The 70,588-nt window shown below is 42.7% G+C and overlaps 3 protein-coding genes across 4 annotated transcripts; 1 reads left to right on the plus strand and 2 right to left on the minus strand.

The window, feature by feature from the left end:
- Positions 1-1,153: 1,153 nt before the first annotated feature.
- On the plus strand, positions 1,154-30,833 carry METAP1 (methionyl aminopeptidase 1). The gene is made up of 11 exons (XM_068402597.1): positions 1,154-1,328; positions 11,389-11,440; positions 13,771-13,883; positions 15,201-15,261; positions 16,445-16,536; positions 17,232-17,315; positions 18,803-18,941; positions 22,974-23,105; positions 25,671-25,814; positions 28,122-28,187; positions 28,357-30,833. The coding sequence occupies exons 1-11, from the start codon at positions 1,212-1,214 to the stop codon at positions 28,515-28,517; spliced, it is 1,161 nt and encodes a 386-aa protein (XP_068258698.1). The 5' UTR covers positions 1,154-1,211; the 3' UTR covers positions 28,518-30,833.
- A 3,676-nt stretch (positions 30,834-34,509) lies between these two features.
- Positions 34,510-45,893, minus strand: LOC137664514 (alcohol dehydrogenase class-3). Of its 2 annotated transcripts, none has more exons than XM_068402599.1 (9): positions 45,845-45,893; positions 42,282-42,383; positions 41,221-41,362; positions 40,524-40,611; positions 39,497-39,716; positions 38,656-38,916; positions 37,767-37,902; positions 36,829-36,860; positions 34,510-34,814 (listed from the first exon to the last, which is right to left on the minus strand). In XM_068402599.1, the coding sequence occupies exons 1-9, from the start codon at positions 45,854-45,856 to the stop codon at positions 34,683-34,685; spliced, it is 1,125 nt and encodes a 374-aa protein (XP_068258700.1). In that variant the 5' UTR covers positions 45,857-45,893; the 3' UTR covers positions 34,510-34,682. The 2 variants fall into 2 exon arrangements, with proteins under 2 accessions (XP_068258700.1, XP_068258699.1); XM_068402598.1 differs by having other exon boundaries at positions 34,692-34,814; positions 36,722-36,860.
- Positions 45,894-56,137: 10,244 nt separating this feature from the next.
- Positions 56,138-61,928, minus strand: LOC137664572 (alcohol dehydrogenase 1). The gene is made up of 9 exons (XM_068402745.1): positions 61,911-61,928; positions 60,903-61,004; positions 59,021-59,162; positions 58,824-58,911; positions 58,489-58,708; positions 58,109-58,369; positions 57,660-57,795; positions 57,007-57,145; positions 56,138-56,376 (listed from the first exon to the last, which is right to left on the minus strand). The coding sequence occupies exons 1-9, from the start codon at positions 61,926-61,928 to the stop codon at positions 56,352-56,354; spliced, it is 1,131 nt and encodes a 376-aa protein (XP_068258846.1). The 3' UTR covers positions 56,138-56,351.
- Between the last annotated feature and the right edge of the window lie 8,660 nt (positions 61,929-70,588).

A 70,588-nucleotide genomic window follows, 5' to 3' on the forward strand; every position in this document is an offset into this window, starting at 1 on the left:
CTGAGCCCACAAAGTTTTGACTGAAATCATAGGCTGTGCCTGCCAGCTAGTGGGGAGACAACAGAGATTTAAACAAGGAGTGAGATCCCAGCACTAATGGCTGGACCTAGCAAATATGTGCTCTGAAGCCTTTCGCAGCTGTGCTCCTACTCAACAGGCATCTCTCCATGTTGTTTTTAAAAGCAACTTCCTCTTGACTTATGAACCAGTAAAAAGTGTCTTGCGTTGATGTTATGTTAGAGATGTTTTAGTGCATATTGACAATAGCTTTGGCATCAATACTCAGAGAACATCAGCGCACTTAGCGTTATAGGCACGGGTAGTATTTTTTCGAGATCAATCCATGTAAATAAGAGAAATACAACGTATGTATTAATCACACTTATTTGTATGACAGATCATTGGTGTCTAATCTTTCTCTTTTCAGGAAGAAAACTAGCGTCCTTTCTGTGATAATGCCACCGTGACTCTGCAGCCTGTTTTTCTAATTTTAGCTCCTGCCTTACTGAATATTGAATTTGTGATGGTTCCCTCTGTCCCCAAATGAGAGCTAAAAATAGAGCAAAAGAATTATTATAAACTACACAGACAGCCCTACAGACCAACACTGCGCTCCATAATAAAGCAGATATGATTGAAAAAAATCGGGATATAGCCTCACTGATAAAAAAGATGAGAAGACAACGAACTTCCCTGTTCCTGGCAGATGGGAATGTAGGCAGTTCAGCGCACAGCCAAACCCCACAAAACATCCTGCGCCCCACACGGCTCTATTAGGATCTTGCTGAGCAACGGCAGCAAGAAAGAAAAAACAAACAAAAAAATATTTCCAAACACCTTTGACAAATTAATCGATCAACAGCGTGCCGAACGGCTGAAGCCAGGAGATGGGGAATCAGGAGCCTGGCTTCCCTCCTTACCTTCGCCACTCGCCGGCCGGGTTATCCTGTCACCAGGCCGCTCCCAGTCCCCAGCTCTTCTCCCTGAACTCGCCGGGAAGTTGCGCTTCCTGAAGGGCACCTGAGGCTCCGGCCGTCGCTTCGACGCGGCGGTGAAGGGCGGGCGGGTGAGGCGAGGAGGGGAGGAGCGGCGCGGAGCGGCCCTCAGGGCCTCGCCTCCTCGCCTCACCCGCCCGCCCCAGCCGGCGGCACCTCCGGGCGGCGGCTCCTCCCCCGCCGTTCGCCGCGCCGCGCCTGTGGCAGCCCGGCAGCATGGCGGCGGCGGTGGAAACCCGCGTTTGCGAGACGGCCGGCTGCAGTAGCGAGGCCAAGCTGCAGTGCCCGACCTGCCTCAAGCTGGGTATCCAGGGTTCGTACTTCTGCTCTCAGGTGAGGCTCCAGCGCTGCCGGCGGCTCCGCTCCCCTTCCCTGCCCGGCAGGCACCCCTAGAAGCCCGCCCGTCCCCACGCTGCGGGCCGGGTTTTTCTCATAGCGCTGCCTTTCGCAGAGAGGAAATACGGTGAGGGGCAGGGAGGGGAACCGTCATGAGATTTCCAGTCGGCAAATGGGACGGGTGTGCGAGCGCGGGGCCGGGCTCCGGGCGTGCGGCGGGGCGGAGGAGCCGGCCCCCCTCGCCTGCCCCCGGCCTTTCGTGCCCGGGTTTCCCTCCCTGCCCGTGAGGTCTTCGGGGAGGAGCGTCCGCCGGTTGTCCCCGCAGAAAGTTGCCCCGCACGGCGTGGCGGGGAGTGGGAGCCTGGGGGGTGCCGGGCCGGCGGGCACGGGTGGGGCGGGAGCCCCTCTGCTCCCCATGGCCGGGGGTAATGCGGGACTCTGGGTTGCTAAAGAGCGGCCCTGGCGTTCGTGAGAGTCTGCACGTTTCTTTCTCTGCCTGAAGGTTTGGGTGGTCCCCCCCTGTAAAAATAAGGGCTTAGTGGGACAAAATGGGACGTGCTCATCAAATTCCAGCCTGTGCATTTCTGCATCTGCATCAGCTCTGGCTGTGGAGTTGCTCGGCTTTCATGAACACCGGGAGACTTGTTGCTCTGAAAACAGATTTCTGTTTCCTTGAACTAAATAAAAGCTTTTGGGAAAATGATTTGGTGCTCTACTTTTTTTTTTAAGTTATTATTGTCTTTGGATATTTTACTTTAAAGATACCAAACAGGGAGATTCAGGTTAGGCCAGTTGTCATACAGCCGTCAACTCCTGTTAAATGTATCCTGTAGGCCTCAGCTATCCTCACTTATTACCACAGTGGTAATATAGTTTGGTCCTTAATTTAAATAGAAGGGACTGATGGCTGTTGAGTAGGGTTGTTTGCTTTTTTTTAATAACTTTAAAATGCACAGTAAAATACATAGCCTAATCCTTTGAACTTCTTGTATGTGTAATTTCTGTCAACATCAATGAGGAAGTAAGTGTTTAATTCAGAGATTAATGGTGGACTTCATTGTCAGAATTATAATTCAGGGTAAAATCATTCAAGTTTCGTAGATAAACTTAACAAAATCATTCAGTCACATCACCTAGATGAACTCACTAATTGGAAAATTTTTTTTCTGAGTCAGGGTGTAAACTGGTAGTTACGGTTTGCGTGGGACTAGGGGAAGACTTCCCACGTGCGTGTCACACACCCACTGCATGGTTTCTGGTACTTTCCCCTGAAGTCTCTGGTGAGAGTCAACGCTAAATTAGATTGACTGCAACTCAGATTTTTTCTGACGATTCTGTATCTCTAGTTGCCATGTGGTGCTTATAGCTGGTTGTAGGATTTGCTCTGCATTTTACTACCCGTTTTGACATGTCTGATGTAAAACTCATCATAACTGCAACTTCAGCATATACAAATATTAGTTGGTGATGACAAAACTATTTGTTAACAGACCAAACGAGCCTGTGTGAGGAGTTCTAGTAACATCTTCACTCCCCTCTGTCCCCTCCCTAACTCAGCTAATTTTATATAGCATGCGGAGGTTCCTGTTACCTATATATTAGGTTTAATTCTTTTGAAATATCTGCTGCTGTTGTAAGGTAAAAGGGGAATTACCAGAAATATTTATTAGCTTGTTAAAATCAGCTGCTGGATAACTGACTGTATGCTTGTAAAGCTGTCCTGCCTGGAAAATAAAATACTGAACTGGGAATCCCAGTCATCTTACTTCTGAGTGACCTTGGGTGTGTTTTCGTCCTCACTGTGCCTTGCTGTCCTGATCAGTAAAGTAGGTAAGCATAGTTATTCCCCATATGAAAGGTGCTTTGAAGGTTTTGAGGTGACACGTTACAGAAGAGAGAAGGAAATTAACGGCAGCCTGTTTTCAAGAGGTGCAAAAAATGTCATGCACCGAGAGAAGAGTCCCTGTGTTCAGCCTGCAGCAAGGACCTTCAGCCCCCCTCAGTACCTTATGTGGGGCCCAGCACAGGCTGCCCCGAGGTTCCAGCTCTCCCCCTCATCTGGTGTGTGTGATGGAGGAGACTCACTGCAGTGCTCCGCTGATGTCTTGCGAGCACGGTCAGGAGGGTAGGTGAAGTGCTGCTGACAACCTGGCTGGCTGTTCAGATGGGCACGTGATAGGCAAAGGAGTCTTAAAAGCCAGGAAATTGTCTCTGAACTTCCAGCAAGTTTCAGCTGACGGTACCAGACTGGTTAGCATTTGTGAAACTTTTCCAAAGTTCTGCCTTTGGTGGTTTTCTCTCTGTTGTGGTATTACCTGCATAAATAGCTGTTAGGTAAGCTAGTGAATAGACCTAGGATGTTATTCCACCTCACAGCACAGCCTGTGTTATAGCTGGCACAGTCCTGTTCTCTCCCTCCAAGGATGAAGGTTTCTACCCCTTCCGTTAAGCTGGCCCTGGTTCTTTGGTGAGCCACTTCTGGGGTTTTTAGGGTTTTCTTTTAATGGAGGAAAAGCAGTTGCATTAAATTTTCTGCTAGTTTGGCTCCCCAAAGCTGTGCACTGCAGGATGGGAAAACACCAGTGCTTCAGGAGCATGCTGCCGAAGAGCACTTGCCCGTTGTGGCCCAGTTTGGCATAGCTGTGAAGTCAGCCCATCCTTACTGAATGCAGCGGTGTTAGCTGCGGGTATGCAGGCGCTTCCTCTGGGCTGAGGCAGGATGGGAGCAACAAGCTACCTGGAGTCTCTTTGAGGGGTAAGGGCATCTGTACGCACGTGCACACAAGGTTAATTAATTTGCTTGGAAGCCTACAATGACTTGTTCATACAGCCAAAAGTGTGAACTACTGTAGAAAGGTAACCAGTACAGAGCAATGTGTTTGGATTATAAATAGTAACATACAATTTGTTAAGAAATACTAATGCAGGTGGTATAAGACTGAGAATCTCCATGTAGTGAGGAGATTGTTTAAATGTTATTTTTTTTCATTGCACATAGAGAATTGAAGTGAACTTTTCAAGTAGATTGTATCAAGACAATGATTTCCCCAGTGTATTTATCATTTGTGTTTCTTCTCTCCTTGAGAAAGGGCATTATTCTGGTCATTTATTTTTTTCCCCAAAAAGAGTACGGCTCAACAACATGCCCTGAAAATGCTTACTCTGAAGTAACTTGGCATCCTTTGAAATTCCTGAGGCAACACTGTTTCAGCTCTGGGTGTTGTGCACCTTGGAAACTGGGCACAGCTGTTGGATAACAGTTGTGCTTGTGGGTCAGGGTGGAAAGGGGGCCAAGGCAGCCGAGTTCTGGCTTAGCAGGGAGGTTTTGAACTGGTAATAGAAATGGAGTAAAGATGGATTTTAGCGGTGGAGGAGCTCTGAGATGGTGTGTTGAACCCCAGCATTACTTTTTCTCTTTCACCCCAAGGTGTAACGAGAGGGAGTATTCTGCTGAGGGATTCTGCCTGCTATTAACCTTTAGTAAGATCTTCATTTAGGCTAGTAAATCAGGTACTGTCATTGCCAGCTACCTTCTTTCACTGTATTGCTTTCTCTGTTGTAGACACTTAACTATAGTGTTGCGTGTGTTTATCATCCTTGACTGAAGTACTGTATCTCCCTGTATCTTCTGAATGTGGAAATAATACAGATGCCCAGCATCACATCTAAAGCATGTTGCTCCTCTTAAGATGAATTTGCTGTTGTGAAATCAGCCTTTATAGATACACATCACTTGTGTGTAAATTATATGTAGTATACGTAAACAGTTTGTGTTTAAATACACAAACAATTTACATTTCTTCTATGCCTTCTACAAGCTGCTGAATGATGAACAGAGGGAAAGTAGTAACTGTTCTTGAGATCTCCAGTTACCACTTCTGTATGAGCCTTCTAATTGTAAATTGATCTCTTATTCATAATTTTGTGATGCTTTCATTAAAACTTCCTCTCTCATACTATTTATATCCATGTAAGTGTCTCGGACGAAACAGAGTAGTCTGAGGTTTTCTGTGGTACGGACTGGATGCTGGTGTAGGGGCATTTCTCTAGCCAAATTCAGAAATACCTGTTTCTAGCCACATACTGGAAACATTCTCTTATTTATGAAAATGGAGAACGGTTGACCCTTCTTGCTTTGTGTGCCTGTGTGTTGTCAGTCCCGAAGACGCCCAGGCATAGCAACTGATCTAGTTATAGAGTCAAAAGTGAGGACCATGATGTGGTGAAGCTGCCGCACGTGAGCGATGGTTGGACATGTGTTTTAGGTGTTTGAAGGGAAACGATTTCTCTGAACTGCACAGAGGCAGCAGCATCTCTCTCGCAGTGGTGGATACCCACTGACTGGGCTCTTTCCATTTGAGGTGGGGTATGACTTGTTGAATTCCAGTGACGGGAAAAAAACGCTACTCTGTTTTCTCAGTGGGTTTGTATACTGATTTACTCCCTTCTGGGAGGCACATTTTCACTGATACTCAGACCTGGGTGCTTGACAGCTTTGCATACTCAAGGTCACAGTAATTTCTGAAAAAACGAGGTCCTGAAGTGAAGAGTGGTGTTGTCCCGTCCCCCACTTTGCTTTTTCCTTTCACCTTCAGTGTGTTGGGGTGGGGAGCAGGGAGCAGTGGACCTGGATGAAACTATTTTTTCTCCTCTCTCGTGTTGGACCATAGGACATAAGTGCCATATTTCATTCTTGGTTCAGTGTTCTTTGCTGTGCCTAAAATAGGCTAGAACCTGCTGCTTGGATCCAACTGCAGCACATATGGGTTTCTTTTGGTATAAATGGCACTTTGCAGATACTGCTTTCTAGAAGATCTTTTGACAGATTCCCTTCACCAGGAAGCTGACATTTTTAATTGCCTATAAATCACCGTAAATACCTGTCTCTGTGGTAAATGCCTGGTTATTGCTGAGGCATAAATGCTGAGCCCTCACAACTTTCTGAAAGTAAAACGTCAGACTCCTCTAGGCAGGCTTTCTGAGCTAGTGTTCAATATACTGAAAGGATGGTCCAGTTTGGATTTCTCTGGTCCACTATTCCTTCGCTACTCTCAAAAATCACTTTTATATCTCTGTAAACCTGAAGAGTTGCAAAATGCAGTCCCTTCCTCAAAGGAAAGGCTTTGTCATGTGGGACCCAGGAGTCTCCGGGTGAGATCAGGCTTTAGATGAAGGAGAAGACCAACACTGCTGATAGCAAGGTGCTGCTTGTAGGTGCTTCCCTTGGATTTGAATCTGAAAATGCATATTCAGCTCTTCTGAAAAAATGACTAGTCATGTGTGCTGCTTAGGCTAGTTTGGGAATTTTGTACTGAGGTTTTCAGGCCAGAGGCTGTCTCTGTGGGCTTGCATCACACCTAGAAGAATAGGGTTCAGCATGCTAAAGAGAGGCAACTGTTTTATTTTGACATCAAGTGTATTAACAATTGTATTCCTCAACATACTTGTATTTATGGATGAAATTATGGTTAATCTGTATTGTATTAAATATATATATCACAAATAACCTGATATTTTTCTTAAGCCAAATGCCATACTTAAGCTTTTTTGTCTTCTGTTTTGCATACCTTCAAGGTGGTTTGGTTAAAAACGGGTTCTCATTAAGCAAAACCACATGATCTCAGATTAAGCTCAAGACAATTTTACACTCCAAAGAACATTTTCAAATTATATTAAAAAAATTGCTCAGAATATTTTTAAATACAGTGTACTGCTTGCCACTGTTTCCTAGTTGTTTACCCATTACAATTCAGAGTATAATGACATGCAAAGAGACAGCCAGTCTGTCCCCACAATCTCGATTCCAGCTGTCCTTTTATTTTGCTGTAGAATAGGTATTTTTTGGAAATTCATCACAGTGGCTCTAAATGATGAGCAGAGTGGATGGAGAGGGGTGATTTTGTGGAAGTTGGACACGAGTTGTAGCTCTCAGTAGCTGTACAGTGCGGCGGTTTTTGCATCCCTGCTGATAGGTGTATTTACAATGTCAAATGCCAGGTTGTATAAAGCAGCAGTACCCGAAGGTCAAGGGGGGCCTGGAGAAGAGTGTTAGCCTTAAGGCTGGAAATCGCTGAGAGTTGGCAGAGCTAACTTTAAATGAGCTGCTACCTTGCAAAGGCAGTTCAGAAACACAATCAGTGAGTATGCCTTTAATTCAGTGTTGTGGTGCCTGCTTAGCTTCCTGTACTCTGGTACCTTATTTAAAGCTAGCTTGGTTATGCCTGTGCTGTACAGAGGTTTGCAGTGTAGTTATATCCTAATTGTGGTTGATTTGGCACCCTTTTCTCTTCTGGAATTTGCAGTTGTCTGTGCTTTTCTACCTCTTAATCAGGTTGCATGAATACGAGAATGGCAAGAATAAGAAGCTCCCTGTTATTTCTGTGAAGATCACAATAAACATAGGAAAAAAAATTCCATGCTAAGTAGCTCAATAACTGTTTTAAAGGGATTTGTTTTGTTCTTTCAATGTCTGATTTAAAAAAAAAAAGCCTAAGGTATTCCGTGGTGATCATTGTGTTCATAGTGAAAATGCACTCTAATGTAAAAATCCTGCTATGCTACATGATTCTGTCAATATTTGAACCAGTAAATAGACATTTGGCTGAGTCCTTAAGGTAAAAATCATTTAGAGAAATAACATGGCTCCCATGAGGTGATCCAAGAGGAATCTTTCTAGATCTTAATGCTGATTGTGCCTTTCGTTACCTTTTGGTAAATGCACAGCTTCTGGTGAACACTGGGTTGAGCTTGTCTCTAAACGCAGACTCAGTGGGATTGGCTTAATGGCTTGAAGCCAGAAATGTTGTTAAAAGTTTAAATATGTTGACAGCCTCTGTCTAAAAATCACAATTGTATTTTTCTTGCTGATAGAGTAGTTGTACCCAAGATTGCTCTAAACAGCTTGAGGATTACCCCTCTGCCCCCAGCCTCTTTTTTTGTCATACATTTGACCTCTTTTCTTGTACAGCCCTCTTCAGTCTGTCTTGATTGCTGTATAAAAAACTCATGCAATAAAAAGAAAAATGCTTTAGGTGAGAAGGGTGGGGCTATTAATATCAGACATACTAATGGATAATGCAATGTTTGAAATGAAATCCAGGAAGTCTTCCAAGAAACTTGAAGCCAAATTCATATTATTCCAGTGTACTTTCCCCCTGAAGCTAATGTTTTCAAATATAGCCATGCAAGGTCATGTGTTCCTTTCTTAACCATATCAGAAAAAAATTTCTGTAATTTCTTCATTTTAATATTAAAAATCACCCTGGATATTTTTTTTCCTGGATTTTGTTATTTTAATCATGGAAAATTTTCTGTCCTGATCTGTATATGGCATAGGAACATGGAAGAATCGTTAGAGGCAGGAACGATAATAGGAAGATTGAATAAATGTCTCAGCAGAAGGCTGAGAGGAGAAGGCTCAGCAGAGAAGGCTCAGCAAAAAGCAGAATTTTCTCCAGAAAATTCTCCACAAAGTGGCGCAGATGGAGAGAAAGAGTGGCTTTCTTCCATGGCTTGTCAGGAAGCCTGCTGTATAGAAGGTGAGGGTGTTTGCAATACGCAGTGGTACGTTGGTAGCGCTTTGTCGCCAGAGCTATGATTCTCCAACCTGTGAGATGACAGCTGCCGTATTTTTATCTGGAATTGCCGAGGCAGAGCTCTGCAGGCATGTGTCATGTAGCGCTTGTGCAGTAAGTTGTTGAATATAGTTTATGTGTACCCCATAAGTCCAGTGCTTACAGGAAGCGTATGACTGATCCCACACAGAATACATGGGTTGGAGGTGGATGTGCAGCACATCCTTTGAGTGCCCTCCAAAAGCATCAGACCAAGACAGAGATATTTATCGATTGTACATTGCATGTGTAATAGCCGGTGCTTACAAAAATGCTTCAGACTTGCTGTGTGTACTTGTTGCAGTTGATTGATGTGCCTATAATGCACGTGTCTGGGATGTCCCAGTGTACAGCAGCTTGTTTGGAGCTGTGCTGTAGTAGTTCTGATGGAGCTGCTGTTCCTCTGGAAACAAGAGGGCAAGTACAATCTGGGAAACGTGTTTGGGAAAACTCAGACATGTGGCAGCCTTATGCAGGATCCGTGTAGGTTGTTTACAGCTGCAGGAAATAAAAGGCCAAAATGGAGCCTGTCAGATTACGATACTGCCAGCGGTGCGGTGTTTGCCTGGTGTTTTCTGGTTATGGGACCGCAAAGAGGAAAGACGGTTGGTATTGGATAATACATCCCAAAATTTCATGGGGAAGGACAGAATGAACTACAACCAGTAATTGCACAGCTCATGTATGTCTTCATTCCCCAAATGCTCCTTTATATCCCAAGAAGTGGATTCTAGATTTGCAGACTTGGTAGCTGCTCTAAGTCCTTAGTTGTGCAATCCTCCTTCTTCTGCTTCAGAACAGGGGCCTGGTGTTTAAAAGGGGATTAAAACCATACCGGTGCTTCCAGTGTCCTTGAAATAGGGTTTTCAGCTTTTTTATTTTTTCTTAAGATAGGCCTCAGTTAAAACCTGCTCCTTTTCTCCCAGCTCTCCAACGGAAAACAGAAAATAGTGCAGCACTAAGGTCTGTGTATGCAGTGGGTTATGCAAGTGTGACAGTAAAACCTGCTGCTTGTTTAAAAAGACGTTCTCTTTGGTAATCTAAAGTGTTGGTATCAAAGCCTCTTGTTGCCCAGACTGCTATGTAGCACCGTGGCATGTCGAGTGGCCAGTCCAGAGAATGTGGTGACTTAAAGCATATGGCGTAGGAGAAGACAACAAACAACTGGTTTTGGTAATGAAGGAAATAGGACACAACAGGGTCTCTTTGAACGTATGCATGCTTGTGCACCACTTTACTGTGCTCTTGTGGGTACAATTTGATAACTACTGGTTGCAAGACTAATGAGAAAATGGAGAGAAGATGGCTTTACGGGAGTAGGCAGTTAAGACTGCTCAATAGCAACTGTGAAGCAGGGGTTGAATGTTATATGCTGGGCTTAGTTTACAGATCTGTTGTCTCGGACTGGTTTGAGTGTTGTATACATTAGGTTGAATCAGTTGTTGGCTCTGGATGGTAATTTTATGATGATGATTCAGCATTAGTATTGTCTTTCCTTATAAAGGAGAACAGTTTGCTTCCTGCCTCTTCAGAAATTCAGCTGTTATTGTAAATGATTGGAATTAGCTGTTTCCTAATGGTTGTTTTGAGTGCATATAGCCATTGAATTAGACTTTCTGCTACAAACCCAAGTAATTTCCTAATTAGCATCTTAAAGGATCACCTTTACTGCTGCTTTCTGCAGCTTTTCTACTTAAATCTCTTCTTTTTTTCATGTCTTTCCTTCATCTTAGTCTGTCTTTAGTCTTCAGCTGCCAGCCATTTCCATCTGCCCCTTTGCTGATTCATTGTTCATCACATGAACTGCTCTATTTGTGCTTGGGAAGAAGAGAAAAAGACAAACTCCTTCACAGTCACTTTTTTCTTGATTTCCATTTCAACTTTCTCTTTTTTTTTCCTTTGCTATTTCCATTCAGTAGCCCTCACTTCCCCCTCCCTTTAGTCTATTTCATTAGTTCCCCTGTGGTCATGCTGATTGGCCTCTGTTGCTTTCCTGTGCTGTGGAAGGAGGCAGAAAGGATGCAATTAGCAGGAGGAGATGGCTTCTTGTAGGAACCAAGGGAGGACTATCTTGCCCACTGCAATGCTGTAAGGTCTGGTTCTGTGTTTCAGCCAGCCTGGAGCAACCATGACATTTAGTTACTCATTAAAACGATATGGGGACAATATTTAGTAGATAGGATTAGATCAGTGTGTTTCACTGTGATGGGTGCGTCTGGCTATGCTTTCTGTCTGTTCTGGCTCATAAGATGTTGAATGTAGTATTTTCTATTGTTAAGACTAGCAGTTACAGTAGCATTCACTGCATGTTGCTACAAGGGTTAATAAAATGAGTCTTTTAGTTTTCTTTTAAAATACAGTTTCTTCTCTATTTTGTGGTGATGGCACGTCTGTCCAGGATAACGCTACTTAAAAATATATATATTTTTTGTTTGCAATTTTAGGAATGCTTTAAGGGAAGCTGGGCCACTCACAAGTTATTACACAAGAAAGCAAGTAAGTACATTTTGTTTTAATCCATTTTAATATTGTTTTGAATTTGCTTTGTCCTGTGCAGCTGGCTCTAGGTGGCCCTGCTTGAGCAGGGGATTGGACCAGATGACTTCCAGAGGTCCCTTCCAATCTCTACTGTTCTGTGAGTCTGTGTCTAAGAATAGTATGTTTTTTTCCAAGAGATCTGGCACTGAATTTCACATACCTGAAATTTTGTGCAGTTCCTGGTAATCTACAGATCCATGTAAAATTTCAGAGACAGTGGTACAGAAATCTCTGTTTCTGTTCCCTTTTGTATTTGTATGAAGTATTCCTTGAGCTACATTGGCAGGTGTGTGAACAGAGAAAGAGGGATGCTGAAATAAAGGCCAAGGAGAATAATAAACCATTATTATAAGGCATTGCCAGGCTTGTTCCATCATAGCATTTTGATGTCTGATGTAGTAAAAGGCAGTAAAGTGGGAAAGGTTCTCGTGAAGTCTTTGTGATTGGACACTTGCTGGAATGCAAGCAAGCCAGTCAGAGTGCAGCTGTTCTGTACATTTGGGGTATACCACTTTGGAAAAAAAAAAAAAGCAAAATGCTTTTGTGCACTGATGCAGCCATTGATAGGAGGATGTATTGTAGCTAGGATTTTGCTGAGTTTAGGTGAAGGTAGTAGGACTATCTGTATGCCTTAGTTATAGCTGGTAGCTCTGGCACAGAAATACTAGTAGAGTGGTAGATTCTCTCTTACTTGAGTAGTAAAAATAATCCATGAGTTTAAAACAAACAAACAAAAAGAGAGAGCAGACCCTGGTTCTGCCCCCCTTACCTCCTCCCCCCCCATCCCCCTGCCCAACTTCATCAAGCCCTGCTTAAAAGGGAGGTGGGATTAAAAAGTAAGTAAGTGGCATGGCAGAAATTCAAATCCTCAAGTCATTTACCTCCTCCTTTCCTAAAACCCAATAAAACTCCTTTTCCTGTGATAAATGTTGCATGGTTAATAGGCTGGAGTAGCACAGAATATTACAAATGTTTTCTCTCTTTCTGCCTTCCCAGTGTAGGGGGCTCATAGTTCACACTTGCATTCTGTATCCTGTTACTTTATACCTGCATGGATGTGAAACTGTCTTTGTTAGCAATTCTAGTAATCCTCTGGTGTAGTCTTCTAATGCTGTTGTTTATCTGACAGCAAATTTTTTTATGATTCCACTAAATCCATGATCTTGTTGGCTTCCTGGTTAACTGCTGAGCCCAAGGTGAGCCTGCTTGATTCTGATAGCCCTCAAGACCTCAATGCTACAAACTACTGAAGCATCTCAAGGGACTCCAAAATATCGCTTTGTTAAAACTTTGGCTTTTTAGATGAACCACTGAGAAATAATAATCTAAACTGAATGTCATGTGAGCAGTTGGCTCAGATGTCAGCCACAGAGACTCAGGAACTTACGTGAGGGCTTGCTATGGCAGAACTTTTTCCATCTCTTCATTCTTGTGAGATACAAAAAGAGAAAACAAACTTAAGTTATCAGGTTATGAATTAAAGATTAATAATAACCCTTGCCTCCTCTTTTCAAGTAAATGTTTTTCCTTTTGGTAATGCTCACGATCTACTTGCTTCAGTCCTTTATGTAAACACTGTCAACCTGCCCTGTTACGAGTGTGTTATTTGTGAATGAAGTCAGTCACTGGACCACGTCAGGCATGAATTGCACAAGGTGAGAGAGCTGGGAACCTCCAGCAGTTTGGGACCATCTTATAAGGTGCACGCACTGCCAGTCCTGAAATGCAGAAGTGGCAGCACCCTCACTCTCTCCATCAGATCTGGAGGGTTAGCAGGTTCCATCTGTTGAAACTGACAGTTGGATACCCTCCTTCCCACCCCAGGTCATTTCTGTCACCAAAAGCTAAGAGAAATCACAGAAAAGGAACATTCACCTACAGTGCAAGAGTATTAATTGATGGGATAACGAGTGTTTCTGTAGAAATATGCTTTTTCCCAAGAATGAAAACAAGCACTGAACTATGTTTTAGAACTACAAATAAGAGCAACTTAAATAATTACTACACTTCATTTGTGCATTCAGTACTGCTGTCCTAACATTCCCCAGTTTGCTATTGAATAAAGATAGAGTTGGCACTATGTGAATTTTGAATGTGTAAAACTTAAGGGCGATACAAAATTTTAACTGCTACTTCCACTTCCGTATATCAGTATCTAAAATGCCAGAAAGAGTCATATCTAGAGTGAAGTTCTAGGTCACTTCCTGGACCCCACAGTTCTTATTCTTAGTAGGACTGATTTTGCTGCTGCAAATTTTTTTTTCTTTTTTTTTTTTTTGTCTTTTCAGAAGATGAAAAAGCTAAGCGTGAAGTTTCTTCTTGGACACTGGAGGGTGACGTTAACACAAATCCCTGGTCTGGTTATCGATATACTGGTAAACTCAGGCCACACTATCCACTGGTAAGCACTAGGTGCCACTTAGTACTCCAGTGCTGCTACGTTCTGTAGCAACTAATGGACCAGTCCTGACCTGACTACTTCCCACATTTTAGCTGAGAGAGGAAAGCTTACTAAACATTTGAGCCTATGGCAAGGACGTGTATGACTGTGTCCTTATTGTGGTTCATTTTGATTTAACTTGACCTATCTCTTGGTATATTTAAAATGAAGGAAGTGCCTGTGAGGTAACATGCATCAGTAACAGCCTTAAGGTCATACCTTTTGGCTGTACCTTTTGACGTTTATTCTGCAAAAAGCTGCTGCTAGTTCAGATGATGTCTTCTCCTAGCTGTTTACTGTTCTCAGCAGTAATGGAGCAGTCTGTTTCAGAAGAACTCTGGTGAATTAATTTAGAATTTAAATAAATGGGTTTATATTATTTTATGTAAATGGTTTGAAATAACCTGGTGAGTAAGCTAGTGAACAGCTCTGCTGAAGGAACAGAGGTTACAGTAATCTCCAGCACTGGAATGGTGAAGAATAACTAAGGTCAGTAACATCTTCAGCTGTGAAAGGTGGGTTTAGAAGACAACTTCAGTGTAGCCGTATTTTTAAATTGGTACAAGTTTGTATATGGAATAAGCCAAAGTTTTTACAAGAATAATGGCATTTTATTTACATGTGTCTTTGGCCTGTGCTAGAAATGCTGCCCCTGTGGCATCCTCTCCATAGTTGTGTCCATCTGTTACAGGCTCATCAGAGAACAGATTAACAGAGCCTGAGCCCATGTGTGTTTGTTAGTGTCATTGGAAAAAGGGTGTTTTGGATATGTCACTGGCCAAGTAATTTAGTAATGTTATCGCTGAGCATTTGCTTTTTTGTCTTCTGACTGCTGTAGGATTGATGCAAGTGAAACTATAATAAGTGCTAATGACTAGGATCATGATGAGAAATAACAATCTTGCTAATAGATGCTAATAACCAGAGAGAGGAAGGAACCAGTGCATTTGCAGTCTGGAAAGTATCAGAACAAACACTACAATATGAGGGTTATGTTATAAAACCAGTTTCATTTACTTGACACATAAAAGTTTGATTCTTACAAAGCTGTGAAGCTGGCTATTAGAGGTTGTGTAGTATGAAAGCAATAAAGAATAACAGGAGAGTCTTTGAGAAATTAAAATTGGAACTGGTTTTGTGTGTTTGCATACTTCACAACTTTTTCTAAGTGGAATTAACGATATTTCACTGTATTTAATTTTGCTGCGTGAGTCTCTGGTTTTATGACTGTAGTAAGTATTCTTGCAACCTAACCAGCTTTGACTATGATTTATTTAGACGCCAACAAGACCTGTGCCAAGTTACATTCAGAGACCGGATTATGCTGATCACCCGCTAGGTAACTCGAAACAAATCACAATTGTAGAGTGTTATGTTTGCTTTCTCTTTTTCTTTTAACGGAAAAAGCCTTTAAAGCATGATGGAGAGAATAGAGAAGGGAATCTCTTTTTTTTTCTGTTCTTCTCACTCTACCCCTTCTTCCCCCACATTAACTTAATGATTTTTCAGAAATAATGGTTACAAGTATGTTTTGGAAGTCCCAAGTTTGTAATGTGTTATCTTTCAAAGGTGTTCAGAGAAGAAAAGTAAAAACCCATGCAAGTCCTAGTCCTGTGGTTAACTTCATAACAAACAGCAATGTTGGCTGTCCCAGGTGAATTCTGCTAAGCCATTCTCAGTGACATCGGTGTATCTGTTGGAAATGTGTTATAAAATAACAAAGCCAAACAAAACTACAGTAAGCAACCCCCAAAAGAAAACTGATATATGAGTTCCAGCTATTTTTGGACACAGAGAGAATACATTCAAAATTACTTGCTTATTGGTTTGTTTTGGTATTTTCCCCTTTTTACATTGGTATTGGTGCTTTGCATTTCCCAAAAAAGCTGCTATAAAGTCTGTTAGAATTATTTTTAAATATTCAGCCGTTCTTTAGTTATTCTGTACAGAATGTAAATATTTAAACAACACAAAATACTGTCTTTTAGAGGGTCATTCAACTATAAAACTGGGCTTGCACAGAATCTGGTAGGAAGAATTTCTGTGTTTTCATCAGCTGATTATTGTAATAATATAACTAGAGATATTCACAAGCTTATATAATCCTTTATGGCTCTTTTAGAATATTATTTATTACTATTTATTATCTCCAAAGCAGCTAAAAAAAAAGACAAAAGAAAAAAATACTTTCCTATGAATAAAATAATTTCCTTGTAAATCTGATTTTTAAGGTTGTGTTTTGACTAACTGGACATGATGGTTTTATGAAGTAAGTGAACGGGCATCCTGAGCACATGTGGGCATTACGATACTGTGGAAGGCTTATGAATTCAAATTAATCTGGATAATGATGATAATGCTGTGACTCGGTGGGTTCGTTGCTTTAGTCTGTGGTGAGAAAGTACGTACTTTTGTTGCCACGGGTAAGCTAAGTTCCTTGATTGGACATGTGTAGCAAACACGTCTCTGTATCACATGGTTTTTTCCTTTTTTTTTTTTCTCCTCCCTCTTTTTCTTTTCAGGAATGTCTGAATCAGAACAGGCTTTAAAAGGAACCTCTCAAATAAAAATACTCTCATCTGAGGATATAGAAGGGATGCGAGTAGTGTGTAGGGTAAGGGGATTTTGCTTTTCATTACGAAGTGCCTTTATTCTTTAAAAACCTAAAGTGAATTTACCAGTTTGTGACAGCACACTTGAGAGTACAAACTTTCAAACCACTTTTGAGCACTGAAAAATAGTTTGGGAAAGTCGATGTTTTCTTGATGTTTCTCTCCTTGTGACTCCCAATTCACAGTAAACTATTTTGCAAGCAGAAAGATTACTTTTATTTGTTTTTTAGCTTTGTTGTTACTAGTGAGATAATCTGTGGCTGAAACATTGTTATTGTTAAGAATATATTTTATAGCGCATAAATGAGAACAGAATGTTTTCCTCTCCTAGCGTTAGTACTAAGTAAAAACTAAAAAGCAAAACCAAAACAGAGCCCTATCCCTAACAATTTTTGAAAAAGAGCTGTTCACTTGTTATCAGTTCCTTGTGCATAAAGTCAAACTTGAAATGTATTTAGGTAGTCTGGTTTACGTTGTGGTATTTGAGGAAATTGTGGTCCAGTTCTTAGTTGAGGTATTTTCAAATCTCACAGGGGTGGCTTAGTAATATAACCTGTAGACATCTTGACGTCTTTCAAAAGCCCAAGTCTACCCAGCTGTCCTAGCAGTCTCAGTGTAGCTGTAGAAAATGGGTTGCTAACCTTCTAAGGAATAGTCCTGGTCTTATTTTAAATTAGTACTTTTGTTTTGTTTGCAGCTTGCTAGAGAAGTATTGGATGTTGCTGCTATGATGGTGAAAGCAGGTGTAACTACTGAAGAAATTGATCATGCTGTCCATTTAGTAAGGTTATTTTATTGTTGTTCTGATGTTTATCAGTGCTTTCTTCTATCTCTTTATTTTTGAATGATTGCTGTGTGGTTTTCTTTGTAGTTGCATGAATTCCTGTTCTTTATTTTGAGCTGTTTCCCAATATGAAGCTAGTAGGTAGTGCAGACGTTAGAAATATGTTACAGTGGAATGGTAGATTCAAAATGAGCCCACAGTTAGGAACTCCTGGGCCTCTCTCTGTATCAGCTCCTTCCATGGTTTCCAGCTTCAGATTCCCTCTTAAGTTACTTCTGTTTTCTCAGTTAACATCATATAATTTTATTTCTCCTAAACCCTTTTTGCTCCACAGATACCATTATATAAAGAACATCATATGTAGGCCATGGATTTTTTGTGCTCTGTGGTGTTGGTTAAGATGTACAGAGGAGAAAGTTTAATTATTTATGATTGGGAATCGGAACTGAGGAGCCTGAGAGAGAACTGAAACACAATGTTTGATGCAGTTAGGCAAACGAAAGCTCCAGTCCAGCGAAGTATTTTAAATACATGCTCCAGTATTTTCCTGGCTTAACTATTCATAGATACTTGAATTGTGTATTTTTTCTTTTTCTTTGCTGTCTTCTCTATAAGACGTATAAACTGGTAATTGAGGATACTTGTGTGCACTGTGGAAGGCAACAATTTTGGTATAGTTAAGATTGTTAGAGAGCTTGCTGGTTGCTGTTCTTTTTATCTGCATTTGCAGCTGTTGAGCCAAGATTGTAAGGAACTTAATCTGGTTTGATTAGGCTGGAGGTTTCTGTTGAACTGCATTAAACACTGAATTATTTGCTTATGCATAATGTCCCATATGGACAACTAGTAGTTAAAATGGTGTTATCCCTCCTCAGCTGTTTTTGGAAACTTATACGTGGCAGATTGTTGATACTGACCAATATCCCTATTGGTACTTTGTGTTTTTAAAACAGTATTAATTTTTTAAATAAAAAAAAAGTTAAGACTGTATTATTTTTCCAGAATTGCTCAGTGTGTTACATAGTGTGTATGTGTCCATTTTGCAAAAATCTCAAAAAGGTTATTAGAGGGAGTGCAAAGGAAGCAGCTTAAGACTTTAAAGCTAGGGTTGAAAAGTGGTGCTAAATGTTATTTTGTCTAGCTTGTGTGTTTTGCAAAAATACTTAAAGTCTTAAACAGTCATTCAAAATGGCTGGTTTTTAACCAAATAAATATTGTCATGCATTGTTTTAAACCTGAATATTTCAGCATTGGTAGTTGAACATCACACGAGTAGAAACCAAATTAAAGGAGCTTTACTTTCTTCCTGGTAAGAAATACAAAGTGTAACACAATACCGTAATGCCAAAAAATGCTTGAAGAATCTTATTTTCAAGAGTCACTGCATTTCAACCTATCATTCTCACTGTAAAGCTATTGTATGTATGTTTTTTCTTTGTATAAAACTTACTAACGTAAAGTGTAAATTGTATTTTCTAAATTAGGCTTGTATTGCAAGGAATTGCTATCCTTCCCCTCTGAATTATTATAATTTCCCTAAGTCGTGTTGTACATCAGTGAATGAAGTGATCTGTCATGGAATTCCTGACAGGAGGCCATTGCAGGAGGGAGATATTGTTAATGGTAAGTGCTATGAATATTAACCATCCCATTTCTAACCTTCAACATTTCTACCTTCTATCCAGCCAAACCACACAGTAAAGTGAGATTTCACTAGCAGGGAACATGATTGGAATAGCTTCTTGAAAGAGGCTTTTGTTCTCATTTACCAATTAACCTCTTCTCTTTAAATATTTAAATTAATGAGTTTATTTAATAAAACAATTTCAAAAGTTTGGTCCACTTTAACAGCTTTATAATTCTGCCCTGGTCTGTGCATTAGTATAGTCCCTGAGTATTCCACTTGTGGGCTAGGTTCCAGTTGTTCCAGACTGTATAAATAGTGAATAAAATGCATATTGAATTATTCAACTGGATTAGTTCCATGTAAATTCTTAATTAGATTGCTCTAGATCCTTAAGATTTTGCTACGGACATGACGATTATGATGACTGTAAAGGATCCTAATGGTGAGGCATGATATAGGTGTATATTAAAAAACATACCGTTTTTTTGAGCATCTTGCAGCTGAACAGTACCAGCTGTTTTTTGTTCATGGTACTCAAGGTACTTACACCTCCTTGGGTGGTGAGGGATACTTTTATAAATTACTTGGCTGTTTTTTGTTTTCTCGTTCATTTCTTCTCGGTTTGGCAGTAAAAAATAATTACATTTGTTTTGTACAAACATTTGCACCTTTGTTTGTTGCATTGGTTTGCTTTTCTCTTACTTGTAAATAAGTGCCCAGTGTATCCTAAGGTTTGGCCTACCTCTAGAAGCAGGTTGGAATCCTTTTAGATTGTCAGATATTTGAGATAGAATCATAGAATCATTTTGGTTGGAAAGGACCTTCAAGATCATTAAGTCCAACCGTTAACCCAGCACTGCCAAGTCCACCACTAAACCATGTCCCTAAGCACCACATCTACTCATCTTTTAAATACCTCCAGGGATGGTGACTCCACCACTTCCCTGGGCAGCCTGTTCCACTGCTTGATAACCCTTTCTGTGAAGAAATTTTTCCTGATATCCAATCTAAACCTCCCCTGGCACAACTTGAGCCCATTTCACAGAATGTTAGGGATTGGAAGGGACCTCCAAAGATCATCTAGTCCAATCCCCCTGCTGGAGCAGGGTTACCTAGATCATGTCACACAGGAACGCGTCCAGGCGGGTTTTGAATGTCTCCAGAGAAGGAGACTCCACAACCTCTCTGGGCAGCCTGTTCCAGTGTTCGGTTACCCTCACCGTAAAGAAGTTTTTCCTCATATTTATGTGGAACCTCCTGTGTTCCAGCTTGCACCCATTGGCCTTTGTCCTGTTAATGGATGTCACTGAGAAGAGCCTGGCTCCATCCTCATGACACTTGCCCTTTACATATTTATAAACACTAATGAGGTCACCCCTCAGTCTCTTCTTCTCCAAGCTAAAGAGACCCAGCTCCCTCAGCCTCTCCTCATAAGGGAGATGTTCCACCCCCTTAATCATCTTCGTGGCTCTGCGCCGGACTCTCTCTAGCAGTTCCTCTTATCCTAAATAATAGCTACTAAGTCTACAGCTCTGTGCTGTGGGTACCAGCCTTTTCAGAACAAGCCTCACGATTGCTGTCCCTTTCTAGGTCAGGTTTCGTCTGGCTGCTAGCTCTGAGCTGTAGCATACATGTAACCATTTAGCCAAAGCTACTTCATCTTTTTTTCATTTCAAAGATGATGCCTTTGCACAGCTCTATTGTTGCCAGCTTTTCTGGCATTGCTGGAGGCCAAACTAAGAAGCCCAGTTATGCTTACTAGGTTGGCTTCATCTACACAGTGCTTTACCTTTCTACTATTTGCATGCCAAGGCTGTACCTCAGCACTAGGAAATACCTTTTATAAGAGGATTTAGTCATACCTTTGTTCACACCCCTGCCCTGACTGCACTTGCCCAAGCTTTGAGCCTTCTGCTTCGTTTTGATGAGGAAGAACTAGTTTACACTTTCGTACCTGAGTAGGTCTTGTTACAAAATGGTCCACATTCTGTGGATTCCATGTGCATTCCCTGTGGGCTTAAAAGGCTTCCAAGTCTTGTAGACTTCATTTTGGTAAGGTAGTGGCTCAAAAGCCTTGCTAAAAGGAGGAACAAAACAGGGTACAAAGGAGATTGAAGAAGTACTTTGGAGGGAATGTGCCCATCTTTTTCTTTACTTCAAACTTTTTAGCCTGCTGGAAGCAAACGCGGCCATGTCAGGGTCCAAAACAGGTTTTTAGAATCACAGGAAAATGTCATCAGAAGGTACTGGCAGATGACACCTAGTCCAACCTCCTGCTCCAAGCAGGGCATCATAACATTTTGTTATCATACTGTTCCCTGGGAGGAGATTCTTAAACAAAGCTGATCTCTCTGCAAAGTGAGATATTCTAGCCAAATCTGGCAGCATCGAGAGAAAGTCTTGTGATCTCATGCCCTGTAGAGATAGCCTCTTTGCAGCAAGTAGTCTGGACAGTGTGCTAAGGAGCTCTGATATACCGTTCACAAGAAACTTATCCAGATAAGTTATCAGGGTGCTGGTTTCTTTACAGTTTTGTTGTCATGTTACTAGATATGTACACTGGTCAAAATGTTCCAGTAGTCCCCCACAATCCTACAGTGGGTATAGGGTAACCCTGCACATGCATGCATCCACAACAGGCAGTGTTGTTTTTGTGCAGTGTTAATTTCATTCTCAAATGTTTGCCAGCAGTACAGATTTACTGTTGACACCAATGGTTTTTTTCCCACGTTTTCCTATCAAGGCTGTACTGGTCTCTCTGAGTGGCTCATATACCATATTCCTGAAGTATTATTGCTCAGTACAGTTTTCTTCATGGCTCTTTACCTGTGAGGGGGGCTGCGTGTGGATTTCTGCATGAATAGCCGCTCAATAACTGTTCAAGTGGTTTTGGTACTCCAGCAGCTGTTGGACCTATCAGACTACTGACAAAGTCTATTAAACACAAAAGTGCCTATTCTACCACAGGAAGTCAACTTGATATACAAAACTAGAGTATTTCGCATGTGTTTACTATATATAATGTCTATATGATGGCAGGTTTTAGTTTTTTACTCCTCTGCTATGAGAGACAGGATACTAGAACAGATGACAGCTATGTCTAAACTGGTAGGCCTGTTCCCATGTTTTGTAAAAGGACTATTTGCAACAGGCGTCTTGTATGGTTGTTCTTAATCCAAAAAAGCCATTAATCCATTTTTTTGGAATGAGTTAAACTAAAAAAGATTTTTTTTTCTCATTACAACTACATATGCTGCTATTTTTCAAGAATGAGTTATATCACTTTTAGTTTACAACCAACTTTGTACACAAAGCAAACAAGTTAGAGTTTTGCTGCAGCATAATGCTAAACTCTTTATTATATGTTCTTCTAAACCCTCAGTTGTTTAAGCATGCCCTTCTCATTCTTGCTGTTTGCCTGATACTGGATGTTTAAATTCTTTCATTTGAAAGAAAAAAGAAAAAGTTTTAAGTCATTTGGTGTATTTTTCTTAATCAGGAACACTATTGGAAAGTTGCTGTGTATTTAATGTTCAAGAAATTTTGCCTTTTTGGCTAAATATGCATAGAAATTACTGAAGTTAAAATATGGGTTAAAACATGATTACATACCTTTTTCAATTTAATTTCCCCCTATTAGTGCTGAAATTAGTTCTAAGAAAATATTTTAACCAGGTAGATCACCATGGAGCAAGGAGCTTCTATTTCCTGTTTTTAGTTAGAAAACCAATTATAAGCTTGCTCTGTGTGTTGCATTGCTGTGGGGTTTTTTCTCTTCCATTTTTTTTAATTAAATCAAACCGTTGACCAGTGAAACACTGTCTTATTAATGAATTTTATAGAATCTACAGGATAAGCATGAGTAAATTGATTCTGCTGGAAGAATTTACGTCTGGAATTCTTCCAAAGTAATCTTACAACTTCACAATTACAATGCTAGATATTTACATGCGTGTGTCGTTTCACAAATCAAGAGACAAGAAGTGAGAAATACAGTGCTATTACAATGTGTCTGGTATTCTTTGCAGTGGATATTACTGTCTATCGTAATGGCTACCATGGAGATCTGAATGAGACGTTTTATGTTGGAGAAGTCGATGAGGGTGCAAGGAGGCTTGTCCAAACAACTTATGAGTGCCTAATGCAAGCCATCGATGCAGGTAAATCCTTTGGCTAGGGCCCGAAGTATAATGGTTTTCGTTCTCAAACATGAGTGCTCATATTTGCTGTTACCTGGGAGTGACTTCTGTTGTAGAACACAGAAGCATTAGTGTGTGTCACCAGCAGATGATGTATATTGTGTAATACAGCAATTCTTCAAATGGCACAGTTCTGTGGGTGGTAGTTGCAACTTTTATTTGAAATGTGGGTTGACAAGGAAAATGTAATTGATGCTGAGCTGATCCACACATGATGATATTTAGATGGAAATAGCCTTTTTGGACTATTAGTTAGATGAATAAGACATCTAACTATCTGAGTAGTTTAGAGAATGTGAAGAACAAAGTGTGTTTTGGAAAACCAAAGTATGGCTTCCTACTTTTATAATTTGTATGGTGTTTCACAATGAAGCGATAAGGTAAAACACTGAACACTTAAACATCTCTCTTTACCCCTGCCAGACTTGATGGTTATTTCATAAAGCTGATTATGAGCTCTTGATTTTCAGCTGTGGGAGTGTGCCAGAGAAGACAGATCGTATCCTTCAGTACTCACAGAACTTTAATTATGTTGCTTAGATATAACTCAGGACAGCTTCATTGAGATATACAATGAGACAGAAAGGGAGCTAGAGAATGTCATGTTCAGCTTCATTCACAAAGGAATATACTAAGTTCTTTTAGACAAACAGAGAAAACAAAACAAAAATCTCCCAAGTCCCTGGAAATATCTCTGTCATCTGTATCTTTTATAACCTGCAGCTTCTTAAAATCCCCAATAATATTTACTCGCTTCATGGCCTCTAAAGACTGAAGGTTAAGGTGCTATATATGAAGGCTTTAAACTTGTATTTAATCAAAAGTAAATGAAAAAAATATAATGAACTTACTTGGTTAATAATTTGGAGATAGCTAGACAAGCTGAAAAGACAAAAATCCACATGAATGATGTCTTGCGTATCCATTGTGTGATCAAGAAAATACTGCAGAGTTGAGCCGTGAAGAATACAGATTACCTATTTATGTGGGATTACTATTCTGAAATGACCACTTTGTTTTTCAAAGCTAAATCAGAATAATGTTTATCTTTGCTCCTGTACTTTATAGCCAGTGTAATATGTGTTGTCTCTTATCTTTCATATCCTGGCTTTGATGTATAAACTATGACAGAAATTCACCTTTGTGTTCATTATAATGAGATTTAAATTTTCAATGTAACTCTTCTTTACCAGCTTTTTAGATGCTGTAATAAGTTTTAATGGGTTTTAGACATTCGCTGATAGTAGGAATTCTGGCAGCATCTTAGCTGTTAAAAAAGGTCACCTCTCCTCTGTTTAAGTCATCTTAATTTCTTGTCATTGGACCAGCAGAGCTCTAACTAGGAGAGCTGTATGAGAGAGAGAGGCAGAGGGCTCCTTGCTGCATTGAGATGAGTTGCTTGGTATCATCAGGCCTGAAGGAGATGGCACTACTTCACAACTATTTACCACAAAACCAACAGATTAACTTTTCCTCTCTTCCCCACCATGTCTTTTTTTTTTTTTTTTTTTTTTGTATTTTGGGAAAAGCATGCACATTCCAGTAATCTAAATTTGTTATTTTCTGTAAGTTCAGCTTACTGATTTAAGTTGTAGTTGTTTACATTAGCAGAGAATTGAACTAAATGGCTTGCTTCACATAAGGTTTTAGCTATGTATGTGAACTCTGCTTAAGATGGCTCCGCTTAACCACACATCTGGCTCCTGAAGGAACAGCATATATTCAGGGAGCTATGAATGATCTTGAAACAGTATTTACATTCTTTTTTCTTTTTAGCAGCTCAAGGTTGCTTTTGGTATGCATCTTTATTAGCTGATGGATGAGGCATTGTTGCTTTTGTGGTATTATTTCTCCCTTGTCCAAGTGGTCAAAGTGATTTTTTTCCCACCATTTTCATCTGTTTCAAACTCTAACTTTTAAGGCTTCCTAAAAGGATTGTCAAAAAAGTTAGCCCTGCATACGAACATTCTTATTTGCTGTAGCGTTGCCACTAAAAATCTTGTCTAAGAGTAGAGATACCTGTTTTGTCTTTTTTCCCCCTTTTTGGTTCTTGATGGATAATAATTTTTCCTCTTTATTTGTGTGCACTTTTCCCATAGTAGTAGAGAGAGAAGTGCATATTAAAATATAGTTCATACGTTCATTGAAAGAAGCTCTGCAACTCTGGGTATGAGAAATTACCAAGTACTTTGAAAGTCTTTTGTTGTCTTTAATTTCAAACTTCAACATCCTTTTAATATATGAGCACTTACATCCATGAAAAGAAGAAAGTAGTGTTCTTGTGAAGGAGTTTCCTTCTTTCTCTCTCATTTTCTCTTTTATATGAGACTGTTTCCTCCCTCTCTCATGTTATTGTGCTCACTTATATACTTGGTGGATTAAGTGATCATAGGAAGTTCCATACTAGAGCGGATGGCCGTACAAGCCATGAGTGCTACAGAGATATTGGCCTGAATGGTGTCTGATGGTTAGTTATGTTGAAAGAAAGCTCTATAAATTTCCATCTGTATCTCTTTAATTTTGCAGTAAAACCTGGTGTTCGGTACAGAGAACTGGGAAACATTATTCAGAAACACGCTCAAGCAAATGGATTTTCAGTGGTTCGGAGCTACTGTGGGCATGGAATCCATAAACTTTTCCATACGGCCCCTAATGTGCCACATTATGCCAGTGAGTATTCATTCCCTTTGGGTTGTCCTGTAGACAAGTGGTTTGCAATGAACGTACCCAATTTACTTCTTGTTTATATTCTAATAAAGTAGCATGTTGCCTGACAGCCATCAATTTAGCCCTTTTGCACTTGTGAAATAACTTTTTTTTAAACTATGGACCATAGTGTGCTTTATGAACCTAAATAAGGTGAATATATTATCTACTGAGACAATCTGTGCCTACAGTGATGGTTAGTGTTAGCTCTCACCTCTACTGAGTAAGTGCTCAATGTTTTCGCATGAATTCCCAACTAATCCCTTAGACATCCTTGTCTGACATGAATAGGCAAATATTTCTATCCTTAGAAGGTCTAAGAAAAAACTTACTGCCATTTCCAGATGTAAATAAAAGGGTTTTTTGAATGGTATAGATTGGTGTTGTGCCTGAATCTTTGTAATGTGTGGCAGAGGAGGAACAACCATCCCCCACCAAGTTCTCAGCTTTAGTTTTTGAAAATAGCCGTGTCCCCATGACAATTTTTGCCAGCAGGACTAAGAAACAGCATCCACAGAGGCAAAGGAGAGAAGCTTAAGTGCCAGTGGACAACTGAGGATAGAAGAAAAATCATGAAGCAGTGATAGACAGTTCACACACACTTCAGCTGCAGAGCTCCCCTGATAGGACATTTATTTCCTCAGCCTGACAGATGCCTCCATTTTCCCATTTCCTAATGAGCTTTAACACAGGTTATAGTTATAGATTATAATGTAGCAATCCCTGACTTCTCATGTCGTCATTTCCCTAAGTTATTTTTTTCAGAGAACAAAGAAAACCTATTAGTCACAGGGAAGAAGGGTATCAATTCCTGGTATTCAGTTTTTGTTGTGTAAAATGAAGAAAATCTGGACTCTGTGGAGATGGAGGGGATTTTATACCAATTAAAATGCAATCTGAGAAAAAGGAAATTTCTGTCTTTCCTAGTTGTTGAGAACTTTGAACTTTTTTTTTAATTGAGCCAAAATGTCTGTTCCCAAAAAGGGAAGATGCTGGATTTTTCCTGGTATTTTTAAATACAGATTCACAGCAAAAGCAAAGTGGAAAGAGCTGAGGGACTTAAAGCCTCTTGGAGGAAAAAAAAATGAAAGCTGCTGCTTACTTCTGGCTTACAATGAAAGGATTTTTAAAAGCAAAAAGTTCATTTTGTAAGCTTTTAAATTATTTAACAAAATCATGAAAACTAGAGGGAATAAAGGACCAGATGCAGAAGACCAGAAACTTAAATGTAAGTGTTGAGAGCAAGAAATACCAGCAGATGATGGGGATAGAGGCAAGACCCTTTAAGTAAATGAAGAATGTTCTGGTTGCTGTTGTTTCAGATTGATGTCTGAGATTTTTAAAGCATCTTGGTGATTTAGGCAATTTCATAGATTTACACAATTAGAGTAGGCTGGGGGATGGGGAATCTGTATGTAAGAATTGATGAAAATTGTCTACAGCAGCAAAGCAGCTTGGAGCTAATGGTTCCTGTGCAATACTGGAGTTTGTTCCAGCTCTCACATGCTAGGCTGAGTCAGGTCTAAGCTACACTGCTGTTCAAGGTGAAACGGGGCTGAGGAAAAGGGCTGAAGCCTTTCTTCAGTCAAACTACACTCCTAGAGACATGCTCTGCATCAGTTCATGTGCCTCCACATAAACATTTTTGGTGTATATAACATCAAAAAGTTCCAGTGTTATTGTCCTGGATGCCTTGAAATTCTCTGCCTTTTTATGTTAGCTAAAGAAATACAGCATTATCAACCTGACACTACTATGACCCCATTACCCAGAGTAATGAGGGGCACAATGTGTCTTTCATAAATGGAATCACAGGACTACTTAACTGGTATCATATTTTGACAATTTATTGGAGCTAATGGTTCAGTGGAAACAAATTAAGAGGTTTCAAGCCTTCTCTGAGTATCTTTAAGTGCTTCTTATTTTTATTGATTTTTTTAATTATATTTTTTATCATAGAAGTCTGCAGAAATTCCTGTATTACATTTGGTCAGTGTTTTTATAGAACTGGAGTTGAACTCCAGTTGTTGGAGAAAAAGAGAGCAATTAATTCTACGCTCCTTGAGTAAATATTGCCGTGTTGGAGGAGGGGGAGAAGGAAAGAATTAAAAGAAACATTAATGTAGAATTAAAAAGGGACAAGTGAACAGATCATCTTTGAAGGGCTTTTCTGACTTTACAGCATTCCTGCTGTGTTCTTCTAGGACAAGGATTTGTTCATTTGCTAAGATGGGATCACTTTTTCTAACTTGAGTGTTTATTTTGTTGCAGAAAATAAGGCGGTTGGAGTCATGAAGCCAGGTCATGTATTTACAATAGAACCAATGATCTGTGAAGGTGAGCAATTTAGCAATAGAGTACAATGGTTACTCTTGTTTACTATTTAAATAGTGATGGAATAAGATGCTGGTTCTATTCTGTATAGTTGATAGATTTTTCATTTCTCTTTGGGAAACTGATATCTGTTACTTAAAAACAGTCAAAAAGTCATCATTTATGTTTTTAGGTGGTTGGCAAGATGAAACATGGCCTGATGGTTGGACTGCAGTAACAAGAGATGGAAAGCGATCTGCCCAGTTTGAACACACTCTTCTGGTCACCGATACAGGCTGTGAGATCTTGACCCGGCGGCTGGATAGTATTCGTCCCCATTTCATGTCCCAGTGATAGTCTAGACTGAGCAGGTGGATCTGAATGATACATATATATATATTTTTTTTTGTCTCTGTACTATGCATTTTTTCAAGAGTACAGAATAGAGAAATTTCGTCATTTACTTGTTCTCAGTGATTGTAGATAAGAGGAACATCTTGAAGAACCTGACCCCATGTCTGGAAAAGCAGAGAAGAATTTAAAGAATTTCCTGCTTTCCTCCTACCTACAACACTCATGCTATATTTTTCTTTTTTCTTCAATTATCTCTTTAGCACCTTTCTTCCAATTAGACCCACAATTGCTTCTGTTGCTGCCATGATATTAGCTAGAAAAGTGTGGGTAACCTTTCCCACAGGGACTTGATATTTTGGGATCCAGGTTTTTTTCACCACTTTAGCGTGCCCTGTCTCTCTTGGTATGTGAGCGGCACCTGAGATTTTAAGCATTTCTAGTTCCAAAGACTTGCTCCTGCTTCTGCAGATAGTGTTCTAATGGGCTGGGCCTTTTTTGTTTATCAGTTGAGAAGGGGGCAGAAGGGAGAGAGACATGGATGTTGCCAAGAATAGGCTACCCTTACCTTTAATTCTGTCCCCATCTCTCTGCTGGTGGCCTCTGTGGTGATTGTGACTGTGGGTGACACACTGTGTTAATGGCAGGACTTGTTTCTCTTGCTGGAGATTCGATAATATGGGCTTCCTACAGGGAAAATCAGTAAATTCTGTCTTATATGCAGCTCCCTGGAATAAGCGGCTTCTCAGTGAAGCAGTATTTGCAGGCAGTCTCCTGCTCCAAGAGCTTGATGAAGCTGATGTATCAGACTTGCCTAGGGAAAGGAATGAAACAAGAACCAAAAAGATCCCACGATTCATGGGATCCCTGCGTGTTGTTAACTGTGGTGGTTTTTAAAGGTACATCCACAGTAGCTGTGGGGGATTGGATTTGCAAGACTTACAGCAAAATGAGTATATCAAAACAAGTCTGAGTGTGAGAAAATGAAACATCTTCAATGCCGTATTCATTTTCTTTTGGTAATTTTTAAACAGGTCATTTTTTTCCCCCTCATTTAAGTGAGTTTCATGCTTTTGTAAAGTCTTAGGGGGGCAGCTATGAAAACTGATCTTTCTTCTTCAGACTGGGTATAGAGTGGGCAATGTTAGTATATATACCCCTTTATTTTCTCTTAATGGATCATGATGAGCTGGAAATTGTCATGTTAAGGAGTGTGGATTGATTGAGCCTCTCTTCTCTCTACCCTTTCTCTTCCCATGCCCACTTCCTTTCCATAATCTTTGGTGTTTCTGCTGAGGGAATTTATTTTTTTTCTTCTGAATTGTAATGAAAAATTTTTCAGACCCCATTGCAGACTTAGTCTTACACCACTAACACAAGAAATAGTTAAACCAATGCAGACATTAAATCATACAATCACGGGCATAAAATACACCTTTTACAAGGTGTCTGGTGAATTTGTTGCCACGTTAGACCCAAGCATATGAGGTACTGCATACCCTTGGCTCCCCTTGGCACTGCAGAATTTAGGTGGGGGAAGGGGGTTAGTGCTTCATAGAACTGGACTCGTGTGTACTACCAAATACCAAATTTGCCAGAAAATGTCTTCTCTGCCCTGAGTGCCTCAGACCTCTGTTGCTGTAAGAGTATCATTGCGATGTTTTCATTACCTTTATTATTATTTTTAATTATGCAGTAAAATGACCTGAAATGATGCATATAGAGCATGTGTGCGTGCGTGTGTGTATAGATTTTACCAAAACAGACTGTAGTACTTGAGTGGAATTACCTGTGTTGAATGAGATGTAATGTATTGAGGAGATGACTGTCCTGGAGGTTTGCCTGCCATATCATTCACTTGAATGGTTACAATGGTCTTGCCTTTTCTATATGTGTGTGTATGATTGGGATGGGGGCGGGGGGAGGAGGCTTCATTTTTGGTCTATAAAATAAAAGTTTCAGCTGCTTTTAACAGAAATAACATTTTTTTTGTGATCCAAAATGAAACATAGCATTCTCAATTATATTAAGGTTTGCTTGCACTAGTGCAAGCCCTACTGGTAGATGCATGCAACCAGTTAAATATCACCCTTAAACCTGCACCTGTGCCACTTTAATACCTCTTAGTCATTGCACCAATACAACCTAAACACAGCACGTTTTTAATATAGGTAATCTATGATGCTATGCATTTCTGCCTAAAAATGGAAATCACAGCATGAACACTGTTTATACTGAGTTCATACAATTACAGTATTTTTAAACAAGTGGAAGCTTTGTCAGCATCTACACCAGTTCTTTCAACATGAGATAGCACATCAGCGTGGACAACAAAACTTATTCAATAAAAATATTGTGAAAGGCTATTTTTTCACCTGTCTAGCTGTAACTTTGCTTGAACATGACATATTACACTTGTGCTGACTGGATTTGGGAAATTATCTATTTTTGATTCTTACAGAAGCTGCTATCCACTTAAAAAAAAAACCAACACAACCCCCCCCCCCCAAAAAAAAAAAAAACAACTTAAATCTACTAATGACATTTTTAAAAATTGTATACACTTTTGCCAAAAACACAATCCTGCAGTTAGTTCTGAAACAATCTCTGAAAGTATTTCCCTTTACTATCATCTAAGAGAGTGTAGAAACTCTTCCTTCTGAAACCCTTCGAAAGGACGATCCAGGGAACTATAGGCCTCTCAGCGTGACCTTGGTGCCAGGCAAGGTGATGGAACAGATCATCCTGAGTGCCGTTACACGGCACATGCAGGACAATCGGGGCGTCAGGGCCAGCCGACATGGATTCATGAAAGGCAGGTCCTGCTTGACCCGGGGCTTGGATGGGTGGATTCTTCGATGGGTTAAAAACTGGCTGGATGGCCGAGCCCAGAGAGTGGTGATGAATGGGGCAAAGTCCAACTGGCGGCCTGTCACTAGCGGTGTTCCCCAGGGCTCAGTTCTGGGGCCGGTGCTGTTCAATATCTTTATAGGTGATCTAGACGTAGGGATTGAGTGCACCCTCAGCAAATTTGCAGATGACACCAAGCTGGGTGGGAGTGTCGATCTGCTGGAGGGTAGGAAGGCCCTACAGACGGATCTGGACAGGTTAGATAGATGTGCTGAGACCAACCGCATGAGGTTCAACAAGAACAAGTGCCGGGTCTTACACTTCGGCCACAACAATCCCATGCAGCGCTACAGGCTGGGGGAAGAGTGGTTAGAAAGCGGCCCGGCAGAAAGAGACCTGGGGGTGCTGATCGACAGCCGGCTAAACATGAGCCAGCAGTGTGCCCAGGTGGCCAAGAAGGCCAATGGCATCCTGGCCTCTATTAGGAATAGTGTAGCCAGCCGGTCTAGGGAAGTGATCATCCCTCTGCACTCGGCACTGGTGAGGCCGCACCTTGAATACTGTGTTCAGTTCTGGGCCCCGCACTTCAAGAAAGATGTTGAGGTGTTGGAATGAGTCCAGAGGAGGGCGACCAAGCTGGTGAAGGGTCTGGAGGGCATGACCTACGAGGAACGGCTGAGGGAGCTGGGGTTGTTTAGCCTGGAGAAGAGGAGGCTCAGAGGTGACCTTATTGCAGTCTACAACTACCTGAAGGGAGGTTGTAGTGAAGTGGGAGTCAGCCTCTTCTCCCGGGCAACTAGCGATAGGACAAGAGGACACAGCCTCAAGCTTCGCCAGGGGAGGTTCAGGTTGGACATTAGGAAGAATTTCTTCTCAGAAAGGGTCATTAGACATTGGAATGGGCTGCCCAGGGAGGTGATGGAGTCACCATCTCTGGATGTGTTTAAGACAAGACTGGACATGGCACTTAACGCCATGGTCTAGTTGACAGGGTGGTGTCAGGGCAATGGTTGGACTCGATGATCCCAGAGGTCTCTTCCAACCTGATTGATTCTGTGATTCTGTGACTCATGCTGTTTCTGAAAATTGACATGAATATTTAAGGAGAGAAGATTTGATAGCTAATGTTGAATAAAAGTAACAGCATGAGGAGAGGGGACAAGCTGCATCTTTTACATGACAGCCAGCAGAGTATATACACATTTAATGTACAGTTATTTGGTGGAAACATTCTGTCCATTGAAGTCCTTACAGTTGTTAAGATGGTACAGTTCAATACAGTACCTTGATCACCAAGAATGGGGTAAAAACTCTTGTGTTTACGAGTCCCTTTGTTAGCTTAGGAACTTCAAAGAGACTACTTCAAACATGCTCCATTCCATCAGCTGCTCTGTAGGACAAAGTGGTCTGAAAACTCTGCTACCTAATAGCCAGCATGTCAATTCTTCAGGCTGGGAAGAAGCTATAAGTCTTTGACCTGAGTGCTCTGGTATCGCTAAATGTCTTTGTTGTTGACTTACCCTGTTATTACAAGACTAGCTTTCCACAAAAACTTCAAGAAGCAGATTCTCTGAAGTAATAATGTAATGCAGACATGATTGTATGGTCTTGATCTAGTCTGTGCAGCCTAGACGAACAACTGTTATAGTATAAATATTTTAAATGTTAGATCCAGCTGGGGGGTAGGTTTGCTAAGATACTGAGCTAATGTTCTATTGATACCATTTTGTAGTTATCGAGTACTCTCACTGGAACAGCTTCACAGCAAGTTTTCTACTGAATTCTCTGATGTTGAGCCAGCATTTCTGGAGCTACAAGGTACTGAGAATCACTTCACTGCTGTGTTGGAGGGCTCGTTTCCTGATACAAATTCACTTTTTATTTCTTCTGGATGCTCAAAATTGAATTCTTATGATATTCACAGGAGTTAACTTGTTTACTCTGTCTGAAATAAAGTTAGAAATGCAGCTACCTCAACTATTTTCAGAATACTCTAGGGATATCTTTGCAATGATAAACGGAAATGATGTAATTGTCCCAGTTGTATAGCAGTGTCTTGGGATAAAGCAGTTGTTAGTGGCGAGAGGGAATTTCTTCTAGTAAGATTACTGTTTGCATTCAGAGTTCTCTGTAGCAGTCGTTTTGACGAGGCTCCCTGAAAACATGAAACTTCTTAATTAGTGTCCTTAGTTCACTGAAAAGCATTGACTTTTTATGTATATAACTGTTCTTTTAACTGGGTAGCCTTTCTGCCTCTGCTTTGCAGTCTGTTTTCTGCTCTTCCTCTGTGTTTTTCTGGAGCTGTGGCACTGCTTCCAGGTTTCCATTCAAAGAAATTTTATCCAGTCAGAACACTTCAACTATAGTTAAGAAAAAAACCTGCAACTCCAAAATTAAGACTTAACCCCTCCCCTGCCAACAAACAAAAAAATCCCACAAAACCCTGCAGTCTTCATCACACAATTCTCTTTGCTGTTGTTCCCCTGCACCTCTCAAGAGCAGACTGTTGCTCCAATAGTAATGTTCCCTGCTTCAATGGCATGATCCTGTTTCTGACTAAATAGAGGTAACAATCCCACGCTGTTTGGGTTTGCAGTGTTGGCTGCAAAGGCTGCTTCAATTGCTAGTAAATTTAAGGACCTGGCAAAACTGTGCTACTGAGGTCTTGGAGAACACCACTAGGGCAAGTGACTGGAGTAGTCTATGCTATCATCTTTACAACAGGCCTGCCTACAGCTACTGTAATGAGCCGAATAGGAAATAAGGCAGAATATGGACTTCCCAAGTGAACATGGGTACACCTGGACACTTAGGTCGTACATCCAACCACACTCTACTCTACAGTTGGCTTCAAGGTAGAACTGGATGGTACATCCTTTGTACTCCTATAATAGCCTCAGAAACTTGACAGCTGTTGGGAGTTCTTGCCACTCTCTCAGTACAGTTACAGCACATCAATGCTGCTTCTCAGCCCAGCTGTGCTTAGCGAACTGCCTAGTGTAATAAATCCCACCTCATTTGCTATTGACTCTGAAGAATGCTCTTCCTCTGTCACGTACACACATGATGTGAAATCACTAGAGGAAAACAGTAAGACAGAACAATCATAGTCACAGTCTTAATGCTCAATAATTCCAACACTGTGTTTAGAAATAAGCTTTTATTAAGTAGAGTAATTGAGTCAGGCACTATTGAATTTGAAGAACAAGTACAGAAATAGAAGTTCCACAACCAGTGCTAATTATATAACACTATTCAGTGGTTACTGATTTTTTGTTATTTAATATTCAGAATGCTCACCCTAAATACATTGTCTTCCTAGTCCCAGTGAGTTTTCATTTGCTTGATTCTACCCTCTGTCAGAAGTTCCATTATAAAAGGACAGTTACCAGGATGCTGGCCAACTGGAAGGTCCACATTTGGCTCTAAAGCTTTAGGACAGTTCGAATGCTTAAAATGGAAAAGAAAAAAAAAAGTTACCAGTAAGTTCATTTTCTCCCCTTCCTTCCCCTTCCTTTCATTGCTGACACATACTTTAATTTAACTTCTGTCTCTTGTAAGAATGAAGTTATGCTTATGCCTATAATATTTATTTAAAATCCTGGTTAAAAATGGGTTAGTAATGCTTGTTCTTCGGCTTTTTTAAGTCTCTCCCCCAGTAAGATAAACTCGAAATGGAAGCTTTTTTAAACTACATGAGTGTCAGTTTTCAGTAGCTAGCTAGCCAAGAATATTGGTCAGGAACATTAATATTTACAGGCATTCCCTCTTTTGGCTGCTTGGAGAATTTTAAGTAACTTTCATTATTAGTTTCATAGGATGTGCTCATGTAGGAATAAAGCACTGAAATGATACAGAAGTTTGTAACTGGGAAAGGGGATCAACTGCTGGATGAAATTTGCATAGAAGCAGTGTTTCCAATTGTAAAAAGTACAAACGCAGTTACTGTTAACTGACTTATCCAAAATAGGAATACATATGAGATAAAGCAGATAAAGTTATTACTTTTGAAAAAGTTATATACAATGCATCGATATGGATTCAGATCATATACAAAGACCATGCTGCTTTCTTGAGATAATGCTGGTAACTATTTTTCCATCTGCAGATGAACCTAAGTATGGATAAACAGTTTCCTGCATTAGTGCAAATATGCAGGAAAATATTTTCTTTTTTTACTAGAACATCTCTCCAATTTTTCGTCTTGTCCACCAGCTGATTCTTCATTCAAAACACGTTCTTAAAAAGTATGTGACCTAGACTGCTAATAAGCTGGTTGCTAATAAGCTGTTTTCTACTCCTAGAGGCACTGGTAGCTATCTCATTAAGAGTCTGAGTTTCCAACAAATTACAGAGCATCTCATTAAAACTCTCACTTAAGAGAGGCCTGCTCTTGAAAAGACACAGCAGAACAAGCTTTAACACACCTCAGGTTAAAACTGTCTAATCCTTTCCCCTTTTCTGCGTTAGATTTTAACCTGCAGATACAAGTTCTGCCACAGTATCCCCATGCTGGTCCCTGTTCTCCTTCAAGCACATCCATGCCTGTATCTGTACAGGGCTTTACAAGGATCACCCAGTATATCCTCTGATAAGAATACCCTACTTTGCACTGCTTTTGCAGGTTGATCACTACTTGCAACGGATACTGCTATAAGGGCAGCAAGGCTCATCACACATCCAGCAGGTTTTTTACCAGCAAGTAGGGTCACTTCAATATGCAGTGGAGCTGGGCCTCACTAGGAAGTTTAATACAGCTATGGCCTAAGTCTGCAGTATGAACAGTCCAAACTGCCATTTATCTTAAAAAAGGCAGAAACTGCTGTATGTTAAGAAGTACAAACCCATCATCTGAATGTTCTACCCCAGTTCAAACCAGAGAAAAAAAAAATTTTAAAATGTAATTCAAAGATCATTCCAAGTGATTGATTGTGCTGTAATCTATCCTAAATAGTTTGAAAATATACTGAAATCTACTATTTAATTAAAATAGACTAATAGCTTAATGACTTGTAAAAATGTATTGATTTGAATTCCCCTTCAGTCTCTTTACATTTCTTTTTCTGAGGAAGAATGTTTTAGCAATGTTGGAAGCCTAAGGCTGACTTGTTCCCTTTATCAGCTTTACATACTTCCGTATTTCCCTTATACATTGTTGCTTACTTTTTACTCTCTGCCTGTGTTTTGGCACGTGCCTAGAGGCGCTGAGAAAGTTTGTTTATCTCAGAATGAATATGCGTGGTATATTTCAGCCTTTAGCCTCCCTGTTTAAAACATGACAGTGGGCAGAGAACGTATATTTTTATAGTGTCTCACCAAGAAATGTCTTCTACACCTTTCAGTATTATGAACAGTACCTCTTTCCTGTATGCATCAGCTCAAAAGCCTCGTTAATTTTGTCAAAAGGCAGGGTGTGAGTCACAAATTCATCAACCTTGATCTTTTTGGACATGTAGTCACTCACCAGTTTCGGTACATTGTCTACACTCTTCCAGCCTGAAAGACAGAAGGCGTGCATTTATTTTTCCCCTTTCCACCCACCTCAGAAAACAGAGAGAAAGAAAAATACAACCCTTAAATGGGCACTTGTGTGGTAAATACGGAAAGGAACCGAGATCAGTGACATGTTTGTCCATCCTGCTCTAGGCAGGGAGTAAGGAATGCAAGAGGACAGCTAGGCCTGGCAACAGCACACATTACCCAAACACGCAAGCGCACTAACCTCCCACTAGATATTTCGGCATTCAACATAACAGCAGCCCTCACCTAGGAAAGCATGCATGAGGCATCTCTATCAGCCTCTCTATGTACCTTTACAACCCAACTAAGTTTTGTATTACTTGGAAAAAGGCAGTGTAATAATAACATCAAGTTTGGATACTTCCATGAACAGCAATTACTGAATCCCCAAGTTATCAGTAGCTGTAAAAGTCTCAGTGTGCTTTTGGTTTGACAGCAGAAAATGTCTATCAATAACTTGTTGCTTTTTAAAGCTTTTTATAGCACGTTCCCGTGTTAGCCCCACAATTTGCTTAGTGAAGAAGCAACACAAACATGTTTATGTGAGTTCCCATCTCCCCAAAGACTAGGTGCTTTCACTGGACCCAACTGAACCAAACCTTCGCTTGGTGATAAAACAATCCCTCCATACCACTCCTTTAGTACTGAATAGCATATAGTTATGTTCTCTCTTCAAAATATGTGAGATATCATACCAATGTGCTTATTTGTAGCCTGTCTGTAGGAATATCAGATTTTAGAAGTCTTTATCTTAAAAGTCAACATAGAATTTATGAATAGCCTGTCAGTAAATTTCTTGCACAAGCAAAAGCAAGGCCATGTGTTCTTCCCACTTTGAACCCGTAGTAAATTATTTTTATCCCCATACCAAAATGGAATTACCTCCAAAGGCGGTCCCTTTCCATGTCCGCCCAGTTACTAGCTGGAATGGCCGTGTGGAGATCTCCTGACCAGCAGCAGCTACTCCAACTATCACACTGACGCCCCAGCCTTTGTGGCAGGCTTCCAAGGCAGCCCTCTTCACAGATGGACAAGACAAAGCAGAGCGTTTATTGCTAATGTTTATGCTACCTAGGCAGGCACAGGTTGCACTTCCCTTCCCCCAGTTAATGAATCACCACATTCGTATTTAAGAAACAATAAATACACTCAAAATTACACTAATTTTCCATTGGTTCAGACTCCTCATACTGTTAAAGATTCACTTTGCTCTTTTTATATCCCATCTGGCTTCCAGAGAAGTCACTCTGAACTCCCACTGGGAGTTGGAATAAACTGTAATCGGAGACCATGTAGACCATGTTACTGACAGTTAGGAATGCTGTTGTAATTCCTGAAAACCTAGCCTTACATTCAGTAACGCTTCTTCATTTCCAAAGGTTAAATTTATTTGAGGAATTAGGGAAATACTGAGTGGACCCTGAGATTTTACTGTGTGTTGTACAATATATTTTCTGTGGGTTTTCTTAATTTTTCAACTGTCAACATATGAAAACTCAGGATTTCAAAGAACTCCCATTAAGGAAAAAAGTTTGTAAATTCTAAGTGCCATTTTCAACCTGAGAAGTAGCATCTGGTTTCATTACAGAATTAGAATTGGATGTAAATTGGCCTTTTTAGTCACAGCAGTTATCATTACTATTTAAAAAATAAATAAATTAGTATGGCATGTTTTCCGTAACAAGAAAGCAGCTAATTTTGCTATTTAGCTCAACTAAGTGGCAGCTAGCTGTCCCCTCCCTCTATGTACTACTGTTACGCAAACACTCACCATGACTCCAACATTACCAATGCACTCAAATGAGTAGTCTACACCACCATCGGTCATCTCAACCAGCACCTCCTGTATGGGCTTCGTGAAGTCTTGAGGGCTAATGCACTCAGTAGCTCCAAACTCTCTGGCTTTGGCATACTTATCCTTGTTAAGGTCAATGCCAATGATCCGGGATGCTCCTGCTATTTTACAGCCCATAATAACTGCCAGCCCAACTCCTCCTAAACCAAAGACAGCACATGTAGAGCCAGGTTCCACCTAGGAACAAGAGAAGACCCATGAGCAACACAGAGAAAATTCATCCTTCTACGTGAATGGGAAAGACAGGTTAAGAAGTCTGTAATGAAGGAAACATGGAAGCAAATATATATGGCTCTGAGACTTTATAACTTAGATAAGGGAAACTACACAGAAATTTCATCCAAAAGCTCCTTAGGTACTAAGCTTTTCTTTTTGCCCAAGGACTTGACTCCAATAACCTGCCCTAGACTCATCCACACTCACCTACTAGCTCTGTCTCACCCTGAGCTTCAAACTATCAGAATGACTTGCAGCAAGATTAAGATGAATTGGAAAAGTAATTTATATATGGCTGGTATCAAAAGGGATGCAGAATCTTCTACCTGTATTTCCTCTAAAGGGCAACAGGTTCTTCTAACCTGATCTGGCCTTTATGGAGAAGTTAGAAATTCTTAGCTAAACTTCATCAGTTGAAGAGGAAGAAGAAACAGAAATTTGGTACATCATGTTTGCAGTCCTAATCTAGTCCCTAAGCTGTCTGTGAACTTTGGCTCAGGTATAGTTACAGAGAAAAGCCAGAGGCAACCACAGCCTTTACCTTAGCAGTGTTAACAGCAGCCCCATAACCAGTAGAGATGCCACAACCCAGCAGGCACACTTTATCGAGAGGTGCTGCAGCATCTATCTTGGCTACTGAGATATCAGCCACCACAGTATAATCGGAGAAGGTGCTAGTCCCCATGAAGTGGTAAATCTGCTTTCCTTTGCAGGTGAATCTGCTGGTACCATCAGGCATGAGTCCTCTCCCTTGAGTAATTCTTAAGGCAAAGACAGGAAAGTACAGTCAAGAGGCTTAAGGAGTAAATACTCTCATCAGACAGTATCCGTGAAGTAGCACAGCGATGCAGTTACGTACTTGCACAGTTATTTTTTAATCATTCCAATAAACCCAGGAGCTCACAGAAATTAAATGCTAAACTCCTAAAGCTTCATGCTGTTAATTCCTCCATGGAAGCCTGAAAGAAACGGAGTTTATCAACATGTTGACCTTGGTAGCTACCAATGCTAACTGCTTGTGCCACAGTACCACACCCCTGTCTTCATCTTCTTCAGTATACTTCCTTGAATAGCACCTGTCAATTACATCACTGGGGTTTTTGTTTGTGTTTGGGAGACTTTTTTTTCAGAATGGAAACTGGAAATTTAGCTGGGAAGTAGGTGCTAAGGAAAAAAGAGCTTTCTGTATAATTCTGTACCACTTGACAGCCTTGGTGTTGACTCCCAAGAGCTAAATTCCCTTAAGTGCTTCCCTTAGGTATGGATTAAATATGGAGTCAGAGAATTTATGTTTTCAAAGCTGGGGACACAAGCTAGCAGTTTACACCTTCACATTCATGAAAACAGAGAAACAGATTTATTTAAGGGCAAAAAAGAAAATATATGTTAAGGAAGAAGGGAAAGTAGTGCTTAACTGACTCCCCAAAACACTTACTTTCCAAGTCATTAAATGATGCATCAAGAGATTTATTCTTCAAAAACAACTCCTGTCAATTACTTTTGATAAGTAGAACAAGTATACATTGAACAAATACTATAATGTGTATAAAAATAAAAAGCATACAGACCTTATCTTCTGGCACAGATTTGTTTTAGGATTCTTGCAGAATTTACACTCTCCACACTGGGGGATGTATAGAGGGATAACAGTGTCCCCTAAGAAAAAATAAAAAATATTCTGTGGCTATTTACCAAGTCAAGCAAGGCATTAGGAAAAAGCTGAAGTTACTCAATTGTCATGGCTTTTATGTGACCTTGTGTTCACTTAAGGCCTTCTTTGTGTATTAAAAACCATTTATGGTACAGAGTATCATTGTTTATAGAGAGTGCTAGATAAAACACTTTTCTCATGTCTGAGCAGCCAGCCAATCAGAAGTTCATCATTCCAGAACAAATAGGAATGTTACTGTAAAACAAAACAACCCCAAATCAATAGTGAACAACACAATTAAATGTTTTTAAGCTCTTTAATTAAACCAACAGCTAAGAACTGCCATTTGAAAAAAACCCTCTTCTAACTATATTGATCCAATTTCAAGTAAGAAATTGGTATGCTGGGCTCTTTCGAGCATTTAACCAAGAGCACATTGAATAGGTTAGTGTTGTATCTCACAGACAAGAGAAGCCTGCACAGGCGTACACCCCAGAATAAGACATTATATTAACTCCTGCAATATAGCATTTCAATGGCCCAATTTGACAGTTGACCTTGTGGTAAAGTAACACTTTTAAGGAAGACAGAAAACTTGTAAGATATTTTCTTACCTGGCTTTACTTTTGTTACTCCTTCCCCAACACTCTCTACAATGCCTGCTCCTTCGTGACCCAAAATCACAGGAAAACATCCTTCGGGATCAGCACCACTCAGAGTATAGGCATCAGTGTGACAGACAGCAGTGGCAACTATCTGTGAAGAAAGATATAATCTGAGGCACCTTGAAGAACAGAACAGTAGCACAGATCTATTTCCCTTTGGCCAGAAATTCAGAACAATTGCTGGGACAAATTTGCCAATCCCAGCAGTGTTTGTGATGTGGCCGACATACTTTCACTCCTGGCAAGGCACAGGAGTGCCAAGGCAAGGCATTTCTTCTTATTTTGAAGAAGTGAAGTCATGATAGTGCATCTTTTCTCATTTCCATCAACTAAATTCTGACGCTGAAACGAGTAGAAGATGACATCTGGTTTCCTATAGCTACAAATCAGTACTCCAAGTCGTCTCAAAGTAGGTTGGCATCTCAGATTTGAAATGTTAGTCTCTCACAGGTAGAATGACCAGAGAGACCACACAGAACACTAAGTATTGCAAAAATCCAGTTTAAGTCTTAAGCACCATATAGAGACCCTTTCCACAGAGATAAATTTCACCTTAATGCAGATATGGGCTACTGGAAAGTCCTGATCAAATCAGAAACTTGGGTATGGGGAATCCAGGAGACCAATCACAGCTCAGCAGCCAGTAACTTATGGACTGACTGAAGTAAAATCCAGTGTGCAGCTGCAACAGGCCACAAGCTGCTGCCCTTCAAGAACAAAGGTGTTCCTAGCTTATATGTTTTGTGGGAGCTTAGTCTGTAACAACTGGAATTGATCCTCAAGACTAGCCATGATCTTTAGACCAGACTGTGAAGTGAGACCAGTAAAAATTAAAAGTGTTTTTCATAAACAGAAGATCTAAATACCATAATTTTCTTCTTTGTAAAGCCAGCTGAGATACTCATGAACTCATGCTATCCATTCAACATTTCTTCTGTTGGTAAACAAACTGTTCAGTTTTAATAGTCTCCCAAAATAGAATGCATACAGCTAACAATTGATTTAATTACCTTGATACGAACTTCATGAGCTTTTGGTGGAGCAACCTCCACCTCCTCAAGAGAGAGAGGTCTACCTGCCTCCCAGGCAACAGCAGCCTTGCATTTAATAACCTAAAAGACAACAACAACAAAAAAAATACAACATCTGTTGTATGGTTCATTTAAAATATTTCTTGTTCAGCCAAGTGAGAACATGAGAGAAACACTACTGGCTTTTGGAAAGAATCCCAGATCTGAAATTCATAATTTCAACACAAAGGTTTAGTTGCCCTACATTTGCTTTCAGGAAGCTAAATAATAATGAGTAAACCAAGATCTGAAATTTGGATGTCATTCTCTTATTGAGTTCAAACCCAGGAGTGCTTAGGAGATACTCAAATACTGCAGTGAAATAAGCAATAGGAGTGGAAAGATTGCATAATAAAAATTGGGGTTTAAAATAAGAGACGCACTCATTTGAGATGTGTTCCTCGAGCACAGAGTGTTCAAAGTTAAAAAAATTCAGAAAGCAAACTGGAAGTCGCATAATGGTCCGAGACCCGCATCAAGAGTGAATTTCTTGTTCCTTATCAGGATGGCTTCTGAGTAAGATTTTGGCAAGGAGATGCGTGTGCATGTGGCTGACATGCCAAGCCCTCCAGTGATGCACAGGGACCAGAGGGATTTTACTGTATGGTTATTGTCAGCAAGTTATTGTGCACTAATGCCTCTGCAGAGCCTGAGTGGATTACTGTTAGCAAGTCTTCATTGACTGCTCTCAGCACCATGACAAATCCTGCTCTGCAACCACGCCTACGCATCCTAGGAAGCTTTTCAAGCCAAATGGTGCAGAGCCTGGATGAGCAGGATTTGTGGATCTGTAAACCCAAGCCTGTCAACAGATACATATGCGCAACTGACTGAGGAAATCAGCCGGCGATACAGCCATACAATCCTGAGCAGCTTCAGGTGCTGCCAGGGTAAGCATCTGGAGTACCCTTAGATGTCAGTTTTACAAAGCATGACTCCGGGTCTGTCCTTCAGGATAAAACTGGCAGGGTATCAAATAATCTGAATTTTGCTTTCTGACAGACACAACACCTTTCAGCAAATGTGATATGAAATAGCTTCCTGCAGGACACTCAGACGAGCTGTGAAATCAAATTCAAGACCTTAGCAACATAAAACCTGATGAGGAATGCTCTCGCAGACTACACTGCTTTGGAACAGATCCCTTTGCAATCTACTCCACAATAGTGTCCATATATTTTGGAATAATTCAGTTATACCAGAAGACTTGCACTGATTTTCTTCCATGCAAAAAAGGTCTAAGCCATTGCTATGACAGTTGGAAATATGAAGCATTTCATAGCATGCACTATAAACCGATACAAGAAAATGATATTTTGTGCATTCAGACTAGCTGAGATGTTCCCCTGGAATCACTGAAAGGGAATTAATGCAAAATCCCAAGACCAGACATACAGTCATCCAGCCTTTTTGAAATTTCACCACCTGGAAGAAATAACAGCACCAAGACCACTTGTTGAGCTTGCCAGGTCTGATTCATCACCTGCATGCATAGGAGAAAATAATGGGTAGTTTATGGCTTTCTGTAGTATTTTTGTTGTACAATAAACAGCATCGGACTTTGCCAGAACCAGTTAACAAGCTCACTGTACCTGAAATAGCAGAACTGCAGACCTTTACCTGGTCTTAAAATTGCTAAAATAAATACTGCCAACCCTAAAAGGCCTGAAGCTTTACAAAGAAAACAGGTACCCATTCCTACTGCCAGCAGGGGCCTAGATTGGACAGAAACACCCTTAACCTAGAACTGTGAATTCCTCTTGCCCTGCTTTTTATTACCAGGGTAAATACTATAAAAATCAACCAAATGTGACATAGTAACTAACTGTGGAGTCACAGTATGGGCATGCGGTCATAATCTCGTAAGTGTACCAAAGATTTTGCCAGAAAATCTAAATTCAAGGCACAAAGTGCAAGAGGAGCCATCATTTGGTAAATCATTTACTGGTTTTCAATCTATCCCTCATCCTCCCCTCATGAAGTCATTCGTTCTCACACAGTAGACTGCGCATTCCTAAAATCTGAATTTCCACAAGCTTAGTTAAGCACAGGATTACAGAGGGGAGAAAAGTCTCCTTACAGGATAAATTCTGATCTCACTAAAACTAACATTGCACATCTGGAAGCATATTTTGAAATAGTAACTTCTGATTCAGAAACTTTTAAACAAGCTGGCTTTTGAAATTGGGGTCAGCTCATACAGCCATAAAGGCCCCTGGACTATTCGGAGTGGATATCAGAAAAGCCCCATCTTCTGACCTCTCAATATTCAAAGCTTTTCATTGTTGCTTTGCTGAAAATCTTGAAGCCAACCACCTGAAAAAAATCTCAACTTTCACCAGTTCTTCATTTTCTCTATTAATATATTAGCACAGGAACACAACTGGTGAGCTGCTTGTAGCTACTCGCACGACCAGCGATCTCACACAGGATGAAATCGAGCTCTCGGGAGTGACTGAAGCTGCCCTATCTGCTCTGAAACCACTGCTGGCCCGGACCAGCCTTCAGCGTCTGGACAAGTGAGACAACCCCACCTGCTCAGACCAAGGGCACTAGACAGCTGCACAGAAATTAAAGCAGCATTAAGTAGGTTTAGACTATCATGATGTTTTGAAAGCAAGGCAGCAAACTTGTCAGGCAATGGTTCTGAGTGCAAGCAGGGTCCAGCTGTATTGAAAACGGACTGGCACTGCTGCTGGTGAGCAGCCCTGAGGATTGCCCTCGCTGCAAAGTGGCACCTTCCCAAACATGGGCCCATTCTTTCTTCTCCCACTCAACACCCACAGGAAGGAGACATATAGGGTGAACTGTGCTTAACTGCTTCCCCCAACCCACCCATCTCAGCTGACAGGACGCTCCTTACTGCCTTGTGGCAACTGAATGTGCACTGAGAAGCCAACACCTTCCCAGCCCTGTGTGCAAACCGATCTGTTTTCCCCTTCCTTCAAGCTTTTTAAGCCGCGTGTCCAAGGCCCACAGGAAACCACGCAAGCTCAAGGCCTTCTGCTTGCTCTTCCATCACCGCGACTAACCAACGGCCTAAGCACACAAGCAGAACCCTCATCCACAAAACGCGCACGGGTCTGATTGTAACAGACGGGGAGCGATGTGACGGCGGGGAGCGATGCGCACATTTTTGTTCCTAATCCTGCAGATTCTCACAGCAGGAGCCCCCCCCACGTAAGTAACGGCACTGGTTTCTGCCGCACACCTTATACGCGTACGGCACGGGTCGGGAGACGCCGGGCCGACCCCCGCACTTCGGTTTTCCCTAGCGCAAAAGGAGCGGGAGCAAACAGATCAGCCAGGGCCCGCAAGGCGCCGCTGCGCACAGCCCCCACCGCGGCCCGTCACCGGCGCAGGGCGGGGGCTGCAGGGGGGCTGCGGGCACCCTGCAGGGGAGGCTGCAGGCGGCGCGCGGGCCCCGCCGCGCACCCCGGGGAACACCCCGCCGCGCGCGCCCGGCGCCCCCGCGAAACGCAGACGCGCGCGAGCCGCCTCACCCCGCTGGCCATGGCGCGCGGACCCCGCTGCCCGACGGACGGCCCGCCCCTTCCCTCGGCGCATGCGCACTGCCGGCCCCAGGCTCCGGGGGCTGTAGGCGGTGTGGGGCGGAGGGCGAGGCGGTGCTCGGGGAGGGGTGGCGGTGAGGGCGTGTAGGAAGGGTGCCGGGCTGGGGAGCCCTATGAGGGGTCTGGCTCCTTCCCTCCCTCATTCCCCGCTGGGATGGCAGGGCAGGAGCGCCCGCAGGGAGTTACAAGCCCCTTGCAGCACTTTTCTTCCTGCACACCCCGGTGCAGGCGAGGATCTGGCTGTTTCCTCACGGTATCCGCGGTGTTGCATTGCGATGTGGCTGGGTTTGTGCTTCTGACGGCCGCGTCAACGTCTTACAAGGCAACCCCGTCAGTCCGGCAGGCAGATTTTCATTATTCTGCCTGTGAGGGAGCAGGCCGGTTGTCCTGGGTAATGGGTCTCGTCCCCTGATCCTGCCGACAGCAGGTTATCCAGCTTCCTTCCCGAGCAGTGGGATGTGACTGAGCCCTTCTGCGCTGCTCCCTGAGGGCTGCAGCGTGTGCACGTTCGTGCATCCCCTCTGTGGGGGAGTCCCCCTCTTGCACCTGGTCTGGAGATACTTGGTACCCCCTGGATCTCACCTGGACACAGGTGGGAGCTGTCCTCAGGTCTCCACTGTGGGTACTTGGCAGAGGAATCTATACTCAGCTGGCTAAACTATAGTGGTGGAGGCTTTGCTGGGCAGCAGTGTTCTTCAAACTGGGTGAAGGCAGCCCCTTTCCAGTGTAGACTCAGGGTACTGCAGTGAGATGGAAGTTTTGGCTGGGCCCCTTGAGATCCCATCCAGCACTGTTTGAGGCAAAGGGGCTATTGCTACGAGATGGGATCGTTAACCTGCTCACACTGTTTCATTTTCAAAGGCACCTTCTTTTTCCAGGCAGGGTAGAAAGGGCTTGTTGTGAGAGCTGCAGACATGGTTGTGTGAGATCAGGTGAACAGTTCTGCCACGGGCTGTGGGGATTTTACATGAGAAGTGCTGGTGCTTGAGGAATTGCAAGGTGTAACTAAGTCCCCCTCAGTAAGAAATGGAGGTTTTATTTTCCAGTGACATGCTCACAAAGCTCAGCACATACCACAGTTAGACAACAGCACCAGCTTGGGGAAAAATAAACTTTAATAACACAACATAAACAACTATAGCATTTAATAAATAACATAAAAATAACATTTAATAACATAACTAAAATGACAAATTAGATATGTAGCCTCAGGAAAGCTGACACCTAGCTGGAAGGTAATTTGGTCAGTGAGAGTGCTATACAGGTTTCACAAATGGTGAAAGGTGTTGAGAAGGAATGAAAGGCCATGTGATCAGGCTGTCTGTCCCATGGCCTTCTTGAGGCTTTCCACTAGTTACTTCTGTTTGTGTTCACTGGCTGCCACTAAAACCTTGTTGTTGAAATCAAAGCAGGCCTTGTCCATTTCCTTGGTTAAATTCAGCTCTGCCAAGCTCTCCTGTGAAGTTCATGTTCTTGGTCACCCCCAGTTTGTCAATGCTTCCAAAAAGCCTCCAAACATTTTATGTTTAGCTAAACTCCACAGATGCTCAGGTTTTGTGAGTGTCTTTGATGTTTTGGAAACTGCAGGTACTGATTCAGTACAGGTTAGGAGGCGATCTGCTAGAGATCAGCTCTGTGGAGAAGGACCTTGGAGTCCTGGTGAACAACAAGTTATCCATGGGACAGCAATGTGCTCTTGTGGCCAAGAAGGCCAATGGTATCCTGGGGTGCATTAAGAAGTGTGTGTCCAGCAGATCAAGGGAGGTCTTCCTCCCCCTCTACTCTACCCTGGTGAGACCTCACCTGGAATATTGCGTTCAGTTCTGGGCTCCCCAGTTCATGAGGGACAGAGATCTACTGGAGAGAGTCCAACGGAGGGCTACGAGGATGATTAAGAGACTGGAACACCTGCCTTATGAGGAAAGGTTGAGACACCTGGGGCTTTTTAGTCTGGAGAAGAGAAGACTGGGAGGGGATCTGATTAATGTGTATAAATATATGAGGGCTGGGTGTCAAGAGGAAAGGTGCAACCTCTTTTCACTTGTGCCCTGCGATAGGACAAGAGGCAATGGATGCAAACTAGAGCACAGGAAGTTCAACCTCAACATGAGGAAGAACTTCTTTACCATAAGGGTTACAGAGCACTGGGACAAGCTCCCCAGAGAGGTTGAGGAGTCTCCTTCACTGGAGACTTTCAAGACCCGTCTGGATGCGTTCCTGTGTAACCTGCCCTAGATTGGTCCTGCTCTGGCAGGGGGGTTGGACTCGATGACCTTCAGAGTTCCCTTCCAACCCCTAACATTCTATGATTCTATGATTCTGGTAGACAAAAGGGCAGATACAAAATCATAACTCCTTAATAGTCGTTGTCCCATTTCAGAGATTAAAGCAGTTGATTTTCTTTCATTTTTCCTTCCCTTGCAGTTTTGTGATGCTGCTTCCAGTGTTGCTGTGTCCTATTGGAAGCCCCTGGACATGGTAAGTGGTTTTCCAACTGTCTTTCTCTTCTCAGCAGCATGCAAGGAAATCAAGTTACCACACTGCGCTCTTGGCTGATCTATGCTTTGTCATGGGTGTTTCAGGTTTATATATAAGTTCTATAGGTGAGGGCTCCCAGTGCTACTGTGGTTTGTACATTGGGTTGCTCATCAGGAACATCAGTTAGGAGTGAGACAAGAGGAGGGCTTGGAAGCACCGTGAGCATGTGGGAGCGGGGCCTGGCAATCATGTTTTTGCTTGGAGGATGTTCTCTGTTCTGTGTGGCAAGGGGGAGGAAATGCCAAAAACAACTAGGGATCTGCATTACTTTATTACTTTTTTTATTAACTTTTTTTTTTAAATTATACTATTGTGCTCATCCTGGAGACATTAGTTTTTAGTGAGGGATTTCTGTACCTTCGTTTGACTTTGAAGTACAAGAAGATGCAGGGCAAGTCACTTGCAAGCTTGGCAGCCAGTGTATGCTGAAAGAAGATGCAAGTGATCTGCCAGGGTGCTGGTCCTGGAGCAGTCTGAGTGCTGAGGGCAGAAGCTGGCCGTACGCCACAGTCAGAACTGGGAGGTGATGGTTAGGCGCTGTGGCTGCTGGCTGTAACCTCGCACACTGGTGAAGAGATTGGCAAGGTGTGGGGAGGCTGGAGGGGACTGACATGCCTATCCACAGGCAAAACTGAAATGCATTCACACAAACGTTGCCTGGTTTATGTCCCCCAAAGAGAAATGATGCTACATTGACCCAGAGGTAATTTTTCTCCCATTAATACAATTTCCCAAATAAAACCAGTGTAATTTAAGTAGTTTTGATAGATCTATTTCATTAGAACAACCCCATTAAACCTGGGTTAACCTGTGCACAGGTTTCGGCTGTGGATGCTTGAGTGTAGCAGCCTTTTTGTGGGGCATTGCTCTCAAAACCATCCTTTTGAGTTGTAATTTAAGTTTCGTACATTTTCCTATGAAGTGCTGGAGGGTAATACTTGTGTAGCATTCAAAAATATTATAAATTCTTGTCATTCTTCAGTATCAATTTATTTTTGTGAAGTACAAATAAAGCTGGTTGAAAAAAGGAAACATTTAAAAAATCAAGATTGTTTTCATTTAACATGTTCAAATTTGGTTGATATTTCTTTGGATAATTCTTAGTGAATGAAAAAATTCTGGCTTTGTAAATACAAATATCAATTGAAAATACTATCCAGTATTTCAAGAAATGGTTCTTTCCAAAGAAACAACTTTAGGAATGATTTCACTAATTAATCCTAGTATTCACTAATTAATCCTAGTGTAATACTAAAGTATACTAAAGTAGCTGATCAGAAGCTGATGGGCAGTATGCAGGGAAAGCAGTATCAGGTCCCCACCAGCTGGCACTGCTGTAATGACAGACCTCATCACTACGCAGACGTGCCTACACAATTTTTCACATTGCAACATTACAAAATAATTGGTAAAGTACAAGTTACAGTTGACTTAAGGCAGAGTTATTTTATAGCAATCAAATCTTGTTTCATCTAGGTTTAGATTTTTTTCAAAAATGAGAAATAAATGTTTCTGTGAAATTAGCAAAACTTGGAATTCATGCATGACGGTACAGATAGAGGAGATGGTTTTCTTCACATATATCAGTGTGGTGGGTTTTCTTCCCGATCCTGCACAAATCTATTTATGTGTTTATATTTATTACAGAGTTACTTGGCTAATTGATTACTTTTTTTGAGACTTGTCACTAGTATAAAATCAAGGCTGTGCAGACACACATGCGATATTAGGGAAACATATTGCTTATTGGGAGGAACTTCTTGTAGTGTTTTGTTGGCAGGGAAGTGCTAGAACTCAATTGAAACGTTTAATGAGTTGTTTTTGTGTTATCTCCTTACCTGCAGTCTTATGGGTTTATGCTTAAAAAGTAGTTAATAGAATTAGAGGTAACTTTTATAGCAGGGCAGAGTGAGTTCTATGTGCAGAAGTTACTGTAAATTGGCAGACAAGATGGGATTTGTTAACCTTTGATAACTCATTTGGGCATTCATGATGTGCTGTGTAATGGCTGATCATGCTGAGAGATTTCCAGAAGTTCAGAGGGCCATGGACTGGGATAAGGGTTGCTCAAAAGAGGTCAAAAGGCGTTACAGTGTTATGGTCCGATGCTGAGCACCAAAAGAAGCGTCTGTTTAGCAGAATGACCTGCTCACAGGGGCCATGCTGTTCTCTGGGGAAGATTTTGCACAGTTGTGCTGTAACATTCTGTGGGACTTGGTGCTGGAAATACATGAAATGTACAACAGCATTTGCAAAAATGAAACCACATCCATGTATGCCTGTATAAATGTTACATGATAATAAGAGAGCTATTACTGCTTTATAGAATATCCTTCAAATAATATAGTACTAGCTGCTGTCCATTACCTTTCAATGCTAACCATTTCATATTTGTGTGAGTTGCACTTTCTTAAGTACATATTAATTCTTAATACATATTTATTAGATGTTAAATATTAAATCAATTTATAAAATAGTGAGACCAGCCAAAAGTAAAGCTTAAGTTCAAGTGAGAGTCTTCAAAAATTGGAGATCAATCCTTAGAAAACGAGGACAGTTCAATTGCTGCAACAAAGAAAATCAACCACATAAAAGTTTGTTTTAAACTTGAGAAAAAAGCCCAACCCACTACCATAAAACATTGGTATATGGAACTTGGATATCTACAGTATTCACTTACTGTCCTTAGATGTTCCTGTTCCACTAGAGCTTTGGGCAATCCTGTCTCTGTGGGCTGTTCATCAGCTTTGGCAGGCTGCAAAACCGATAGTTTAATTGGTTGGCTCAGTAGCTTTTTTGTATCCCCGTAGAAACTGTCCTCATGCTGAAGAGAAATTTGAGGAAGTTTTCTTCCCTTGCTCTTTGCTCAATTGTTCTTAACACAGATAAAGTCACACTAAAGGAGAGCATGACAAAAACATTTATGAAGACCAAGTCTTTTCAAACATCCCTCAATAAAAAGACCTCTGTGACCTGTTAAATGATTCTCCCACTCCATGCTTCTTGTGTCTGCTCCAATCCTACGTATTTTCTATTATATAAGCTGAAAATGTTATTACTCTATCATGTCAGTGTATCATGGTTATGTAGTTCAGCAATGAAGCTTTTCCAGCAAGGCAGAAGTTTGCTTGAAGTTACTGCAGTCAGCTGGGGTGTAGATGTACAAAGCCCTGGGTTCTGTTAGCTGACTCCTCTTGAAACTCTTACTGTTGCCCAAATGCCCAGACACTTACTTCCATTTGAATGTGGAATACAGAGTTTGGTGTGTGTTCGCTTTCCTCATAAAGACTCAGCACCGGCTACCTAAAGCTGTGGAAATACATAGCTTATTGATTGCATGTTAATATGCCCTTTTAGATGTGAATTAATGGCAAGAATGAGGTTTTCTTGGAGCATTTGAAGACGCGTCTTGTTTTTTCTTTTTTTTTCCTTTTCTTTTTTAATGCATCCAAGACAGGACAACAAAATATTCAGCTTCAATGATTAAAATATGCCTCATGAATAGTGTAAGGTAGATTTGATTTCTTGATAACTTACCACTTTCCTGCAATCATAAGGTCAAAAGCACCATTGATTTTTGTCAAAGGCAACGTACAAAATACAAAATTTCTTTGCCATATAGTCAAACACCAGTTTTGGTACACTCTCCACACTCTTCCAGCCTGCAACAAAATCCATAAAACCAAGTTCTGGTAAGAGTGAACAAACTGTATTTAATTAATAAATCAGGTTACAAGAAAAACCAATTTGATCCAAGATTAGACACCTGCCTGATTTTCTGCCCGATTCCCTACTTTAATTTTCAAGCCAGCGGTCACACTTTCTTTTCTGATGCTTTTCTTGCCTTATCAGCCACATACATATTTCACAAAAACTGTTGTTTTAAATCTGATTGATGAATGTTTCATGAGTACAGGAAGTTCATTGAATATATAACATCTCTCAAATGCTAGTTGTTGCTGAGCATTCTGTATCTGTCCAGGTTAAATATACCCACCACATTGAGCACTAATAAACTGACACAGTAATATTAATAACCTGAATACTCTGACTACTGTATAAAACCTGCTCCAACAATCCACTGGTTTTGAGGGATAGCTGCTGAACAGAGGAAAAGCACCAGACCTATTACTAGTTAAATGGCAGATTTGTGCTAGTGGTATTTTTTGATTGTCTTTGCTGTGAGTTTCGGTTAAAAAGAAGTGTTTGGTCAGGATACCTTCATTGCTGTGTTAGCAGTCAAGTGTTACTCCCCAAATTGCTGATTTGTAAGGAGTCAACTGGATTATAAAACTTTGTCTATTTTTTATTTTAAATATCACGTAGTATAGTTTTTGCTTGATAAGATGACAATCCGAAAGACTTCAGTAATATCCTGGAAAGAGGATGTTTAATACATTAAGTGCTGTTACACATTCAATTACACTCTGAAAATGAAATAGCTAAGTAAGGGAGTGAGAAACTGTTCTTCATGCTTTTCTTTTTAATTCCTTATGAAGCGTTGCTTGTACGGCAAGTGCCTGGGTGCTCTCAGTTAGAGCTGCTGCCGAATCTGGAGAAAACCATTTGCCTTCAAAGTGCTCATGCAAAGGGCTTCTTCACAGGTATGAAACTTATGTGGTTGTTGACAGAAGAGTTGCTTCTGCTTCTGCTGATTATCTACGTGGTTTCTGGGCTTCTCGTTACTTCAGGCTTTGTAAAACTTCAATCACACAGCAAGTACAGAAGGCAGGAAAGGAAATGAGGAGAAATAGGTACGTGCTTAGTATATTTCCATTCTGAACTCACAGGAACCAGCAGAGACCTCCACTGCGACACATGTGCCCCAGAGATGTGTCATCCTGCACAGCTGTTTAGGCAGGATGGGATCAATGGAGCAGTGCCTGGAGCAGCAGCAGATCTCTGTATGGGTGTTGTGCGCCAAATGATGTGCCTGAGGGGCTGGATAGATTCCTTATGTGAAATGCTCTGTTTGAATGGAAGACGCAGTTCCACTAAATCTGAGTCTCTTCCTCTGCCGCTGTAGGAACTGCATCATGTCGCCCTTAGCATAAACCTGTCGTGTTCTGCGTTAGAAACAGGGGGGTTTACTGCCATTAAGATTATTTATGATAGTTTGATCTGATTAGTCTTCTTTTAATTTCTAGGCTTCTTTTCCCCACTTGTTTCTGTGCAAACAATGCCAGTTACTGCAAAAAGTTTTCCTCTTGTTTGCTGTTTATACCCTTAATTTATTTTTGGAATGTAGCCGTATCCTTTTACCCTCCCTTTTGTTAGGTGGATAAGCAACACGCTTATAGTTTCTTTTATTGCTGTGGCTTTCTTTTCTTTGGCCCTGCTACTAGCATACCTTTGCATCTCTTCCAGTTTGAATTCATTGTCCTAGAACATGATTATCCAGAATTTCTTTACTTGTTATTTATCGTGGTAGTTTAGTCTCAAAGAACTGAAAACTGAAGCGAACAGGTCTGTGCGAAAGAGAAATTATTGAAACATTTCTGTTTGGCTGCTCCATGTAATAACTAACCTAGCTAAGTGAGCTGCTTTGTGTCATTGCTGTGTTCTGTGTATTTATCATATTAGCTGTAACTGGTTAATCCAGTTTAAAACAACACATTTCACAAATACTGTGACAGATAATGAAATTATTCAACTGCTTCCTAGGTAACATTCCATACATATGGCTTAGGTTTTCATCTCATATCTAAGGACATAAATGCGAACAGTGCTACATGTACTGATATTCCCTGCCTCTTAGGACATCTCCAGTCTCTGCTGTTGAGCTTAGAACTTACAAAAAGTTGTGAAAAGGTCTTTCAAATGTGTAATATTATTTTTCCTTAAAGCATCCATGACATGCTCTCCTCCATCAAACTTGCAAACACAAGATTGATGTGAAGACAGCATAGATTTCAGAATTGCTGACTGCCCCGTTTGCAGTGTTAAGTGCCATGGATAGCTGGCACCTGCAAAACATTTGGAATGGGTGTGAGTATGAAGGGGAGTTGATACTGAGATCCTGTTGCTGTGCAGCTTTGTGGATACCTTAAGAAAGGAGGATGTTTTTTTCTTATCCAATTAATAGAGGGAAAATAAAATCAAACTTGTATGTCAGTAGGCATGGATTTAATGATTAACCTTCTAATGACAGATACCGTGTATCTGCGTGCAACAATATTTCATATCTTGACTTGCTCTGTGTGTTCACATATCAGAGAAGATTTAATAACTGATCGGTTAGGTCCAATGTTTGTACAGATAGGCACAGGCCTCAAGGTCTTTGTCTTCACCTTGGTAGCCAGTGTTCTGGCCCCCTTTGTGTATTCTGTTTGTTTCCTGTCCATGTCAAAGTGGTGGCAAGATGGAAGAATATTTGACAGAAATCACTTTGTGGAATAGACTCTGAAATGCACTTACGAGGGCAAAGTACAAATCTTATCTTTTCCCCTGCCTGCAGTAGTTCAAACCCTTCAATAATGTTTAATTAAAAGACAAAGGTAGATATTAATGCCTCAGCATTAAATTTTTGTCTTCCGGGTAACTGGGCACCAGTTTCAGAGACAATCTTTGCATTTCTGCTATGAAGAAAAAACTATATCGTATCCTAGCAGCCATGGCTTTGCATTTGTTAGCAAGATTGCTAATTCACTATTCTTGAAGGTGCCCTGTTGCTTTCATTTCCATTAGGACAAAAATAGTGTCTACCTCATACAAAATGGAAGGGGGAGGTGGCAAATGAGGTAAATGTGAGAGTTAGATCCACCCTGACATATTATACATTGAAGAGACATATCAGAAATATTGATGAAGGTCTATTAAACACGTACAATTGATTCTATTCACCCTCGTGAAGGAGAATGGCTGAGGGAAAAAATGTGTTTAAACAGAGTACAGGAATCTTAGAGCAACGGCTAATTTTGAGTCCATGCTGTCATACAATCCTAGACTATCTCAAGTTGGAAGGGACCCATAAGGATCCTGTCCTTGCATTTCCTTTGGTGCACAGAACAAATGGAGCTGCCAGACTGGTTGTGATCCTGGTAGCTCCTATAGATTTGCACTCCTGCAATGTAAGGAGGAATTTGGCTTTTTCCTTTCTGAAAGCCTAGGTATAGTACCTCTAGCACCCACATATACATATTGTGGGACATAAATGCACTTGGAATTTCTCTTCCTGATTCCAATCTGTAAATTTCTCTGAGGTCGTTACCAAGGTCAAAACTAGATCAGGAGAAAAGCCACCAGATTGAGCTCAGGAGGCCAGAGGATCTAAAGAGAACAAATGTGCATTGAAGAAGAAAAAATTAGGAGAGCACAGGACAAAACAATGTGATAAGAAAACCTCATGTTTAAGTGAAAGGTGCTGGCGTGACAGGTTTTACCTGAGGATAACCTCATGTAGCAAAACACATTGTGGTCCTGTGAGTGAGACCAGAGAACAGCAGAGCAGCAGCTGTGGCTTTCCTGGCAGCCTTTGGTTGGGGTTGCAGCATTCACCCAGCTGAGATGGGGGCAGAGACACGTGGGTGTAAGTGTTTGAGGGGGTGAAGGTGGGAAGCAGCAGCAGTGGAGAGGGCAGAGGCAGCTGCTGGCTGCTGAGACAAGGGGTGTGATGGAAGGGCCCATGGTATGAGGAAGAGCCCTCCTGCCCCACGGGACCCCTGTTGATTGAGTGCACAGCATGGGGCGAGTTTGACTGAAACCCTTTATTGGTAAAAGCGTTTTTTCGGGAGAGGCATCCTTCTGGGTCTCGTCCGGGCACAGGAGCCCTGGCAGCTGCACCAGCGTCGGCGAGTCCCTCGTTCTTGTCTCCTTGTGCCCCACAAAGTGAGGTGCTGGGCAAGAAGGGCAGTGGTCTGCTGCGCTGGTCCCTCCGCTTGTCCTCCCGTGGCTGTGTCCTTCAGAAGAGCAGGACAGTGCGAATGCTGAAAAGAGGAAAGGAAGGGAGGAGTTAGAGGTGCTGTGGCTGGGAGGGTTCAGGAGCAAGCAGCAGGGTGGCAGGTGTGCCTGAGGACTGTCTGGCTTCTTTCTCACCCAGCCTCTTCCTAACGCAGCTGCATGAGATGTGCAGCAATGGGGCAGCTTTCAAAACCCTGCTGAAGGGAAGCCCTCAGGATCTAAGGCACCTTGTCCCTCCCTAAAGCTCTGGTGCTGCTGCTGTAAGGATATGTTCTTCCTTCCTCTGGCTTTTACGCTGTTGTCACCAAGGCTGCCCCTTACTCCTCGTTCTCCATCGCCTGTCCTGTGCTTTCAAACAGTGCCCTGAGATGTGGTGTCTGAGGGCCTGTGCTGGCTTCAGTGCAGTGCCAGGGCTGTGGGATCTCTGCTGAGCTGAACCATGAGCAGGAGGGCTCCCCGTGCTGAGCGTGGGCTCTTCCCTCAGGGTTATGGCAGATCCTCCTGACATATGTCTCTTGTCCCTGTTTCCTCAAAAGGCTCAGGTGCTTTTTGAGAAGGCAGTATTGCGTGCTCTGCCTGCCGGAGTGTTGGGGCTGTTTGAATTTTAGGTGGAGGTGGTGCTTGCTGTCCCTCGCTCCTGCTAGTCAGGATCTCACCTCTTTCCTGCACGTAACAACTCAAATCCCTCGTTCACTTTAGTGATGGGCAGCGTGTGCGTGATCAGCAAGTCTGAGTTGAATTTCTTCTCCAAATAGCTGGAAACTAATTTTGGAATACAGTCTCTCGTCTTCCAACCTAGAGATGGGAGAAAGCACCTGCAGTGAATAGTTGGAGAAATGCTGTTTTGGTAAGGTAGTGTTGCTGTGAGAGTCAGGACTGAGTGACCAAATTGGTGCCTTTATCTTGTGAGAAATTTTCGTCTTCTTGGGATGAGAGTGGGTTAGCACAGACAGTTGTGTGTGTTGAACTCTATGAAACAGTTACAGGTTTATTAGCATGTTTCATGCCTACATATACAATGGAAATGCAGCATTCCTCTTTAGTTGTTTTTCTTGAAAACCCTCTCAAGGAGGCTTCCTGGGACATTGCCAAGCTTGAAATATTCTTTGCGACCAAGAGCTTGGTGAATGATGACTATGAGGAAAACGGTCTTTTTTCTGACAGCTGAGGACATTGCTCAGATGTGAAAACTCATTTTCAAGGGGAGGGTTATTCATGTGCCCTGAAGAGTACCTGTTCCACAGACATTTGGAAATTTCCATGACAGGAAAAGGCTGAAAGGCCTAAAATGTTTTGCTAAGTTTCGTACCTCCGAGCAGAGTCCCCTTCCATGCACGCCCAGACAGCAGAAGCATAGGATCGATGGAAATCAGTGAACCAGAAGGCAGTTCCCCAATCATCACGCAGACGCCAGTGTTCATATTGCAGGAAGCCAGGGCAGCAATCTGATCGGACAGGCAGGTGAATGAGAGAATGCGCTGGTGAGTTTGTCAGAAAAGCATTCTTTCTGTGCAGCCATCTGCCCCTCCTTGGCAATCTGAAAACACAGACTCCCTTGTGCAGCAGACATGGAGAGCTCAGGGCCTGTTTTGAAACTTGTGCATCGTTTTGTCCCGAAGCCAATAACTGCCTTTCTGAGCAAAGGTGTGCCCGGCCGTGCAGGCAGCAGGCAAGGAACTGCCCACCGGGGTGAATTTTGCCCTGGCAGGAGCCTGTGAATGAGCTGGGAGTGAGGACACGTGCTGAAATGCCACCTACCATGGTATCCGCAAGCCCGATGGCCTCAAAGGAGTAGTCCACACCATGGCCGGTCATCTCAGTGACTACCTCCTGGATGGGCTTCTTGAAGTCTCGAGGATTGAGGCAGTCAGTGGCTCCCAGCTCCTTGGCCTTGGCAAACTTGTCCTTGTTGATATCAATGGCAATGATGCGGGAAGCTCCAGCCACCTTGCAGCCAATGACAACAGAGAGGCCAACTCCTCCGAGGCCGAAGATGGCGCAGGTGGAGCCTGGTTTTACCTGCACAAGATGAGGCCCTGTGAGTCTCCAGCATGAAGAGGAGGTTTCTGTTGCACAGGGTTGGTGAGGGTGTGAGGGCGGCCATGCGGTGCTTGTGCTTGACACGCCTGAATACCAACCTTGGCGGCATTGATGGCAGCCCCATAGCCTGTGGAAAACCCACAGCCGAGCAAGCAGACTTTGTCCAGAGGTGCAGCAGCATCTATCTTGGCAACGGCGTACTCCGGGATCACGGTGTATTCTGAAAAGGTGCTGACCCACAGGAAGTGGTGGATCTGCTTCCCTTTGCAGGTGAACCGGCTGGTCTTGTCAGGCAGCAGATTTTGTGGTTTGGATAAGCTGTTGGGAGGCGCAAGCATTTGTTTTTCATCAAGTAAAGCACCCGTGGCGGTGTCAGACTTGTTGAGAGACAGCCAACCCCATTTAGGTGTAGGGGAAGGTGAAGCAAACTCACTGGGACTTCAGGCAGTAGTTGGATTCGGGATTCAGGCAGAAGCTGCATTCACCGCACTGTGGATGGCAAATGGGGATGACTTTGTCACCTGGAATAACACACATCCCATGTTAGGTGCCTCTCTCTGGGCAGGCCCTGAAGGTGCTGCCTGTTGGAGAACTGAATCCTGGGTGTGTATTTGTGTGTGTGTCTGTTACCTGGTTTCACAGAGGTCACTCCTTCTCCAAGGCTTTCCACAATCCCAGCTCCTTCGTGGCCTGGGATAACTGGGAAAGGCATGTCAGGAAAGATGCCTTCCAAAACGTGGTCATCTGTGCGACAGATGCCTGCGGCCACAATCTGTTTGGAGAAGAAGGAGAAGATGGTGTGGCCTCTGTTTAACTCACTTTGTGGAAGTAATTTTTGCAGGGATATTACGATTCCCACCAAAATTGATGCTGCCACCTCATGCCAGTACACTGTGTCCAGGCTGGGCTTTCCCCTTCTGCCCACACTGAATGCTTCACTTGGCTTTCCTCTGCACTGTGCTGTAGGGGCTGGGCATTAGTCTGTCGAGTCTCCGGTTCCTAGAGTTCTGGGAATTGAAACTCCCAGGTTGTGTCTGAAACAGCCTGGCGTAACTTAGCAGGGAGAGCAAAGTGTCATGCTGTGCACAGGTGTGCCACAGAGTTTGGTAATCCAGTGAAGACTGTTGTTTTTTGGTGAGCTGAATGGGGTCACTGCCAAGAGCCGTGGGAGATGTTTGGGATGGATAGTTCAAGGGCATTACATGGCCACTGGCATGTTGCAGCAGCCCACTGTCTCAGGGCCCTGCTATGCACAGTCCTGTGCTTTTATCCACAAGTTGACGTCTCTCAACTGAAAGCCCATTTTTTTTCAACAGAAATTCAAAATTTTGAGTGTCAAATATGATCAGATTTTCTTGTTATCCAGGATCTAGTGTAAGTGCTGAAGGATGAGGTTCTCTAGGACATACTACAGCCTTAACTTTGATGGCACAGTGAAATCTGCAGCTAAACTATGTGTAAGGTCAAGAAGCGTCATAAGCTGTGAACATTTACGTGGAGGCCTTTCTTCATGTGATCAGCTGGGGAGAGAAAGAGGGCAAAAAATACCCTCACTGGTGCCGAGATATTGTTACCAATAGGCATTTTCTGGTGTGGAGCAGACATTTACCTATTTACATGTTCTAAAGCAGTTTGCACTTAATGAGAGTATTAGTCTTCTCCTTAAGAAACCTACAGTCCAAGAGGTGGCCAGCATGAGTGTTTTGCGGTCCTCAGGGAAGCTGAGGGGGAAAATGGATCTCCCCTGTTTGGGTTCAGTTAGCTGGGGGCTGCTGCATTTTATCACCCATTGCTCCTGAGTGTCTGTGTGATGCCACATGGGAGCCTGATCAGAAGGGGATCAGGAACTGGACTGCTTGGCACATTTTTTTCGCTATTCTGTGGTTGTCAAGTAGCATCAACTATGAACATTTTAACCTGAATTTTTGTTTTTGTTTGTTTTGCTCATGTGGCACTTCCTCAGCTCTGCTCCCCACTTCCCCAGTCTCTTCCAAGAAAGGGGTGGGAAATGGTATGGTGAGGGAGCAGGCACAGCAGGGCTGCTGCCCATGTCAGGAAGAGGCAGGAGCCAAGGGCGACCACAGGGCAGGCAGTGCCCTCAGGGATTAGGAGTCAGTCCCACAGCACCTGAACGCAGTGGGCCGAGCTGAGTGCTGACAAGAGGGTTTGTAGGCAGCCTCAGGCCAGACCAGCAATAAACCAGGGGCAGAGTCCATGCAGGAGGTCTGGGCAGAGTGACAGGAGACAGCTGGAGGTGGGACTGGAGATAAGACCCAAGGGTCTGTCCAGGAGAGAGGGCTGGAGACAGGAGTTCCTACGCTACAGCTTACACAAGGACTAATGTGAAAGGGAGCCCCTGGCAGACGGTGCATGAGTGGGGCTTACAGCTCAGGCTGCTCTGGACAATTAAAGCCTATTGATGGACACAGATCCCTGACAGGTATATTCAAGGTATAGCCACAAGAACAGCAATTCCCACAAGGTAGAAAAAAATAGTGGAACATGTTTTTACCTTGATACGAACTTCACCTGCCTTTGGAGGTGCAACCTCCACCTCCTCAAGAGAGAGCGGTTTGCCCGTGGCCCAGGCAACAGCAGCTCTGCATCTGATAACCTGGAAGCAACAGAGAGGATTATGCTGCATGGGAATGTTTGCCTTTGGCACACAGTTGGGGACGATCATCCTGCAATCACCTAAACCAGAGGTGCAGAAACTCGGAAGTGCTCAGCTGTACGCGAAGCCAAGTGATGTTCAATAAATGCTGGCCTAGTTTAAGGTCTGAGGAGACACCGTTTGTACTCTCTCACACAAAGAGTATGAAGTATACCCTTAGGAAATCATTGATTTTGAATGGCTTTTGTGGATTTTTCATAATGTGGTCATATGCTAGTGGACAGATTGTGCTCTGATAGGGAGTGTGGACCCGACCTAGTGGAAATGCCTGTTAAGAGCTTTGCTGTTGGTCTTGTAAGGTACTGGCTTAAAGGCACCTAAGAGGGGTTAAGGAACGGTCCCTGTCTGGCTGGCAACTGGATAATTTTTTCCTTTGCCAAAGGGATGATTTGTGTGTGGCATCTCCCAAACCAGCCACCCCAAAGCTGGTTTGACATCAGCAAAATTCAGCTTGCAGCTTGAAAAGGGTATTGCCAGGGACAAGGTTGAATGCAGGAGATGAGCGGCTGCAAGATGGCACCTCTGAAGAGCTGTTTCCCTGCCAAAGCGGGAGCGCAGAGCGGGGCTGAGAAGGAGGGTGTTTTTCCAAGCGGTACGATTCAGTATTTTCATTCCTGAGCTGCTGGGCAGGACAGGAGAGGAAGGCTCTACCTAACGCAGGTACCCGCACATGCGGTTGTATGACAGCAGAAGCTCACGTAAGTCAAAGGGGTTTGGGTGCGTAGGGGGAGTAAGGCCAGAGGCAAGAGGGCGCGCAGTAGAGGGGCGCAGGCTGAGCCATTTGCAGAATATTGCCCCAAGCGCAGGGCACCTCGGAAACGAAGACGGGAAACACATTGTCCTTACTTTTCCAGAAGTGGCCATGTGGTCTCAGCAGAGCCGCTGCCGTCACTGCAGCAGGCTGGGGGGAAGCTGCCGCCCGTCTGGCCGAAGCCCCTTGTTGAGAAATGTCACGGCCGTGGAGCCGGAGCCCTCCGGGGCAGCCGCCGGCCGCAGGTGAAAGGGGAGGCAGGGAGCGCGGAGGGAGTCCTGGCGTGGGACCGTGGCCGGAGAGCGCGGAGCGGTGGTTAACCTGTGTCTGGTGCTGGACGCTGAGGAGCACAGCGAGCGTTGAGCGGAGGAGCGGGATAGCGGCAGGGAGATGGATAGCGGGCAGAAGTCCTCTGGGGAGGCTTTTATCGGTGGCTCTGCCTTCGGGCCATGCCCTGCCCTCCCTGCCTGAAAGGTACAGAGAGATTTTTTTTCCTCTGATTGCTTCTGGCAGGTGTGGAGGGAGGAGATTCATGGCACTGCTTGGGCTTCCTCAGGGTCCCCTTGTTGCCAAGGGGTAGCGTTTGACCTGGCAGCAGTTCACCCCAAGGTATTTGTAAAAGGATTAAAAATTAATAAAAGAAAAATAGGCAGTGAAAGCACGGTGTGGTGGACTAACACGCATGCCCTTTTGGAGCGAAGCTTAACTGTCTGTGGTATTGCAGCTATTTTCACCTGGGTAGCAAGGGGAGAATGTGTCAGGAAGGGGGTTTTTCAAGGACACATTTGTTTCACATGTGTGTATGCAGGTTTGCGAGGAGGGGTTCACTCACCCAGGCTTTCCTGGTTCTCAGAGATCTGTTTCTGCTGAGGTATTGGGCAAGGTGATTTATAGGAGATTGGGTGAGCGAGACCTTGTTGGAGGACCAGGCTAAGATGAGCACCCCATGTGTGATGTAACCCTCACGGTTACGTGTACAGGGAACTGCCTGGAAAGGTTTGTGTTGGCACTTGCTAACGGGTGTCCCAGCTGTGTTTCATGGTGCAAGGGCGTAAGGTCAGCTGCAGCAGCAGCACCTGCTGTTGGCAGGCTGAACGCCCAGCTCCCAAATCCCTTGGGCCCATCTCTAGCTTCACCAATGCAGACTGGGCAATGCTACCATGTGTGATGGTTTTTGCTGGGATAGAGTTAATATTCTTCACAGTAGCTGGCATGGGGCTGTGTTTCGGATTTGTGCTGTAAACAGCGTTGATAACACAGGGATGTTTTCATTACTGCTGAGCAGTGCTTACACAGAGTCAAGGCCTTTTCTGCTCCTCACACCACCCCACCAGTGAGTAGGCTGGGGGTGCACAAGAAGCTGGGAGGGAACACAGCAGGATAGCTGACCCCAACTGACCAAAGGGATATCCCATACCATATGGCGTCATGCTCAGCATATAGAGCTGGGGGAAGAAGAAGGAAGAGGGGCACGTTCGGAGGGATGGCGCTTGTCTTCCCAAGTACCCGTTACGCGTGATGGAGCCCTGCTTTCCTGGAGATGGCTGAACACCTGCCTGCCCATGGGAAGTAGTGAGTGAATTCCTTGTTTTGCTTTGCTTATGTGCGCGGCTTTTGCTTTGCCTGTTAAACTGTCTTTATCTCAATCCACAAGTTTTCTCCCTTTTACTATTCTGATTCTCTCCCCATCCCACCGGGGGGGAGCGAGTGAGTGGCTATGTGGGGCTTAGTTACCAGCCGGGGTTAAACCACGACAGTCCTTTCTGACATTTCCAAGGGACTGTGACCTGTGGACAAGTCCATGTGGGAGCAGAGCAGCCCAAAGTGTCTGTGGCTGTGGATAAGCCCATGCCATAGCAGGTACATCTGGAAGCATCTGTGGCCATGCTTATGTTTGAGCCGCAGCAGATATACCTCTGAAGGGATTGTGGCCCAAGTCCACACTGGAGAGGGTGTAGGCATCCAGGCAGGGGCTGTAGGCAGTGTGGGGCGGAGGGCGAGGCGGCTGTTGGGGAGGGGGTGGCAGTGAGGGCGGGTGAGGAGAGTGTTCGGCTGGGGAGCCCTATGAGGGGTCTGGCTCCTTCCCTCCCTCATTCCCCGCTGGGATGGCAGGACAGGAGCACCCGCAGGGAGTTACAAGCCCCTTGCAGCACTTTTCTTCCTGCACACCCCGGTGCAGGCGAGGATCTGGCTGTTTCCTCACGGTATCCGCGGTGTTGCATTGCGATGTGGCTGGGTTTGTGCTTCTGACGGCCGCGTCAACGTCTTACAAGGCAACCCCGTCAGTCCGGCAGGCAGATTTTCATTATTCTGCCTGTGAGGGAGCAGGCCGGTTGTCCTGGGTAATGGGTCTCGTCCCCTGATCCTGCCGACAGCAGGTTATCCAGCTTCCTTCCCGAGCAGTGGGATGTGACTGAGCCCTTCTGCGCTGCTCCCTGAGGGCTGCAGCGTGTGCACGTTCGTGCATCCCCTCTGTGGGGGAGTCCCCCTCTTGCACCTGGTCTGGAGATACTTGGTACCCCCTGGATCTCACCTGGACACAGGTGGGAGCTGTCCTCAGGTCTCCACTGTGGGTACTTGGCAGAGGAATCTATACTCAGCTGGCTAAACTATAGTGGTGGAGGCTTTGCTGGGCAGCAGTGTTCTTCAAACTGGGTGAAGGCAGCCCCTTTCCAGTGTAGACTCAGGGTACTGCAGTGAGATGGAAGTTTTGGCTGGGCCCCTTGAGATCCCATCCAGCACTGTTTGAGGCAAAGGGGCTATTGCTACGAGATGGGATCGTTAACCTGCTCACACTGTTTCATTTTCAAAGGCACCTTCTTTTTCCAGGCAGGGTAGGAAGGGCTTGTTGTGAGAGCTGCAGACATGGTTGTGTGAGATCAGGTGAACAGTTCTGCCACGGGCTGTGGGGATTTTACATGAGAAGTGCTGGTGCTTGAGGAATTGCAAGGTGTAACTAAGTCCCCCTCAGTAAGAAATGGAGGTTTTATTTTCCAGTGACATGCTCACAAAGCTCAGCACATACCACAGTTAGACAACAGCACCAGCTTGGGGAAAAATAAACTTTAATAACACAACATAAACAACTATAGCATTTAATAAATAACATAAAAATAACATTTAATAACATAACTAAAATGACAAATTAGATATGTAGCCTCAGGAAAGCTGACACCTAGCTGGAAGGTAATTTGGTCAGTGAGAGTGCTATACAGGTTTCACAAATGGTGAAAGGTGTTGAGAAGGAATGAAAGGCCATGTGATCAGGCTGTCTGTCCCATGGCCTTCTTGAGGCTTTCCACTAGTTACTTCTGTTTGTGTTCACTGGCTGCCACTAAAACCTTGTTGTTGAAATCAAAGCAGGCCTTGTCCATTTCCTTGGTTAAATTCAGCTCTGCCAAGCTCTCCTGTGAAGTTCATGTTCTTGGTCACCCCCAGTTTGTCAGTGCTTCCAAAAAGCCTCCAAACATTTTATGTTTAGCTAAACTCCACAGATGCTCAGGTTTTGTGAGTGTCTTTGATGTTTTGGAAACTGCAGGTACTGATTCTGGTAGACAAAAGCACAGATACATAAACCATAACTCCTTAATGCTCATTGTCCAATTTCAGAGACTGAATTTGTTAGTTTTTTTTTTTATTTTTTGCTTCCCTTGCAGTTTTGTGATGCTGCCTGCAGTGTTGATGTGTCCTGTTGGAAGCCCCTGGACATGGTAAGTGGTTTTGCAACTGTCTTTCTCTTCTCAGCAGCATGCAAGTAAATCAAGTTACCACACTGCGCTCTTGACTGATCTATGCTTTTTTAGCCTGGAGAAGAGGAGGCTCAGAGGTGACCTTATTGCAGTCTACAACTACCTGAAGGGAGGTTGTAGTGAAGTGGGAGTTGGCCTCTTCTCCCGGGCAACTAGCGATAGGACAAGAGGACACAGCCTCAAGCTTCACCAGGGGAGGTTCAGGTTGGACATTAGGAAGAATTTCTTTTCAGAAAGGGTTATTAGACATTGGAATGGGCTGCCCAGGGAGGTGGTGGAGTCACCATCTCTGGATGTGTTTAAGAAAAGGCTGGACATGGCACTTAGTGCCATGGTCTAGTTGACAGGGTGTGTCAGGGCAATGGTTGGACTCGATGATCCCTGAGGTCTCTTCCAACCTGGTTGATTCTGTGATTCTGTGATTCTGTCATGTGTGTTTCAGGTTTATATATAAGTTCTATAGGTGATGGCTTCCTGTGCTGCTGTGGTTTGTATAATAGGTTGGTTTTGGTGTTGTTCTGGCAGATGTTATGCGCTCATCAGGAATATCAGTTAGGACTGAGACAAGAGGAGGGCTTGGAAGCACCGTGAGCATGTGGGAGAGGGGCCTGGCAATCATGTTTTTGCTTGGAGGATGTTCTCTGTTCTGTGTGGCAAGGGGGAGGAAATGCCAAAAACAACTAGGGATCTGCATTACTTTATTACTTTTTTTATTAACTTTTTTTTTAAAATTATACTATTGTGGTCATCCTGGAGACATTAGTTTTTAGTGAGGGATTTCTGTACCTTCGTTTGACTTTGAAGTACAAGAAGATGCAGGGCAAGTCACTTGCAAGCTTGGCAGCCAGTGTATGCTGAAAGAAGATGCAAGTGATCTGCCAGGGTGCTGGTCCTGGAGCAGTCTGAGTGCTGAGGGCAGAAGCTGGCCGTACGCCACAGTCAGAACTGGGAGGTGATGGTTAGGCGCTGTGGCTGCTGGCTGCAACCTCGCACACTGGTGAAGAGATTGGCAAGGTGTGGGGAGGCTGGAGGGGACTGACATGCCTATCCACAGGCAAAACTGAAATGCATTCACACAAACGTTGCCTGGTTTATGTCCCCCAAAGAGAAATGGTGCTACATTGACCCAGAGGTAATTTTTCTCCCATTAATATGATTTCCCAAAAAGTTAGCAGCAATGCATTCGCTAGCTAGAGGAAGGGGCAGCTGAATGGCTTCTCACTGACATTCGTCGTGTTGCAGCAGGTAGCAGAGCTTAGCATTGAGAATGGCAGAACGTTTGTGGAGCTGGCGGCTGCACGCATGTGTGCCCCCACACCCCGCTGTGCACAGAGCAAACCTTGGCCACGGATGTCTGTTGCAGGTAGGTGCTTGAGCTGTGCTGAAATCCAACTCTTCCAGCATGTTTAGAAGCTGATGGGCAGTACGCAGGGAAAACAGTGACAGGTCACCACCAGCTGGCACTGCTGTAATGACAGACCTCATCACTATGCAGACGTGCCTACACAATTTTCCATGTAGCAACAGTTCAAAATAATTGGTAAAATGCAAGTTAGAATTTACTTAAGGCAGTTATTTTATAGCAATCAAATCTTGTTTCATCAATGAAACAAATAAGGTTTCATCATTGGATTTTTTTTCAAAAGTGAGAAATAAATGTTTCTGTGAAATTAGCAAAACTTGGAATTAATGCATGACGGTACAGATGGAGGAGGTGGTTTGCTTCACACGTATGAGAGTGGTGGTTTTATTCCCAATCCTGCACAAATCTATGTGTTTATATTTATTACAGAGTTACCTGGCTAATTGATTACTTTTTTTGAGACTTGGCACCAGTATAAAATTAAGGCTGTGCAGACACACATGCGACATTAGGGAAACATATTGTTTACTGGGAGGTACTTCTTGTAGTGTTTTATTGGTAGGGAGGTGCTAGAACTCAATTGAAACATTTAACAAGTTATTTTTGTTTATCTCATTACCTGCAGTCTTACGGGTTTTTGCTTAAAAAGTAGTTAATGAATTAGAGGTAACTTTTATAGCAGGGCAGAGTGAGTTCTATGTGCAGAAGTTACTGCAAATTGGCAGACAAGATGGGATTTGTTAACCTTTGATAACTCATTTGGGCATTCATGATGTGCTGTGTAATTGCTAATTGTGCTGAGGGGTTTCCAGAAGTTCAGAGGGCCATGGACTGGGATAAGGGTTGCTCAAAAGAGGTCAAAAGGCATTACCGTGTTATGGGTCCAATGTCCCAACAGTTACCTCGGAAAGGTTGCCTCCCGGTTTTTATTGCTGGGCATGGCATTACATGGCACAGAATATCCCTCTGGGCAGTCCGGGTCAGCTGTCCCGGCAGTGCTCCCTTCCAACCATTTGCCCCCCAGCTTGCTTGCTGCATGGAGCAGCGTGAGAAACAGAGAAGGCCTTGACACCGTGCAAGCACTGCTCAGCAGTAGCTAAAACATTGGTGTCTTACCACCACTGTTTTGGTCACAGCTGTAGAACACAGCACCATAGGGGCTGCTGTGAAGAAAGTTAACTCCATCCCAGCCAGACCCAGTACAACTCTGTGGGCAGGGGATGCATTTCTATTCTGTATTCGGAGCGCCTAGCATGGTGTACTCTTGGTCTTGGACAAGGACTGGCATTTCCTATGTAGGCTACTGAGTGACATCTCATCGGTAGAGAGATGCTTTGACAGAGTTAGTGGAAGAACCTGTGGAACTGGGGCAGTTCTGGCGAAAGTGCAAACCGGGGAGCTGTCAGATCAAAACTGGAATAGGGTGTACTGAAGTCAGGTGCCTGCTCTTCCAGCCTGTTAGAGAATAAAGGGGGGTTTTGGATGTTGCTTTTGAGTGCAAATATCTGAACTCCATGTATGTCCTGTTTTGGAGCTGAACTTAAGTCAGTGACAGTTTGTGGCAGGACTGTACCAAACAAAACATTTAGTCTAAGCCCCTCAAAAATGCAAAAGAAATGGCAATACATCAACCAAATTTCTGAAAATTGCTACTGCAAGCATTAGTATAATGCTTGAGCAAGTTCTATTGTGTTGTTGATGAATTATTATTAGTAGTATTGTTATTACTTCGTTCAGAATAGAGAAAATACTTCCGTTGTCTTGCATTAGCATGCAAGCCCAAAGGTTGTGAAGAAAGCCGAAGCAAAAATAAGCACATTCCTATAATTCTTACCAAAATTATAACAAAGTAAGACCTTTCCTACATTTATTAAACCCTATAGAGCAGAAAATCTCTCAGCAGGTTTATTACAAAGGATGTTTTGAAGAGATAACCAGTCTTTATTGCAAATGTTTAATTATGTTCAAAGCAAATTTGTGCTGTTTGTTCCGGAATATGGCTCCCATCTCAGTTTGTGCAAACTTTGGTAATCTGAACTTTGGAAATAATATTACCAGTTCAGTACTGGCATAAAGCTACTAGTAATGTTGTTACTGACAGGTCTTTGAAACGTTGACCGTTTTGCTGAGAAAAAGGAATATTACCTCCAAGTAAAACAAAAATTAAGGTAATTGAGTATCTGGTACAGGTCAAAATAGGAAACTGAGAATTCTGAAAAAAAAATTATTAGCGCAGGTACTAATACTTGTGAGGAACTGTATAAGCGAAGCAGGGGGTTTGGTACCTGCAAGTATCAAATGCATGTAATTTCCCACTGAAATTGGTGACCATGTTCATATTTCATGCAACTAGTGTATGAAGATAAAAGCATCCTTACATTTCTGTAATGGTGCCGTGTTTTATCTGTGCTGTAAGACCATGTGGTACCATCACATGATACTGCTTTCAGTAAAGACTTTATTTTTTCCTGGCATATAGTGAGAATTGATCAGCGTAAGTGCTGATCTGATCAGGAATTTAATTCACACTGCCTTATCTTGTTCTTTAAACTACGTGATCCAGACTAGGACTATTATTGACTTCTTACTGTCTGTAACAATCAGTAGCAAGTGTCCAAACCTAGCAATCTTAAGTGTTGCAGCAGAAAATCCAATTCAAGTAAAAATATTACCAAGATTTCAACTGTTACAGTTTGACTTGTTTGCTGTAGAACAGAATCCAGATCAAAGGCTTAGACATCGATCGTGTAACAAGTGTATTTTTAAATACAAATTTTGGTGAGAATATCTTAGTATAGCTAAGTAAGGGAGTGAGGAACTGTTCTTCATGCTTTTCTTTTTAATTCCTTATGAAGCGTTGCTTGTACGGCAAGTGCCTGGGTGCTCTCAGTTAGAGCTGCTGCCGAATCTGGAGAAAACCATTTGCCTTCAAAGTGCTCATGCAAAGGGCTTCTTCACAGGTATAAAACATATGTGGTTGTTGACAGAAGAGTTGCTTCTGCTTCTGCTGATTATCTACGTGGTTTCTGGGCTTCTCGTTACTTCAGGCTTTGTAAAACTTCAATCACACAGCAAGTACAGAAGGCAGGAAAGGAAATGAGGAGAAATAGGTACGTGCTTAGTATATTTCCATTCTGAACTCACAGGAACCAGCAGAGACCTCCACTGCGACACACGTGCCCCAGAGATGTGTCATCCTGCACAGCTGTTTAGGCAGGATGGGATCAATGGAGCAGTGCCTGGAGCAGCAGCAGATCTCTGTATGGGTGTTGTGCGCCAAATGATGTGCCTGAGGGGCTGGATAGATTCCTTATGTGAAATGCTCTGTTTGAATGGAAGACGCAGTTCCACTAAATCTGAGTCTCTTCCTCTGCCGCTGTAGGAACTGCATCATGTCGCCCTTAGCATAAACCTGTCGTGTTCTGCGTTAGAAACAGGGGGGTTTACTGCCATTAAGATTATTTATGATAGTTTGATCAGATTAGTCTTCTTTTAATTTCTAGGCTTCTTTTCCCCACTTGTTTCTGTGCAAACAATGCCAGTTACTGCAAAAAGTTTTCCTCTTGTTTGCTGTTTATACCCTTAATTTATTTTTGGAATGTAGCCGTATCCTTTTACCCTCCCTTTTGTTAGAGTGGGCAAGCCACACGCTTATAGTTTC

Source organism: Nyctibius grandis, chromosome 6 (genome assembly GCF_013368605.1).
Source record: "Nyctibius grandis isolate bNycGra1 chromosome 6, bNycGra1.pri, whole genome shotgun sequence".
NCBI classification, from domain to species: domain Eukaryota; kingdom Metazoa; phylum Chordata; class Aves; order Nyctibiiformes; family Nyctibiidae; genus Nyctibius; species Nyctibius grandis.

What these genes read in the sequence shown, in the direction of transcription:
- LOC137664514 (XM_068402599.1), bottom strand. An exon ending in CTCATGAAGTTCGTATCAAG is followed by an intron (nt 41,363 to 42,281) that starts GTAATTAAATCA and finishes CTTTCTTCACAG; the next exon opens with ATAGTTGCCACTGCTGTCTG. An exon ending in AATCTGTGCCAGAAGATAAG is followed by an intron (nt 39,717 to 40,523) that starts GTCTGTATGCTT and finishes CTTTGCCTTAAG; the next exon opens with AATTACTCAAGGGAGAGGAC.
- METAP1 (XM_068402597.1), top strand. Translation starts at nt 1,212, where the DNA reads ATGGCGGCGGCGGTGGAAACCCGCGTTTGCGAGACGGCCGGCTGCAGT. An exon ending in GTTATTACACAAGAAAGCAA is followed by an intron (nt 11,441 to 13,770) that starts GTAAGTACATTT and finishes TTGTCTTTTCAG; the next exon opens with AAGATGAAAAAGCTAAGCGT. An exon ending in AATGCAAGCCATCGATGCAG is followed by an intron (nt 23,106 to 25,670) that starts GTAAATCCTTTG and finishes TTAATTTTGCAG; the next exon opens with TAAAACCTGGTGTTCGGTAC.
- LOC137664572 (XM_068402745.1), bottom strand. An exon ending in CTGCCATCAATGCCGCCAAG is followed by an intron (nt 58,370 to 58,488) that starts GTTGGTATTCAG and finishes CATCTTGTGCAG; the next exon opens with GTAAAACCAGGCTCCACCTG. An exon ending in GAAGGGGACTCTGCTCGGAG is followed by an intron (nt 57,146 to 57,659) that starts GTACGAAACTTA and finishes TCCCATCTCTAG; the next exon opens with GTTGGAAGACGAGAGACTGT.